This window comes from Mytilus edulis, chromosome 7 (assembly GCF_963676685.1).
Source record: "Mytilus edulis chromosome 7, xbMytEdul2.2, whole genome shotgun sequence".
NCBI lineage: Eukaryota > Metazoa > Mollusca > Bivalvia > Mytilida > Mytilidae > Mytilus > Mytilus edulis.
Window position 1 is genome coordinate 26438931 of NC_092350.1, and position 67082 is coordinate 26506012.

At 33.1% G+C, this 67082-nt stretch overlaps 3 protein-coding genes and 1 long non-coding RNA gene across 6 annotated transcripts in view; 2 read left to right on the forward strand and 2 right to left on the reverse strand.

Moving 5' to 3' along the window:
- LOC139481132 (alpha-1,6-mannosyl-glycoprotein 4-beta-N-acetylglucosaminyltransferase-like) overlaps positions 1-12138 on the reverse strand; it is a 14055-nt gene extending 1917 nt beyond the window's left edge. The window contains exons 1-5 of one of the 2 annotated variants that reach the window (XM_071264243.1): positions 11683-12138; positions 6323-6391; positions 4405-4491; positions 1242-1291; positions 370-643 (exon numbers count right to left, since the gene is read on the reverse strand). In XM_071264243.1, the coding sequence (XP_071120344.1) occupies positions 370-643; positions 1242-1291; positions 4405-4486 (406 nt within the window). In that variant the 5' untranslated portion in view covers positions 4487-4491; positions 6323-6391; positions 11683-12138. Of the gene's footprint in view, positions 1-369; positions 644-1241; positions 1292-4404; positions 4509-6322; positions 6392-11682 lie in introns of both variants that reach the window. The other variant, XM_071264242.1, reaches the window with a different exon arrangement.
- A 4152-nt stretch (positions 12139-16290) lies between these two features.
- LOC139481133 (alpha-1,3-mannosyl-glycoprotein 4-beta-N-acetylglucosaminyltransferase C-like) lies at positions 16291-25595 on the reverse strand. 2 transcript variants are annotated; one of them, XM_071264245.1, is made up of 5 exons: positions 25435-25595; positions 22534-22618; positions 20218-20267; positions 19099-19267; positions 16291-17582 (listed from the first exon to the last, which is right to left on the reverse strand). In XM_071264245.1, the coding sequence occupies exons 2-5, from the start codon at positions 22613-22615 to the stop codon at positions 16306-16308; spliced, it is 1578 nt and encodes a 525-aa protein (XP_071120346.1). In that variant the 5' UTR covers positions 22616-22618; positions 25435-25595; the 3' UTR covers positions 16291-16305. The 2 variants fall into 2 exon arrangements, with proteins under 2 accessions (XP_071120346.1, XP_071120345.1); XM_071264244.1 differs by having other exon boundaries at positions 18931-19267; positions 25435-25570.
- An 8570-nt stretch (positions 25596-34165) lies between these two features.
- On the forward strand, positions 34166-60564 carry LOC139483047 (uncharacterized). The gene is made up of 5 exons (XM_071267073.1): positions 34166-34361; positions 48468-48560; positions 49358-49474; positions 49862-49961; positions 51019-60564. Exon 5 carries the CDS (start codon positions 51022-51024, stop codon positions 60562-60564), a length of 9543 nt encoding a protein of 3180 aa, XP_071123174.1. The 5' UTR covers positions 34166-34361; positions 48468-48560; positions 49358-49474; positions 49862-49961; positions 51019-51021.
- Positions 36167-36334, forward strand: LOC139482835 (uncharacterized). The gene is made up of 2 exons (XR_011654973.1): positions 36167-36228; positions 36302-36334. It is a non-coding gene; the product is annotated as an uncharacterized lncRNA (long non-coding RNA).
- Positions 60565-67082: the final 6518 nt, after the last annotated feature.

Here is a 67082-nt window from a genome sequence, read left to right on the forward strand (position 1 = left end):
GATGAAGAGCGATATATCTGAACTGAGATGTTGACACAAGCACTGTATTTTGGGTATAACGGCAGAATTTTGTTACTAAGGACCCAGTGAGGAGTTGTCGATAGTGATTTTGTGCGTACAGGCAACTTTGTTTTCTTCTTAATTAAATATCGAATTTAAATTTCCTTTCCGACAGTGTGTGGATGTGCAGCTATACAACGAACAATTACTTAAACGAGAGTCCACTGTTCGGAGAGCCGACAGCATTGCTTCAGAAGTTGTGCAGACAACTTATGAGGTTTACAGACCGCACCAATTTATTTACACAGATTAACGTATGTACTATTGTTAAAAAGCTATGACAAAATACTTATTCAATTGTTAGTTTACCTGCTGAATTTCTTCTGTGTCCATAAAGAATAACACTATCATCTGTATTACCATACTTGTTGTAGTATTGCTGAAATGCAGAAAGCGGGGAAGGTAACGCCAAAGTGTCGTTTTCTTGTTTTCGCCAACTATTGAAGAACGAAGCATCAGCATTATCGTTTTCATTACTGTTATGGATTTTTTTGTCTGGCTCTGGTTTCTTTGCTTCTCTAGTCAACCTCACGTTTGGAACAATGTTCTTTCGAAATATTGTTTCATTTACTGCAAACTGTGCCTACAGGTAAAACAACATGATATAAAATACAACGAGATGGGATCGACTGTTTTCAGATATAGATGATAATAAACTTCAAGATTTGAAATCATCAAGTTAAAGAAAGTCGAAATATTAGTTATAACGGTTCATCAGTTAGTACACACATTTTTCAATCATCAAACTAATTTAATACATGATAGCTATAAATGAATGAAATCGTCAGTATCGAACATGAGATCTTCTTTTTTTTTTGCTTATTTAACAAATCAAAATTTGCAAAGCTTTAAGTTCGGTTCAAAGATTCATAGGTCAACTGAAATCGAAACAAACAACGGAAAAGAATGGTGAACCTAAAACTTTTCTGTTCGGGATGAACACATCTTTAAACGTTAAATCAAATGATTGATTGTTGGAAGCTCAACGTCCAGTGGCAATATTTCATTCATGTTCGATACTATTTACTGTTAGTGAGCTGCTTTTAGTGTTCATTATACACCAACTGCACGAATAACAACAAACAATAAGCGGTAAATGTTGTCTTTTTTCTTTTTCTTTTTGAATATAAAATTCAGATTTAAACGCTAGAAACATATAGAATGTTTAGATGCCGTCTTACCTCTTGTATTTCTAGCAAGTGTTTCAATGGTTGTGGTATGTGTACATCAACTAAAATAAATCAAAATTGTTGTAGAAATAATGTATTTTTACCCCCATCAAACGCCCGGCGGAGGATAAATCAAAATTGTTGTAGAAATAATGTATTTTTACCCCCATCAAACGCCCGGCGGAGGACATTTTAGCGCATTGATAGGACATTTGCGCGAAAAAAATCGGACGTTTTAGCGACAAAGTTTCAGCGCCTAATTTTTAACCCATTTTAGCGAAATATTTTTAACCCATTATAATATATAACAGATAACAAAATATAATAGACCCAAGACAGTACAGTATAAAAAATATGTTGTCCATTCAAATACAATAATAAATGTCTAAAAGATTTAATCAAATGTTAAAAGTCCGTTCTAGCCCTAGAGAACGTACGTAATTGGTTCTGGATATAGTTACCCCCTGTACAATACTGTTAAATTGCATAAGGAACTGTTCTTTCTCTTTATCATGTCTAGATTGTGGTGCACATTCTTCTATACTTCGTATTTTTAAATATGTTGGTGTTTGCAATTTGATAATAGTGTCATAGCTGAGTTACAACTTTTTTTGCTCATTATAACAGGCACGTAACGACTCTGGACCATTATTTGTTCGCTTTGAATTACACAGAACTTCTGCCCAAAGATTAGTGAGATTATTCAACCAGGTAAGATTTCGCTAAAATGGGCTACAGATTATACAGGTGAACGGACTAATCCGGCGCTAAAATAGGCTCTAATGTCGGCGCTAAAATGTCCCCTAGTGGTTTAAATTTATTCGCTAAAATGTCCTACGCCCCAAACGCCAAACCTTAGATTGTTTTATCTTCTTATAGTGTACATGAAAAACATATCAATGTATATTTTTTTTTAAATATTTGTATATACATGTATTATACTCCTTTTTATTTGTGCTGGGTCTCTGTCACATTGACGTATACCCAAACATCTTCTTTTATTGATATTGATATGTTATGGCAAAACAGATCTTGTAGAAAATCGTATTGAAAATGATTTGTTGAACATACTTCAACAAGTGGTTATGGTTGCCTTTTGATTGTTGTCTTGGCCCTGCAACATATCTAGAATAAAGATTAATTGAGCCATTACAATTTATTAACCAACTAAGAACATTATTGCCAAAAATGACTGGTTATTAAAAATAACATATTTTCTGTAATGGCCCTGTTTTTTTCTGTAATGGCCCTGTTTTTGTGTAATGGCCCTGTTTTTGTGTTATGGCCCGGTTATTTCTGTAATGGCCCTGTTTTTCTGTAATGGCCCTGTATTAATGCCCAGCTTGTCTGTGTCAGCCCAGTTAGGGTTTTTAATAAAGTTAATAAGACCTTTTTGTATTTTATTTAATTTAGTAACCAGCAACAAACATTAAAGAACCATATAAAGGGATCGCTGTTCATCCTGTTTTCAACACATAACTTCTTTCAACTTAATATCTTGGATATTTGGTATATTTAAAGCTTGATCATGGTGAAGTACAATTTTTTTTCAAACTAAACTGTCATTAAAAGAGTAAGAGAGTACATCAAGTTGGCAGTAACACATACACTTTTTTCAGTTGATTAATAAATGTATTAAGAAATGGGTGTTTTATAATGGCCCTTATACTTCAAAAGTTCGGCTTTACTATAGTATTAATGAATGGGTATAATGGCCCTGTTATATGTCCAAGGTCTGTAATAATGGTCGAGGAAGTCTGTAATGGCCATTTTTTATTTATTTTTTCGCAGAGAAAAAAAACAACATTATACTCAGGCTATGGAAGAAGCGATTCGAAAAAAACTTGTCTTATATCAACGAGCGATATTGTCTTATATCAACGAGTTGCATTATGGGAAATTTCAGACGATGATGCATGAGTTCGAATGAGACAACTTTCCATCAAAGTAATAATTTGTTCAATGTAAACCATTATAGATCAAAGTAGGGCCTTTAACACGGTACCTTGGCTCACAGCGAACACCACGCTATGTAGGACCAAAAAGTTACAAGTGTTAAACCATTCAAACAGGAAAACCAACGGTCTAATTTGTATAAAATACGAGATTCAAAAGTACAGGTCAGATTTTGTCGAATCAATCTGAACGAGGACAGTATGATTCATCTTTGGTACAAGTTAGTTTCATTGTTACCAATAAAGAAAGTCTTCCAAGTTTGCGTTGGGAGAATATCGGATATATATATATTATTTCGATGCCTTCATTATAAAGTTTGCTAAATTTTATATATGTGAACAATCATTTTGATACTTAGCTATTTGATAACGACATTGTTTATTAAACCCTTATTTGATTAGTTTTGCTTCCAAAACCAATTGAGAAAGATGTTTCCAAAAACAATTTGAATGTAAGCAATGGTCTTAAAACTGCTTATTTACATACAATACTACTATAAGAAGTAAAATCACAAAAATACTGAACTCCGATGAAAACTCAAAACAGAAAGTCCCTTTTCAAATGGTAAAAACAAATGATAAACACACCAAACGAATGGACAGCAACAGTCATATTTCTGACTCGGTTCTGGCACTGTCAAATTTTAAAAATGTTGGATTGAACTTGTCTTTACAGCGCTAAACCTCTCACGTGTATGACAGTCTCATCAAATTTTGTCATCGTGAAAAAAAGACATAATAGGTAAAATTGTCAAAATATGAGTACAGCAGTCTAATATCAATACTAATAAGTACTAATATTGATATAACAAAAACACTGCTATGATATTTTAAAAGTATCGCATTGATATAAGAATTAATAGCATTTGTTTATTAATGTATATAAGAAAAACATAGCACTTCAAATTTTACACGGACATAGACTTTTGCCTCTAACTAACTTCTGAATATATATTTGGAATCAATTGATGTTTATATTTGAACAATAACTTTTAAAGTAAGTATTTTCTTAATTTTTCGTTGCCGAAAACTACAATTTCCGCATGGAATGTCTGCATATTTACAATTGATTTTAGACAATTTCGCTATGTGATATAAGAAATGTTTTTATCGATTCGCTTCTTCCATAGACTGATACTTCGAACAATCACTCATAGAAAACAATTGGTCAAATTTACTTATACCCGCATAAAAAATAAAAACTTACTTTTGCTACCTACCTGTGATAAGAAAATTGAAGATCCACACGATGACAAATATACAAAGTAATTGTTTCCAACATTTAAGTCGTGTATTTTTCATTCTTCCTGTAAAAGAAATTTTTCTGTCAATCAAATATTTCTCATATCATTATTGTCATATATCTGCTTAAAAAATACTACCGTTCGTACAATGTATATGCCTATTATAATAGATAAAAGTAAATCAATTCCATATAAAAAAAAATATACATTGTCGACGATTAATTATTTACATATTTCATATAAATGATTAAAATGATATTTTTATCTAATGATTTGAATAAAAAATTGAGAGTGGAAATGGAGACAACACGACCAAAGAGCAGAAAACAGCAGAAAGACGCCAATGGGTCTTCAATACAGCTAGAAAGTGCCGATTTCGGAGGCGTGCATCAGCAAGTCCCTTGAAAAAAATGTATTTATTTATATACATAATTATATATATATTGACGTTTTCTCTAATAAAAGCTATTATTAATTTTATCTATGCTACAAAGGGGACATATAAACATATGACATTTATATTTAACAATGCGTAAAATGCAATTAAATTCTGGAAAAAAACGGAAAAAAACCAACAGAACTAGGTAGGGATACATAAGTACAGATGATTTTCTGTAAATGTCTGTCAACATAAGCTTTGAAATACAAAGACAACTATATTTATACATATTTATTTCACGGATCATATCCTTATTAAATTAAAATAAAATGGAATAAGAAAGAAGAACAAGAAGAAAAAACAGGTTAGAAAGTGCATATGTAAACACAAAACTTACTCCAATTTCTTCAATACAGTCAGGAATCTACTTCGCCAAATGATCTCCCCATCACGCCAGTTAATTTTCACAATCGTAAAAATGGAAGCCATTGTAGGGATGACGCGCTTCTTGTGTACCATTTGGAGTTTAGTATGGTGTTCATTATCACTGAACCAGTATATATTTGTTTAGGGGCCAGCTGAAGGACGCCTCCGGGTGCGAGAATTGTTCGTTGCATTGAAGACCTGTTAGTGACCTTCTGCTGTTTACTCTATGGTCGGGTTGTTGTCTCTTTGGCACATTCCCCATTTCCATTCTCAATTTTATTGTCTAATCGGTTGTCAGGTGGAATTTTAAAAAAATTCATAAACATTTAAAAAAAATTCTAATTAGTGTTTCGTGGAAGGGTAGACTAGATTTTTTTAGTTGTTGAAGACTATACACCCTAGTTATCACACACAAAAAAATATAATTTTTCGAAGATATGCATTTTCATCATCCAACTTGAAAGACTGTCGTCAAGTACTTTTAGTAAAAAAAATAGCTATTCGAACCACAGGCACTTGTCTCAGAAAAAATCTAATATACTTTATATTAAGATATACAAGATTTTTTGTCTGAGACAAGTGCCTGTGATTCGAACACACCTTCTCTGCAAATATTCACGATCGGAGAGCTGATATTCCTCAATTACAAAGACCGTGGTATTGTTTCTTACATCAATAATTTACAAGCAGGCGGAAACCCAGTTGAAATAGAACAAAAGATTCGAAGCTCCTTGTCAGAGAACGCGACAAATGCTTACTGTAATGTTTACTATATATAGTAACAAAAAAAAAAGTTAATAGAAACAATTAAAATGACAATTTTCTTCTCAATTACGAATTGTTCTATTATAAAAACACCATTTGCATAATGTTTCAATTTATCTATTTCATAGTTAAGCAGAACAATTAGATATCAAGTCGACGACATGCGTATCTATCAAGTCGGATGTAGAAAATGCATAACCTCCGATTTTTTAAAAAAAAAATACCACGATCGGAGAACATATCTATCTATTAGTTCAAAAATTTTCGTATCTGCCCTTCCATTATATAAATGTGACTCAAGAAAAAAAAATGGATAATACATACCATACAAACATTACATCAATTCATCTCAGTCCTAGTTAGTCTGTTCAGTTTTTGGTTATTGATCGGAACCTGGAATAGAAAATGCTTTCACGTTAATAATTTTAAAAGTTTAGATGAATAAAACTGCAAATTATAATGTTTAACCGACTTGTTCATTGTACGGTACACACGTATATAAATTGTAACGTTTGACCGACTTGTTCATTGTACGGTACACACGTATATAAAATTGTAACGTTTGACCGACTTGTTCATTGTACGGTACACACGTATATAAATTGTAACGTTTGACCGACTTGTTCATTGTACGGTACACACGTATATAAATTGTAACGTTTGACCGACTTGTTCATTGTACGGTACACACGTATATAAAATTGTAACGTTTGACCGACTTGTTCATTGTACGGTACACACGTATATAAATTGTAACGTTTGACCGACTTGTTCATTGTACGGTACACACGTATATAAATTGTAACGTTTGACCGACTTGTTCATTGTACGATACACACGTATATAAATTGTAACGTTTGACCGACTTGTTCATTGTACGATACACACGTATATAAATTGTAACGTTTGACCGACTTGTTCATTGTACGATACACACGTATATAAAATTGTAATGTTTAACCGACTTGTTCATTGTACGGTACACACGTATATAAATTGTAACGTTTAACCGACCTGTTCATTGTACGGTACACACGTATATAAAATTGTAACGTTTGACCGACTTGTTCATTGTACGGTACACACGTATATAAAATTGTTTAAAACATTTTACAACAAAAGATAAATTTAAAAGAACATGTTCATCAACTATTGAAGGGGTCTGTAGATGGCCAGTTGCATGAATGAAAGGTTTTTAATATCCAACTTATCCACTTTTACAGAGGCAGTTAAAATTTCCCGCATTTCATCCCTGTCAACCCACTCTGCAAAACCCCCTTCTTAGATCTATCATTTATTTGTTGTCGTCCTAAATATGCATGGAACTCATACTGTGCATCCGGTCATTAGACAGAGAACAAATAAGCAATGATACATTGATTTTAGTGGGTCTATGCATATACCGGTATGCCAAGTTCAACAGCACAGCTTTCGAGTAATGCAGTGTACAGAGTAACTCCTTTAACAGGAGCTGTCGATATAAGTATTGGGCATCTTAGAAAATTCTGAATTTTAAAGAATTTGAATGAAAAATAATGCATGCGTCTCTTATAACATAATGGATGCGTCTCTTTGATTTCTTCTGGTTCTTTTTCTACAGATGACATTCACTAATTGGTCTACATGTAACTGCTATATATGATCTAGTGCTTTATTCTAAACTTAGGGAAACTCTGACAATGTATCTCCTTGTTTGTCTGTAATTGCAGCTTATTGATTAAAACGTTGAATTGAACAAGCTCTCAACTTACCGGATAGACAGTTTCAACAGAGGATGAAACGATGTAATTAAACTCATCATTTATATAAAAATTGAAATCGATTTGAGTTCAGTATTCTTGTGATTTCACTTTGTTTTGCAGTTTTTCCCTGAGCAGGAAATCCCATATTTCTATTGAAACAATATGTTGTAAAAGTAGAACATATAAATTACCGATAAAGTCTATAGCTACCACTCGCAGATGACTAGTTTGAACGAAAATAAAACACGGTGCACAATTTGCCCGCTACCGTACTAGAAACTATCTATGGTGTCAAAACCTGATCAGCAGAAACAACAAATATGACACAACACTCCAAACAGTGTTGTTCAGTCTTTGTGACACAACACTCCAAACAGTGTTGCTCAGTCTTGCACAACACTCCAAACAGTGTTGCTCAGTCTTACACAACACTCCAAACAGTGCTGCTCCGTCTTTGGTTTTCTATTTTGTGTTTTGTGTACCTTTGTTTATCTTTTCTTCTATTTTCCTTTTTTGTCATGGCATTGTAATAAAATTGAGAATGGAAATGGGGAATGTGTCAAAGAGACAACAACCCGACCATAGAGCAGACAACAGCAGAAGGTCACCAACAGGTCTTCAATGCAACGAGAAATTCTCGCACCCGGAGGTGTCCTTCAGCTGCCCCCTCAACAAATATATACTAGTTCAGTGATAATGAACACCATATTAAACTCCAAATTGTACACAAGAAACTAAAAGTTAAAATAATACAAGACTAACAAAGGTTCCCGAATGCATGCTGGATTTGAATATCCTTTTGGTATCTTAATTTCGACTCTCTTTTACCGATTTAGATTCGTCATAGAATTTGACCGAAATTTGAAGTGTATGGAAGAAGCTACGTGGCACAGTTTCGATTGAGTTTAAATGACTATATGCATTACCTTGAACGAATAACGAAGATGATGTATCGATCGATGTTCAGCATTGCTAGTTTACAGATTACAATTTTTGAGGTTGAAATCTATATGATGATATAAGAGTAAATTAACAGAAAGAGGCATTGCTTATTTCCTAAAAATAAATATGCTCACGTGGGCTGTTTTCCAAAGAACGTTGAAGTCTGTATGTTGCTATATTGATGTCATCTATTTCTAACGTTTTATTTTATGGAAATATATACTAGTAAGCTGTTGAATTAATTCCTTCACCTTTTGACAGTTTTTTTTGGAACAAGTTCCAGGAAAATCGGTCAAAGCTAATTAAGAATGGATATTTCCAATGGATAAAGCACTGTAGAAAAATGATCATTATAAGTTTAAATAAGAAGATGTGGTATGAGTAACAATGAGACAACTCTCCATTCCAGTCACACTGTATCAAAAGTTAACAATTATAGGTCAAGTACGGCCTCCAACACGCCAACACGGAGCCTTAAATCACAAAGAACATTAAGCTATACACAGAACGGGAAAACCAACGTTCTAATCTATATAAAAAACGAGAGACGAAAACACTTATGAACAACATCAACAAACTACAACCACTGAACAACAGGCTACTGACTAAGAATGAGTTCTGTAGAAAATGTTGAGCTATGTGTATTCAGATAATATTGTTGAAATTTTTTATATATGATCATACTGTGAATATTTTATGTACATGAACGATAACACATTTTCAATTAATAAACTTAAGTAGGCCCTAAATAGAGGGTCGACTGAAATAAAGGTTTGAAATTGAAGCTGCCACAGAAAATGAGGAACAACAGGACAGAGGAAAACCTATAGCTTTGGAACAGACTACATAAACACCTCCCAAAGAATTCTCAAAAGCGAGTGCTAGTAGAGTTAAAGACTTTTAGTTAAACAAAACTACGCCGACCATGCAGACGTAGCTGCGTATTTTTACATCCATACAGAATTAAGCTTTCTTTAGCTATTTGTGTAATATTTTGAGTGTTGCAAAGCACGTGAATGGGTCTTATATCATCGACGTTAACTTTTAATTACTAGTATCTCTCGCTCTATTTTAAGTTCATTATGTACTCTCAGTCTTTTTATCTTGATTTATATCTGTTGTAAATGAATTTGCCAGATTTGAAATTAGTTGCCTCTAGTCATAGGCGGATCCAGGGCGGGGGGGGGGGGGCGGGGGGTTGGGGCTGGGGGTCTGACCCCCCCTTTCGTGGAAAAAAATTGGTTGATTATATAGGGAATCATTGAAGCATGACTGGAGCCCCCCCCCCCCCCCCCCCCCCTTTAGGAAAAGTTCTGGATCCGCCACTGCTAGTAAAACATGGATTATTCTGTCACAATCTGTATCTAATTCAACCAGTCCTGTGCTGTTACTGGTGTTTAAGTAGATTACCATACGAAAGGATGCATAATAACCGAGAACAAATATATAGTTATGTATTTTGTAAAATGGTAATCTAACTAGGAACACGTATATTTAAGCAGTATGTTAGATATCATAATGAATTCTTATCATTCAAATGTCATACGATAAAATATTGAAACACGAAAAAAAAACTGTATTTATAAATGAACTCTAAACAACTTGATTGACCGGTACGATGTGTCGGTGTCTCAACTCAATAGAGACATGTTTTCGCCGTCTTAGATATTTACCAATTTATATGTAAATCAATTGTATCTGATTTTATGCCCTTTATGGGCCCTATAATTTGGGATAATATAAAAATATTCTATTCTATATATTCTATTCTATTCTATTTACCAGTAAAGTCGTTTGATATGTAATTTTACCGATTGTGACATTTTGACTGAGTGTGAATTCACATGATGAGTGATGCATGCACAGCAGGAGACACCACACTTTAGAACTACCCGGTTTCGCTCCTTTTGGAATTCGTGCGATTTCCTCGGATTTTGTCTGTTGCCATGTTTCAAATATTCGGCTTTAATTGTTCCTTATGAAGATAAATCCAGAAAAGTGTCTGATTTAAATATACAATGAAGTAAAGCACCAGTCACACTGTCACGTTTTACTACGTTTTAAAATGCTACGTTTCATCTAGTCTACGTTTTGAATAAAAAATGGCCTATTATTTTGTAAGCTAGGTTTTACTAGGTTTGTGCTACGTTCTTATCACGTTTCCACGGCGCAGTAATCAATATACGTTTCGATACGTAGTAATAACGTTTTCCTACGTTCCGCTAAGCTTTGAAACGTATTTACTAGGTTTCTACTTCGTTTCAATTTTCGCTACGTTTGTTGTTGAATTTTCAAAACATACGGGGCAGGTCCCGTTTTGAACAAAGGATCGTTTCGTTACGGTTCGTTACGTATATTTCCGTATAGGTTCTTATGCATCCATGACTTTCAAATATTCCACTTTAATAGTTCCTTTTGAAGGTAAATCCAGAACAGTGCCTGATGTATTTATACAATGAGGTCACGAACACAACAAAAGGAACTTTTTTCTTGTGAAACTGGCATTAGTCGTTGTAATGCAGAGGGATGAAATTGTTACTAGATGCCGATGACAAATTAAACATAGTTTTTGGTAATTGGTGAGTTCTTGAACAAAGTACTTTAGTATTCTATTAGGTTTATCTATAATTCTATAGAAACTGAGAAACACCATGCAAGCGATTGTAGCCTGAGGTGAGACTATCTTTTTGATTTTCTTTAATTTGTTCTCTTCATGAACATGCATTAACAATTTGTTCATCAAACTATCTACCGAATACTTTATTTTTACAAAGAATTAGAAATAAGCACAAATGATTTAAAAAAAGCATAAAATATATAAAGTGTTATTATATTTTTGTACAGATATTGAGATAAGGATAAATCCCTCAGGCAACCTTTGATAGATTTTGCAATGTTTAATATTCTATTTGATGATATGTATCTAGTCGGGTTTTTTTTCATTTCATCAGAAAAATTACAGAAAAATTACCACCGTTTATCCATTGTATGTCTACCTACCAGTCATTGTTAGCAGGATGTTATCTATCCATTTGTTAAAATATGTACAACTTATACATTGATATCATCGGCTGGCCTTAGTAGAGCGAAACACTATTGTTTTATACAATTTTATAAATGTTAAAGTGTAAAATGATCAGGTGACCGGAGCAAGTTATTTAAAATATTTATTCAGACGTTTAATATACATTTCAAAAAGGCGGCATTTATAACAATATCATAATATAGGAAAGTGTTCACTTGATACTATCATTGTGGAAACATGATTTGCTGAAATGCGTTCAATGGTCAACACTCTTTACATTACTTCGAGTACTCTCAGATATGTATATACAGTGCCTTTCTGTTGTGTGGATGTACAAGTACCCGTTCACGTCCACTCCGCTGTGTTTTTATGTATTTCTATAAGTATCCATCTGATGAGTGCAGCCTTTTTTAACTGATTTTTATTCTTTGTCCTTATGTTGTACTGTTACATAGGTTATGGGTAGGGTTAAGTGCAATCTATCATGTTTAACACCGTCTGTACCATTTCAGGAGCCTGTAATTCAGTGGTTGTCGTTTGTTGCTGTTTAACATATTTGCTTTTTTGTTCATTAATTTGTACATATATAAGGCCGTTAGTTTTCTCGTTTGAATTGTTTTACATTTGTCATTTTAGCTGACTATGTGGTAGGGGCTTCGGTTATTGTTGAAGACCGTGTGGTGACCTATACCTGTCAAGTTCTGTGTCATTTGGTCTTTTGCAGAGAGTTGTCTCATTGCAATCATACATGTACAAATGTACCACATTTTCTGAACTTTATACTAGTATACACGGAGTGCTAATAGAAACACAATCCCTACATGTATTTTCCATTTAATAAAAAAAACTGTTTCTAAAATAAGGAGAATAGAAGTTGAACAATCGGTCTGTTTTTTAGAAGACTTCTAGCCAATGAGACAACAACCCGACCGAAGAGCAAAATCCAACATAGAGCCACCGCTTATGTATTTAACGCAGTGAGAAAAAATCTTCAGCAATAGGTGCGCTTCAGTGGGCTAATAAACAATAATAAAATTGAGAATGGAAATGGGGAATGTGTCAAAGAGACAACAACCCGACCAAATAAAAAACAACAGCAGAGGGTCACCAACAGGTCTTCAATGTAGCGAGAAATTACCGCACCCGGAGGTGTCCTTCAGCTGGCCCCATAACAAATATATACTAGTCCAGTGATAATGAACGCCATACTAATTTCCAAATTGTACACAAGAAACTAAAATTAAAATAATACAAGACTAACAAAGGCCAGAGGCTCCTGACTTGGGACAGGCGCAAAAATGCGGCGGGGTTAAACATGTTTGTGAGATCTCAACCCTCCCCCTATACCTCTAACCAATGTAGAAAAGTAAACGTATAACAATACGCACATTAAAATTCAGTTCAAGAGAAGTCCGAGTCTGATGTCAGAAGATGTAACCAAAGAAAATAAACAAAATGACAATAATACATAAATAACAACAGACTACTAGCAGTTAACTGACATGCCAGCTCCAGACTTTAATTAAACCGACTGAAAGATTATGATTTCATCATATGAACATCAGGCACAATCCTTCCCGTTAGGGGTTTAGTATCATACCATCATAACATATATGAGAAGAACATAACCCGTGTCATGCCAACAACTGTTTTTAGAATAAATGTGTTTAGTTCCGATGCAAAGACCTTACCAGTGACTCAATATTAACGCCAACATATGCAATCTTTAATGACTTGACAACAGTATCGTAATTATATCCCTTCTTAATAAGTCTATTCAAAGGTTTTGTAAGTTTCTGAGGTGAATACTGACACCTTTGTGCTTTATAAAGAATATTACCATAAAAAATTGGATGTGAAATACCTGAACGTATTAGAAGTCTGCATGTTGAGCTATATTTACGAATGATGTCTTTATACCGATGATAAAATTTAGTAAATGTTTTGATTAGTTTGTGATATCGAAAACCCTGGTGTAATAATTTTTCAGTAATACATAAATTTCTCTCATTAAAATCTAAAACATTGTTACATACACGAGCGAATCGTACAAGTTGAGATATATATAAACACCGTAAGATGGTGACAAGGGAACGTCACCATCTAAAAACGGATAATTAACGATAGGAAATGAAAAATCATCCCTTTTATCATAAATTTTAGTATTCAGCTTTCCATTAGTGATATAGATATCAAGATCGAGAAAAGGGCTGTGGTCATTGTTAGTATTATCTTTATTTAAAGTAAGTTCAACAGGATAAATTTCATTAATATACATACTGAAGTCGTCAATGTATACTACTTCAGCAAAATGGACGCCACACTAACCTCTGAATCATAAAAATGAACCAAAACAAAAGAAACCAGATGCTCCGCAGGGCGCAGCTATATACGACCGCAGAGGTTGAACCCTGAACAGTTGGGGCAAGTATGGACACAACATTTAAGCTGGATTCAGCTCTAAATTTGGATTGTGATTAAAAAGTTGACACAGCATAGGTTTCTGACATAGAATAAATGTGGTCTAATGAACTTAAAATATTTTTTTTGTCTTTGAGCAATTCACTATGCTGTTGAATATTAATCCTCTCAAAAGAATGTTTGAAGAAATTTTCTTTTTATTTATGAAATCTGAAATGAGAAAAATTTAACCCCCCCCCCCCCCATTTTGTTTTCACATCCCCCTTTCCCTTTTTCTAAAACTGATCTCAATTCAAATTCCTAATGGAGTTTGCAACAATAACTACTCATTTAAATACATCATAAAATATTAAAATGTAAAATAAAGTGCTTGTTATCACTGAACGGTAAAAATTGTTTTAATTTATCAGTTGGTAGTAAAAGTGAATATACATTGTATATTGTATAAAACAATGATTTAAGTTGATTCAACTACTATTCTGGACAAAGAAAGATAACTCCAATTGAAAATTTCTTGCTATTGCACAATATTGTGCAATTATATATTTCTTGCTATTGCGCAATACTGTGCAACTGAAAATATTTGCTATTGCACAATATTGTGCAATTGAAGATTTCTTGCTATTGCGCAATACTGTGCAATTGAAAATTGCTTGCTATTGCACTTGAAGATTTCTTGCTATTGCTGAATACTTAATATAATAATTTTGGATCCTGATTTGAACTAACTTCAAAACTGGGTCCATAATCAAAAATCTAAGTATATGTTTAGATTCAGCATATCAAAAAAGCCCAAGAATTCAATTTTTGTTAAAATCAAACTTAGTTTAATTTTGGATCCTTTGAACTTTAATGTAGACCAATTTGAAAACGGGACCAAAAATTAAGAATCTACATACACAGTTAGATTTGGCATATCAAAGAACCCCAATTATTCAATTTTTGATGAAATCAAACAAAGTTTAATTTTGGACCCGATTTGGACCAACTTGAAAACTGGGCCAATAATCAAAAATCTAAGTACATTTTTAGATTCAGCATATCAAAGAACCCCAAGGATTCAATTTTTGTTAAAATCAAACTAAGTTTAATTTTGGACCCTTTGGACCTTAATGTAGACCAATTTGAAAACGGGACCAAAAATTAAGAATCTACATACACAGTTAGATTCGGCATATCAAAGAACCCCAATTATTCAATTTTTGATGAAATCAAACAAAGTTTAATTTTGGACCCTTTGGGCCCCTTATTCCTAAACTGTTGGGACCAAACCTCCCAAAATCAAACCCAACCTTCCTTTTATGGTCATTAACCTTGTGTTTAAATTTCATAGATTTCTATTTACTTATACTAAAGTTATGGTGCGAAAACCAAGAATAATGCTTATTTGGGCCCCTTTTTGGCCCCTAATTCCTAAACTGTTGGGACCAAAACTCCCAAAATCAATCCCAACCTTCCTTTTGTGTTCATAAACCTTGTGTTTAAATTTTATTGATTTCTATTTACTTACACTAAAGTTATTGTACGAAAACCAAGAATAATGCTTATTTGGGCCCTTTTTTGGCCCCTAACTCCTAAACTCTTGGAACCAAAACTCCCAAAATCAATCCCAACCTTTCTTTTGTGGTCATAAACCTTGTGTAAAAATTACATAGATTTCAATTTACTTAAACTAAAGTTATAGTGCGAAAACCATAAATATGCTCATTTGGGCCCTTTTTGGCCCCTTATTCCTAAAATGTTGGGACCAAATCTCCCAAAATCAATCCCAACCTTCCTTTTGAGGTCATAAACCTTGTGTTAAAATTTCATAGATTTCTATTCACTTTTACTTAAGTTAGAGTGCGAAAACTAAAAGTATTCGGACGACGACGCAAGACGACGCAGGACGACGACGCCAACGTGATAGCAATATACGACGAAAAATTAAAATTTTTGCGGTCGTATAAAAACCACGAGAATAACAAAGGCTAGAAGTGCATAACTTTGGGCAGGAGCCCAAAGGCGGCGGGTTTAAACATTGTATGTGAGATCTCATCTATCGTCTCCTTTGAGTACTTTGTTCATTGAAATAAGTGTTTCGGATTAGATACGAATATCTCAAATGTTTCGTGCATAATCCTCTTTTAAGATATGGACAACCCAAAAAATCAAAAATTTCAAATAACTTAATTTCTTCAACTTACTGCATGGAATATTGGAAGCTTAAGCTTATTTAAAAGTGTGCTTGTTTCTGACAAATTCTTTCTAAGGCGTTTATTATACATTAACATAATGCGAAAGAAATATTTTTTATATTTTTTATTTTGAAATATTTCAATTTCTCTTATAATCAACCACCGTTTTTGTCCCTTTTTAGCTTCTATGTGCAAGCATTTTATATTTTCTGGTATGACTATTCCTTGTATTAAAGAATCGAATTCACCTTCAACGAAACGACCAATTTCTTTCAAATCATTGCAAATATTTTGCTTATTGTTAAAACCGACCTTTATAACTCCATTCTCTAAAAAATCCGTTTTATTGATATTTTCACCGGTAGAAATTACTAATCGTGACATATTTATATTTTTTGTAAAAATTAGTCTAAAATACTGTTTACTTCTAGGGTATGAAGCCCAAAAAAATAAATTATTTTTATACACATTTTCCGGAGGATAATCGGGTATAATTTTCATATTAGTTTCAAACTTCGCATCGGGATGACCACCTTTTGGTAGTTTCATTATTGGAAGAATATTTGATCCTTTATCTTTAAAAAATCGGTCTATCGAAGGCATCATTTTATTCCGGAGTGACGAAATTTTACCAATATGTTGGAATAAACTAACTGATGAATGAATAGGAGTATTTTGTCCCAAGAATTTTATAATTCCTCCTAGTAAAAGATCACATGGTGTCTCGCTGAAATAAGTTAACAACACTGATGATATCACTCGTAAATCACTTGAATGGAACATTTTACCAATAAATCCAAGAGTGGAAAATTCCAAACAAATCCAGTGGTCTGTACGATTTAAAACAAAACTTTCGATATCTTTAACGAAATTAGAGGCGACCAGAACATCGTCCTCTAATTGTATATAATAAGTACTAAGGTTTTGGCAATACAGCATTAAAAAGGCAAAGTCAACATTTTGTTTGGATCTCCATTGGACTCGTTCTGCCGAATCCTGTTTTGTTTTTTGCAAATTGGAAAAGTCTGGGTATATATTTTCAGGTGCTTTTATAATCTGCATGAAACCGCTATCAAAATGAGGCTTAAATTCCTCATATATCTTTTTTGCACTTTCGTTATTCCAAGATTCGTCTGGGTCTGCCATAAAAATGACAATAATTACATCTTGAATCCTGCCTTGATCAGTGTTAGATATAAGAGAGTTTAGAGTTGTGTACATGTAGTGATCACCATTTAATCGTCTCTTTACTGTAGGTATCCCTATTGTTAGATAACCTGGAACAGAAAAAAAAACACATATATTTAAAAAAAAATATTAAACAGTTGACCTTTTGAAACGTACCCTGATTTTTTCACCCTTTGAGTGTAAACAAGTTTAATATTGTTGTTTCCTTAACGAGCTTTTTTTTCTAACATTTAAAACAGTTTATCTTATCTTCTATGTACTTGAAATCTAAAACAGTGCATGCATTTTGAGAACTAAAAAAACGCCTTCCCCATGCATCAATTGTAAAAAAAGCATTTTCTCTTTACTTACTTTTATACAAAGTATAATATATATAATATTAAAGTGATTTTAAGAAATTGTTTATGTATGAGAATATTATGTCTAAGAGCCCTTGATTGGTACAATAAATCATGACTATATTCTTAATTCATTCTATATACATATTTGTCATATGGACGAATGTGTAATACTAATTGCAAAAGTTAGTGGCAACGTAGAATACATAACCAAAGTTCTACAACTCTAAATCTGCAAAAGCGCATATAGTCAACACAACAAGAACGGACAACGGTTGTCCGTATGATGTAATGCGTTCGTCGTTACACTCGACAGAAAAAGGTTTATGTTCAAAAATTGCATTTCACAAACATTGAATTTTTTGCTCGCTGCTTAAAAGTTTGCTACATATATGTTTATCATGTGTCATGTGACCGAGCGTCAAAGTGGTTGATCTAGTTTTTAACCATTCGGCAACCCTTGGTACAATCCGCCACTCTAGATGAGGGTACGGAATCGGCCGAGTTGAGTCGAATGGTGTTTGAACCTATCTTTATTGACTATGATTGGCGTTTTCTTGCTGAAGGGTCTGTGGGTTTCTCCTAGTTCTCCAGTTTACAACACAAGTGGACGGCATTGTATTGTAAATGCTGAAAGGGCGTTGAACCCAAACAATCAATCAATTATACATTATTAAAACAGTATAATAATTTTCCTTATTCGGTTCATTATAGGACATTATAGACAATGAAACAATAATTGCGCTAGGACAAACATCGGAAGATAACAGCAAGAACATGGATACTTGTAGAAAATTAACTATATAATAGAATATGCATATCAATGGGTGTAATATTGACTGAAAGGAAAAGAGGGGCTATACGTTAACGTTTTCATGCAGATAAAATTGGATATAATTCAAAAGAGAAACAGTGAAAACAGTGATACACATGTGAAGTGCCAGATTTAATATACATATGTACCTAGCGTTTAAGAATCGGTCCTCAATAAAGATACTATATATAGCGCAACGAGAGGACCAAAGATAAGATATATTGTTACAACAAGTACCAGTGAAAGCGAGACTGACAACATCGAGGAAGTTTTCCAAGAACCAACCTTGTCTGTTAGTAAAATTACCATACTGAACAACGCTGTTATCAATGTTAGAATGCGTGTTGTAAAACCTCTCAAAATTCACGAGTGCCGAAGGCAAAGTTAAATTTTTAAGCTCTGTCCCTGATATTTTTTTCTTCATTAGTTGAAGATAAGTTCTGTTGAACCAACCTTGGTCCCTTTTAGATTGACCATACATGACAACCTTCTTGTCAACCGCATTATGGTTGTTATAAAATTTCTGAAATTCTGTCAATGGTGATGGTAGTGATAAGTTTTTCATTTCTTTTCCCGCCAATATGTTCCTAAATAGACTTATATTATTCATCAACATCCCAGCCTGAAAAAATAAAATTTATTTTTATATCAAAATCCTGTTAAAGGGCTAATGAAAATGAAAGAAATCTGCAAAAACTTGGCAGGTTGATGTTCAGTATAGTAGACGTTTGTTGATGTTCAGTATAGTAGACGTTTGTTGATGTTCAGTATAGTAGACGTATGTTGATGTTCAGTATAGTAGACGTTTGTTGATGTGGTTCATACGTGTTTCCCATTTTCTTTTTTTTTAAATAGATAAGACCGTTGATTTTCCCGTTTGAATGGTGTTACATTTTTTTGTGCCATTTATAGCTTGCTGTTCGGTGTAAGCCAAGGATCCGTACTTTGACCTATAATAGTTTACCTTTACAAATTGTGACTTGGATGGAGAGTTGGCGCTCATATTACATCTTCTTATATCTATGAGTATTTGTGTTTATACTACATGTAGTATATAAAAATACACGCTTATATCTTCACCCCGACCATTACGGTAAAACACTGCCAGGATTTTAAATGCTAATTTCTGTATACCTAAATCAAATTATTTTATTTGTGTAAATTCCATTACAGGGTTGATTTTAACTGACATTTACAAAATACGAATTTTTTGTGTGTGTATAAAATTGATAAGGTCTGCAGTGCCATTAAGTGCACAAGTTAACTTGAAAACTCAGTTTGATTGCATAAAAATCTGTACCTCCACGTGCGCATAGTTTTAATCTTATAACGATCTAGCAATGGACTTTTAAAGCTTAGTGTAATGTTGATTTAAAACGGATTCGATTGTTTATCACTCTAAAACATGATTATAGTTTTACTAACGTATCTAGATGTATATCTATACTGAAATGATTGCCAAAATGTAATAAGCAAAAAGTGGAAAATAATACACATAAAATTCGCTATCATAACTTTTACAAGTGTTTCCCATTTTTTTAATAAAAACAAATCGTTTCATTCATGTTTCACCTGTGGATAATGCAGTATTTCGTCGTTTCTTTTTGTCATATTTACATCAACTACAATGAAAAAATAAATTCGTCATTGTTATTCGTCACTATAAGTAAAAATTTTAATTATAAATGCTTACTGTAAACCATTATTCCATTATTTTGTCACTGTATTCTCACAGTGGCGGATACAGGGCTCGGAAAGGGGGGGGGGGTTGAAACCCCCTTTTTTCGACGATAAATGCATTTAAATGGGGACATGTAGATGGAATCCCCTTTTATCCTGGATTGAGCCCCTTTTTAAATCTGACTGATCCGTCTCATGACAGGAAAATGTATGATATGGTTCCTGATTCACAACAGAGACATATATATATTATATGTCTCTACCGTTAGTAACAATAAGATAATATCTCATGATATACATATATAATAATAATAAAAATAAAATTTTTTACGACCTATCCACTTTGAAATCTTTATTGAGTAAACTGCACGTGAAATATGACTATTTTTACAATCTGATTAAAATCAGTGATTCAAATACATATCCTTTATCCAAGCTTAGCCGAGGAGGAAGTCGAGTAAAGCAAAGCTTGATGCAGGATCTGTACTTTAATGAGATTTACTGTGTTTATCTCAGTAGAGAGTTTCTACGAGGTTTAGTGTTTACAAAGATTCACTTTCAGATTCAAATGTTGTTTTATTTACGGAGATCTGTAAATATAGGAATTGAATGAACATTGATATACGAAATGAAAGCAAGTGACGATCATATTAAGTAAGAAGCTTGTCATGCAAAATGTAAGGCTCACGTGCTTTCATTTCGTATAAATTTTCAAAAAACAACATTCAATCTATATTGCCAATTTTCATCTTGACGGTTTTGTAATATTTTGCATCCAAGGACAACCATAACCAACTGACTTAGTGTTTGAAAGACAAAACATGTTCGGACTTCCTAACGTTAGAAATTTAATAAATGTGTTTCTAGTTTCCCTATCCGTTACTTACCTAAATCATATAACATATATACTGACGTTTTGAAGGTGCCATTTTTATTTTAACATTTTTTTCGAGCTTGCAACTTTTGTTGCAGAAAGCTCGACATAGAGATAATGATCCGGGTGCAGCGGCGGCTACGGCGGCGTTGGCTAACTTCTTAAAAGTTTTATATTTTAGAAGGTGGAAGACCTGGATGCTTCATACTTTGCATATAGATGCTTCTTGTTACGAAATTTCCGTCAGTCACATGTCCAATGTCCTTGACCTCATTTTCATGGTTCAGTGACTACTTGAAAAAAAGTTCAGATTTTTTGTAATGTTAAATTCTCTCTTATTATAAGTAATAGGATAACTATATTTGGTATGTGCGTACCTTGCAAAGTCCTTGTGCCCGTTAGACAGTTTTCACTTGACTTCGACCTCATTTCATGGATCAGTGAACAAGGTTAAGTTTTGGTGGTTAAGTCCATATCTTAGATACTATAAGCAATAGGTATAGTGTATTCGGTGTATGGAAGGACTAGAAGGTGTACATGTCCAACTGGTATGTGTCAACCGACCTTGACCTCATTTTCATGGTTCAGTGGTTATAGTTAAGTTTTTGTGTTTTGGTCTGTTTTTCTTATACTGCACGCAATAGGTCTACTATATTTGGTGTATGGAATGATAATAAGATGTACATGTCTAGCTGGTAGGTGTCATCTGACCATGACCCTATTTTCATGGTTCAGCGGTCAAAGTTAAGTTTTTAAGTTTTGGTCTTTTTTTCTAATACTATTTGCAAAAGGTCAACTATATTTGGTGTATGGAAGTGTATGATCTATATGTCAGTCATGCAGGTTATATTTGACCTTGACCTCATTTTCGCGATTCATTGCTCAGTGTTAAGTTTTTGAGTTTTGGTCTGTTTTTCTTAAACTTTAAGCAACAGGCCAACTATATTTGTTGTCTGGAAGAATGGTTAGCAGTACATGTCTGCCTGACATGGTTCATCTGACCTTGACCTCATTTTCATGGTTCATTGGACAATGTTTACTTTTCCTGGTTAATGTCTAGTTTATGTGACAGTTGTAATAAAGCTTTATATTTAAGACTATCAACATAATATCAACGATAAGTAAAGAAGGCGAGACATTTCAGCGTGTGCACTCTTGTTAAAACTTAACAAATGTTGAAACAAACAAAAAGATATTTAAATTTGATTTGAATTTTAGAAAAAAATCTTTCGGAAACTGATCCTAGTAATAATTTAAGATAACTTCGGGAGAAGTTGGTCATATCTCTTCTTTTTAAACAAGCAGATAAAATGAAAAAATTCAAAAATCCTTACCTGTCAGTAGAATGTGAAAAATACATATTAAGCACACCGTGCACAGCAGAAGTTTGCAACATACTTTGCGTGTTTTTCTCATTACCTATAAAATACAATGATAAATATATGTACATCAGTCATGGAACGATATCACAGATTGGTTTACTGCTGAACGATATCACAAATTCGGATCGTTTATTGTCCGACGATATGACATATAAATCGATTATTGTTTAACGATATCACAGATTGGTCGATTATTGGGCAATGTATCGACAATGTAATTTTTATAAATATATAGTTTTCGATATCTAGCTAACCTTCTTTGTCTTCGTTTATTTCAAAATTCAGCAAGTGTACAAAAGTAATTAGAAGTGGGTACTGTTCGTATAACTTGTAATCATGGTAATACATTTGATCAATATCTCGTGTAGTGATCTTGTTGTAGTTGAGTTTCTCTTCTACCATTTTTATAGTCACTCATAACTGTTTTTAGAGTGGCACTTGTTTTATATGTGAAGTTGTAATATTAAGTAAATGCTTTATAAAAGATGAGACTCAAATACAATATTGTCTTGTCTTGTCAGATATTGTCTATATTAAACGAACTCACATTTATGATCAGAAAGAGAAAACAAATCATTTTTAAAAAGATTTATTAAGTTTTTACTAAAAATCGAGAAAATCTACAAACACTGCAATGACAACAGATGTCCGTCCTCTAATGATCCCATTATATTGATGAGTGATGTGTATTCAAAGTCACTGTCATTCTATCATTGTCTATACGCTCTAATCAATGAATGATCAATAAACACATTGACCAAAAAGTCATAATTATTGATAATTATTAATATGAATACGTATGGACAAAAGTGTCTGTTAAGAAAAACCAGACTGCAACATAAACTAGAATTGATTGTATAATGTCCTTAACATTAAGAAGACAGTCAGTCAAATTGTATAAAACGGTATAGATATTTTAGATTTGTTAAACATACAAATACTTATACTAAATTTAAAATTTTTTTTAAATTAATTTTTCTGTAAAAGAAAGGAACTTCTTTATAAGTAACAATCACATTGCGTAATGCAAATTTGAACATTAGGTTTAAAGTGACTTATAGGGGTGTAAATTTATTTGACTATTGTATTCTTATTATGTAATATTATATATACTACACATCAGGGATGGGGTCGATTACTTTAAAATGTAATCGATTAAATTACAATTACTTTGCTAATAAAATGTTATCAATTACATTACAATTACACCCTATTTCATATGTAATCAATTACATTAGATTACTTTTCTTTATTGTAATCATGATTACTGATATGAAATTGGAGTTAATATCAGAAGTTTTCAATCAAGGAAAAAAATGCTTTCAAGGCATATTCTCGTATCATAAGAGCTCAATCTCACATATTGGAGAGTAAATTTCCTTTTGTAAACTGTTAACAAAATTAAACACTTGGTTATACAGATTTGTTATATAGATGATCACATTAAACAAGGTCCCATCATTGTGATTACTAGTTTCATGATTTTTCATTCAAGCTTTACATTTTCTTATTTTCATCTTGTCTATCAAAAACTATTTTCATATTTGTAATCAGCTAGTATTCATATGAATGTAATCTTAAAGTAATCTAAAAGTAATCATGATTACACCTGTTTTTTGCCATGTAATCGATTACATTATGATTACGTGTAATCAGAAATGGCATGATTACTGATTACATAGGATTACACTGCAAAATGTAATCGATTACAGCTGATTACGATTACTGATTACGATTACCCCATGCCTGCTACACATGTCACTATAATAAATGATATACTTACTTACTATAGTACTACTATACTACGTTAAAATCGACTAAGGACAGATCCAAAGTTCAAGTAATTGGGAGGCTTAAATGCCAATAATAGTAAAAAAAAAGTAATGGCAACCGTTGCGAGGCTAACTTGTTTTGAGATATGTTATGCGTTGCGAACAAATTTAAAATAAAAAATCATCAAAAAGGGGGGATTTCCGGGGCTATGTCCACTACGCTCCTCCCCTGAATCTGTTACTGAGTCTACCGACTGACCTCTGATTGCAGATAACTCCATTTAATCACACGGATACAAACTCGACTTCGCCCAGGTGGACACATTTAATCCATGGCAAGAGTCTATAGAAGCTAGGGTGTTACACTTTTAAGGCAGTGTAGCCCCCCCCCCCAAAAAAAAAAATAATTAAAAAAAAACAAAACAAAAAACAGCACACGATTTAGTCACAATAAATAGAATATTAAGATTAAAGAGGAACCTAACTAACTAACTTCTAAACTATTAGAATGTAGAAAAACGGCCCCATCCCCAAACATTTCATTCAACTCCTACACCACTTGATCAATGGACAAACGATAATGACCCTGGATAACGGTCACTCATCATCTCGACTGATCCGGATAGCGGGACTACCGACGGAGTCAAACTCGACTGACCCCGCCCCGGCTGGAAGATTATTTCATTTTTATATTTCAGTCAAATCAAGGGCTATTGGTTTTAGTGTTAAAACAATGGATACATCTAATAATGATTTGACATATATCAAAAACAACTTCTCGAATGTGATGATGTTTAATCACAATAACATATGTAATAGCTTGAAGCATGAATAATCGTATATGATGTATTTATATATATCGTCCTTGTCATTTTGGTTGTACACGAATTGTTCTTTTTTTGTGTGTCATAAACAATATATATGTTAAATTCGATGTTTTGTAAAAAAAATAATATACAGCGTAAGGTTAGAAAACTCTATGATTGTCTGAACTATGATTTTAAGAAGAGAACTAATTGCACAATACAACAATTATTAATAAGCTGAAATGATATAATACACTTATAAATACTGTACTTACTCAGTTTAACTATAGTTCCTCCATTCCGATATTACAGGATTCGTTACTATGGAAACGGAAAGGAAATAATTTACACATTACACTGACGTACGCCTGTTTTTAAGATGAATGTGGTAATTAGCTAGATGTAAAACTGTGTATTTTTGATACAACACACCAATATCACTAATAATATCCTATTAACGTATTACTGTAAGGTAGATATTTAGAGTATGTATTGTCTAATTCTCAGATCGTGCATAAAATATGAATTATATACACAACAGGATGAGAATTGGATCAATGAAACCTCAAATGTATGTACATGTGGTTATAGCCTGTAGCGGTCAGTTGTACAATGTGAAGACATTAATTATGGTCAAATCTTATTGGTTTTACTGCTATTGAATAATTAATCTTATATCGCAGATGTCGGTTTTCTGAATTTTCAATTTTCGCAAAGGATTTGGATATAAAAATCATAAAATATGCAACGGTGTACCCACATGGTAAATACCCATCCATCGCGGGAACGAAAGTTGGAAGAACTGATCTTAGAATCTAACCCAGTGATTGAATTAGTTACAGTAACTGAATTTATCCTGATAAATGGATAAATATTCATTTTATCTGTAGTACATGAAAGGTCTGCAGTTTTACTTAACCATGCAATCCATCGGGGTCATATATCTTGAATTTTTCTCTGTCAAATCCATAAAAAGCAATTAACAGATTATTATGCTCATTCATGTTGATCATGTTGATTGAACCTCTAACTTCTTTCTGTGAGACAAAAAAAATATTCGTATTGTACATATTTATCCGTGTTTGTTTTTTTAACTTGGTGACTTACCTCTTGAAGAACGAGATATATGTGGCAGTTTTAAACCTGTTTAATGTTTTTCATTTTCTAAACCCAAGTGAACCTCGTACGAGTATATCATGTAGATAACATTATACAATACACAAATTGTTATGCCTGCAAGGGACATATAGATTGAAACAAAAGACATGTTTCAATAGTTATTTAAATCGGTAATAAAACATTTTGACTAAATGAAAGTGCATTATAACTGTTTTGTACATTTCAGGCAAGTTTAAAACCATTTTGACCAGCCATGCCAAGAAATCCTATAGCTAAAAATTCCATTAGACCTCCTACGGCACTCATTAGTTATTGTTGTTAAAGATTTGATTTCATTCAACAAATTGATTTATGACCTTCATGTACGTGTCGCTTAGAACACGGCCCCCGATAGAGCAAATTACATGGATGATTTATATTGACCATTTGGTATATGATCTTTGCAGAATTTCAACGGAGGCAATTTCTTGGCATGACCTGGCGTCAGATGTGTGTTCACTCAGTTTGCATTTTCATAAACCTTTCTCACGTTCTTTCTGTATTAAAAATGAAGAGGTTTGGTATGTGAATGCCAATGACCTAGGTCACTATCCTGCAAAGTTCGATGTATAGGGGTGTAAATAAACATAGCTCATCATATATCCCATAACAATGAACCAAACCAATACCCAGTATAGTAAGCTTTAAAGCAGTTGATTGATTGATCGTTGAATATTTAACGTCCAGCGGCAAATATTTCAGGCATTTTCAGGACGAGAACAAATCAATAATAACTACAATACGTAGGTTCTTAAAACATAGGCCTCCCAGGGTGAAGGTCCCCGTCGAGTGGACAGCCACGAAAATTGAGGCTATAATGGATAGGGACAGGAATTTAGTCTTGCGATAGGCCATTTTAAAACGGACCCCTCTTTGAAAGAGTTATTGCACGGGTTTTAACATGGAAATAACATGGCACTCTCTTTTCTCGAGACCAATGGTGACCATATGCATATTTCTATTCCACAGTCACTCTTGGGGGTAAAACATTTGTACCTACCGAATAAAACTTATTACCGGGTTTTTACTGACATGAGCAACACGACGGGTTCCACTTGTGGTGCAGGATATGATTTCCTTTCCGGGGCACATGCGATCTTCCCCAGTTTTTGGTGGGGTTCGTGTTGCTTAGTCTTTAGTTTTCTATGTAGTGTTTTGTGTACTATAGTGCGTCTTTTTCTTTTTTAGCCATAGCGCTTTCATTTTATTTCCGACCTTTGAGTTTGAATGTCTCTCAATTTTGCATTTTTTCCCTAGAACTTTTTTTACAGGGGCGAAATATACCAGATATTTCGCCCCCTGTAAAAAAAGTTCTAGGTAAAAAATGCAAAATTTGCAGTGAACAGTACGAACAGCATGAGTGGGATAATGAATGAAGGATACTTACAAAATAAAGAAATTCTCACAAACTTCCTCGTGCATGTAAATTGAAAATACTTATAATATATGTATAGCTTTTAAGATATTGTGAAAAGGGGAATATACTGAAGTGAAGTGGGATTTTGTTTCAATTTGATTAAAATTCAGATCCATCTAAATTCTCCTGATCACATAAAATATAAAGTTAACGAAATCAGTGATCTACATTTTATATATACACAAGGAAAAAAGTATTGCAACACCTTGATTTTTTAAAACTTGAAAAATCAGCCTCATATTTTGGATGGAATATGATAAATATTTGTAAAATAATATTGAAACATAGTTTATGATAACATTGGCATTTAAACGAACAAAAAATGTTTGAAAAAAGATTTATCTAACCACAATTTTAGTAACAAAATGATGTGTTTTTTGTACAAAAAAATCCTTTTACAACTTTTACTGTAGTCGAACTTTACAATGTCAGACATTTCAAAATTAATCTTAAGATGATTGTACACATCATGGTTGATCGTTATACGCCAAAGAATTAGTACTTTGTGTGCAGCCTCCGTTCAAACGGATAACCGCCTCTTAACGTCTTCTGATTCCTGTCATAAATCGACTAATTTGTTGCTAAGGTAGACGCAACCATTTCTGATGAAGGGCATTGTTTATTTCATGACGTGTTTGAACTGGGGTGTCCTTTCGCGCACTTTACGCCCAATAGTGTCCCATATATGCTTGATATGGATCAAATCCGGGCTACGATCGGGCCAAGGGAGATGAACCGAATTCCATTGGAACATTAGATCTTCCTCCACGATACTAATTTCCAACTTTGGCGAGCTCTGCACTACATTGGATACGGACAACTGTGTGTCTGTTCGTAATCAAAGGTCCCCGAAATGGTCTTATCACACGATAACCAGTAGCGATGAGTCGATCTCGAACAGTTCTTGTTAAAAGGCTCCTGTATGCCCACCACTCTCCTTTTAGTATTGTATTGTATGCAATGGGTTTCCTTCTGACCAACCTTCATTATGCTTGAATTTCCCTAGCAGATGGTATAGGGGGTCTTCTTGATCTCGGAAGGTCTTTAACATCGCTTATTGCCTGATTTTTATTCTTAAAACGACTTATAGTGGATTAGTGATGATAAACAATACGTGCGGTTGTCACAGCGACATTCCTGCTTCTCTCATGCTGATAATTAGCCATCTTGCTGCAGTTAAGAGTTGTGGAGGACCCATTACAAGGTGTCAATCACATAACTTTATAAACTTGGTTATTTAAAGTGTTGAAAACAATGAGGATAAAAACATCTGTTTTGCTGTTTACGGGTACACTAGCTGCATGTGCAGATAAGAACTTATCGAGTCGATATTTATTGATTAAACTCAGGTGATATTTAAATAATGTTTAACTAGTTCTATTTTAACAAATTATATCACAAAAAAATAAAGAGTGTTTTTTTAATTTCAATTTCAATTTGGTGTTGCAATACTTTTTTCCATGTGTATATATGGAATTTGAAGAACAATAGTCATTTGCCTATATTTCATAAAACCCTGTGGCACCTTGGTCAGGTGGTGATGTAAGTGTGGTGTCAAACCCTCAATATTGAAAAATATATATAAAAAAAAAAATTAAAACGAAGCAATTTAGTCAGTTTAAAACAAGAGGCTCTCAAGAGCCTGAATCGCTCACCTTAATTTTTTTGGTTAAATCTCTCATCAATGATTATTTTGGCTTTTCAATTTATTTAAATGTTCTTTGAATCGTCCTATTTTCTTCAAAAGCAAAAAAAAATCATTTTCTCCTATGTTCTATTTTAGCCATAGGAGCTATGTTTCTGACATACAAGGAAATGAAATATAAAATTTATACTAGATACTCTGAAACTCATTTAGCCTAAGTTTGGTTGAAATTGATACAGCAGTTTCAAAGGAGAAGATTTTTTAAAGTAAGTCAACATGATGAACAAATTGTGAAAAAAGTCTTTAAAGGGCAATAACTCCTTAAGGGGTCAATTGACAATTTTGGTCAAATTGACTTATTTGTAGATCTTACTTTGCTTAACATTTTTGCTATTAACAGTTTATCTGTATCTACAATAATATTCAAGATAATAACAAAAAACTGCAAAATTTCTTTAAAATCATCAATCCAGGGGCATTATACCTGAAAAACCAGTTCAGTTGAAGTTTGGTTGAATTTGGTTTAGTAGTTTTAGAGGAGAAGATTTTTTAAAGTTAGCAAATATGATGAACAAATTGTGAAAAATTGTCATTAAAGGACAATAACCCCTTAAGGGGTCAATTGACAATTTTGGTCATATTAACTTATTGGTAGATCTTACTTTGCTGATCATTTTTGCTGTTTACAGTTTATCTTTATCTATAATAATATTCAAGATAATGACCAAAAACTGCAAAATTTCCTTAAAATTACCAATTAAGTGGCAGCAACCCAACCATGGTTTGTTTGATTCATCTGAAAATTTCAGGGCTGATAGATCTTGACCTAATGAACATTTTTACCCCATGTTAGATTTGCTCTAAATGCTTTCGTTTTTGAGATATAAGCCAAAAACTGCATTTGACCCCTATGTTCTATTTTAAGTAACGGCGGCCATGTTTTATGACGGATCAAAAATCGAAGCACACACTTTGTGCAGGATAATCCAAGGAACAATCATGCTAAGTTCCATCCAAATCCATTCAGTAGTTTCAGAGGAGAAGATTTTTTAAAGTTAGCAAATGTGATGAACAAATTGTGAAAATTTGTCATTAAAGGACAATAACCCCTTAAGGGGTCAATTGACAATTTTGGTCATATTAACTTATTTGTAGATCTTACTTTGCTGATCATTTTTGCTGTTTACAGTTTATCTTATCTATAATAATATTCAAGATAATGACCAAAAACTGCAAAATTTCCTTAAAATTACCAATTAAGTGGCAGCAACCCAACAATGGTTTGTTTGATTCATCTGAAAATTTCAGGGCTGATAGATCTTGACCTAATGAACATTTTTACCCCATGTCAGATTTGCTCTAAATGCTTTCGTTTTCGAGATATAAGCCAAAAACTGCATTTGACCCCTATGTTCTATTTTAAGTAACGGCGGCCATGTTTTTTGACGGATCGAAAATCGAAGCACACACTTTGTGCAGGATAATCTAAGGAACAATCATGCTAAGTTTCATTCAAATCCATTCAGTAGTTTCAGAGGAGAAGATGTTTGAAAAATTGTTAACGACGACAGACGACGACGGACGCCAAGTGATGAGAAAAGCAAAAGGCCATGTGAGCTAAAAACAGGGTAAAGTCGGAAGTAGTATTAATTCTAATAGACAAAATTACGTTTTTCTTTTATAATTTATTATCATTTTCCCATAGTTAAAATATATATCTATTCGATATGTCAAATATTTTTTTTAAAAACGAGATTCTTGTATTGTTTTCTAAATTGGGTCCTGTAATTGGAGCCAGCTCAAACTTCCAATCGACATCAAAGTTACAAACTTTGTACAGAACCATCTTTTAGACATAGTATCAATTTTATCTGTGAAACGGTTTTGACGATTTATTGCTTTAAGTATTTCACACAATTTCCTCTGTTAACTCTGTCCCTTAGTGGCGACCATCTTGGTTGTCTTTTCAGCGCCAACATCACGTGGTAGAAGAGGTAGGGGACCACCAAGGGAACGATCCTGCAAATAAGAAAATTATTAATTCACGGGCCAAGTGAGTTTTTCTCATCACTTGGCGCCCGTCGTCCGTCGTCGTCGTCTGTTAACTTTTACAAAAATCTTCTCCTAGCTCTGAAAGTACTGGGCCTATTTAACCAAACTTGGCCACACTCATCATTGGGGTAACAAGTTTAAAAAATGTGTTCGATGACCAGGCCACAAATAGAACATAGGGGTAAAATGTAGATTTTGGCTAATATCTCTGAAACCAAAGCATTCAGAGCAAATCTGACAGTGTAAAATTGTTCATCAGGTCAAGATCTATCTGTCCTGAAATTTTTAGACGAATCGGACAACCTGTTGTTGGGTTGCTGCCCCTGAATTTGTTATGTTAACGAAATTTTGCAGTTTTTGGTTATTATCTTGAATATTATTACAGAAAGAGATAAACTGTAAACAGCAATAATGTTCACCAAAGTAAGATCTACAAATAAGTCATTTAACCAAACTTGGTCACAATCTTTATTATAGTATCTAGTTTACAAAAATGTGTCCGATGAACCCACCAGCCAACCAACATGGCCGACATAGCTAAAAATAGAATGTAGGGGTAAAATGCAACTTTTGGCTTATATCTCTGAAACTAAAGCATTTAGAGAAAATTTGACATAGATGTAAGACATAATTTTTCTACTTTTTATATTTTGAGGTTTTGGCTAGAGAAACGTGTTCGAAAACATATCAAACTTATAGTTTCATAAATCATAAATACAATAACAAATTAAAGTATAAATATATAACAGGCTAAGAGCTAAAGGATGTACACAATTAAGCCGGATAAGAAACAAGATTGGAATCCTTTATCTGAAACAATAAATAGGTGAAAAGTGTATATATACACGGAAATTAAGTCTTAGTAAAAAGAGAAAAAATGCCTAATACATCTTTAAGAACGGGATGTATAAAAAAAACTTGTAAACATAGAGACGGACGTAGGGTGGTATATATAAGAAAACGTTGCAGCTGGTGTGCAATAATATAGGGTTATTGCACGAATATTGGGGAATATTGTCCCGAGTAGAATTTTATATTGCACGAGCTTGCGAGTATGTTCATGCAATAACCCTTTTATTGTATAGCAATATAATATTGGAAAGTAAAAATTGGTTTAAATTAAGATTTAAACTTTGATAACGTCATGAATTTTGAAGATTTATTGCACTAGTGCAATATTAGAATTTATTGCACGCTAACTTTTGGTTACGTTTTGTGGAAAATATTATATTGCTATCCAATAAAACTATTTATCATTCTAGTCTTGTGTCTATTTTTACAGGTACGTGTTATCTTCTTAATTTATTGCATTTTAATTTCTCACAATTTTATTAAAGGTAACAACTTATTTGAAACAAATAATTGATCACAAATGATAACTATTTACTATCTTATTTTTGATAACTATTTTTATGCTAACTGAAAATATTAGAAATATGCTTTAATACGAATTACAAGTTAATCCCTAGAGTTCATGGTCAGTCACCAGACTTTATAATCAGATTCAGTGGCGGATCCAGAACTTTTCATAAGTGGGGGCCCACTGACTGACCTAAGAGGGGGCCCGCTCCAGTCACGCTTCCCTGATTCCCTATATACCAATGTTTTCCCAAAAAGGGTGGAGGGGGCAACCTGCCCCCCCCCCCTAAATCCGCCTCTGAGATTAACTATGTCAAATCATAACAGAAAATATTAGGTCAGTAGGTAAACGGAACTAATTAGGTCTTTCAACCTTTCAGGTGAAAGACCTATTGTATTCGTTCTGATTATTAGGTCTTTCAACCTTTCTGTTGAAAGACCTATTGAATTCGTTCTGATTATTATTAGGTCTTTCAACCTTTCAGGTGAAAGACCTATTGTATTTGTTCTGATTATTATTATTATTATTATTATTATTATTTTTTTTTTTTTTTTTCTTCCGCCAACTTTTTTTTGCTTCACTGTTTTTTTGTTTCCCAAGATGTCGCTTAGATATATGGTATATGATATCAAACAGATAATACGCTTCTGAAACTGACACCGCGTAACAGAAAACTTTACCTTGTAAGAGTTATCTCCCTGAACACTGTTTTTCTTGTGGCCACTACTCCTTCGCAACCGTAAAAGATTACGACAAATTTATTTTACCAAATTGCTCGTTATATCCTCAGGATGTTCTGTTTAATTTTGACCGAAGCTATGCGGAGACTCCATATGAGAGTTATCCCCCCTTTTGTATATGATATAAGTGATATGCATTTCTAACTGGTAAACCATAAGTGATAGAGACCTAGGGTCTTTTGATTTAAGATCCTTGGTCCAAAAAAATGAAAATTAGGTCAAGGTCAAAGGTCAAGGTCAAAATCTAAATTTTGATTTTGGCTTATTTTCACTCTTTTTCAATAACCTTATAAGATATCAACAAATTGTTTTTACTTAATTGTTAGTTGCGACTTGTGGTTACTTATAAATTTTGGTTAAAAGGATGCATAAACAAAAATTGGAGTTTTCGCCCCTCTTATATTCAGAATTATGCCTAAAGTGATATTACTCATTAACCATATATATTTATCATGTCATCATTCTCTACTCTTTATAATGTTAACCTACATCCACTCCCTTATAGCCATACAATATTTGTTCATTTGGAACAGCAATTATGACATCAATAAAGATAGACAAAAGACAAAAGGACATTCAATATAAGGTACGAAATAGAATAGGTACGAACGGACCTCATACCCAGACAAGGTACGAACTCACCTCCTACCATTGCCGGTGCATGTTGTACGATTTTGAGATTCTTTCGTTCATGATATTGATATTTATTGAAAAGTGTTGGATGGTAGACTTCGAGCTGTTTTGAATAGAATTTTCTGGTATATACCACGTATTTAAATAAAACAGACTGAGAGTATCGTCATTTGTCGTTCAACAGTGACACTGACCAGGTAAACATACATGTACACATAATTTGCCATAATTTGACAAAATAATTTGTATACATGACTTCACCAAAGAAGGATAAACACAATAAATTTGAGAATGGAAATGGGGAATGTGCCGAAGAGACAACAAGCCGACCAGAGAGCAGACAACAGCAGAAGGTCACCGACACGACACGTCTTCAATGCAACGAGAAATAATTTCCCGTACCTGGAGTCGTCCTTCAGCGGGCACTCAAACAAATATATACTAGTTCAGTGATAATGAATGCCATACTAAACTCCAAATTGTACACAAGAAACTAAAAGTTAAAATAATACAAGACTAACAAAGGCCAGAGGCTCCTGACTTGGTACAGGTGCAAAAATGCGGCCGGGTTAAACATGTTAATTTGGGAGGTCGAACTACATGTATCAGTGTATTGAAAAAAGTGCCTGTCCCTAGTGTGAGTCTGTGCGGGGTCTCATTGTGAGTTTTGATCCCGAAACCCAGGTGCTGTTTTGTCAGATTCCTGTGTCCAGCTGTACTACATAAGCAATTATCATTGTTTTGTTATTTCCCGTGTCCCGCTCGACTTGCTTTACCAATTCCACAGCATAATAATTTGACTTTCACGTGTCACGCTTACAAAAAATCGACTATCCCGCGTCACGCTTAGACCCAAATGAGACCCTCTGTGAGGCTAAATTATTTGACCAGATATTTCATAAATTATTTCTGGTCACCGCCACTGAAATTATAATTTACCTTTTAAAGTTGCCATAGGTCTGTACATGTATGTCTGAGTCAGTCAAAACTATTATTACCTGATTTGAACCCTGTACAGTTGTGCAAACATGATCACACAATTATGTTTGTTTTCATTCCTGTTACCAGTCTGCACAGAAAACTTTTTCATCTACTAGTCCGGAAACTAAATATAAAAATTTGTCCCTATATGCCTATATAAAATTTTGAAAAAATTCACTAGTCCGAATCAATATTTACTAGTCTGGGGCATCGGACTAGTGGCTAACCGTGCAGACTGTGTTACTGTTAGTACATAATAGATTTTGTTTATTTTTAACTTGGCATGAATTTGATTGTCGGAATCAATGCAAATCATTATGACGTCTAGAAAGGCTATTAATATTTATACTTTTTTTCCTTGACGCCTACCTTAAATTGACATCAAAACACCAATCTCATATTTTCAGTTGGAATTTCAGAGTGAATTTACAGCTGTATCATCATGATCATTATGTTTATTAAAATGTTTAGCTGATTTCTCTGTAATACGCCTCCTGTAAGGAGGCGCATTAAGGGGGTATCTGTACAAAAGAACATGAAATAAGATCGCCATTTCAAGATGAATTAACAATTAAACATGTCTTGCATGTAGAAATTTATACGGATTTCACAAAAATACAGTCATGACAGTGAATAATGGACTGCTGCACATGAAATAAAAATGACAAAACACGTTACAGGAATTAATCCTTAATTTGTAACCACCCTCTTATCGCAATATAAAATAAATTTTTTGCATTAAACTCAGTAAAATTTGACGGAACTTTCCAAATAAAATAAAAGGGACATTCTGCAAAATTTGGCATGTTTAATTTGGGTCTGTCAAATCAGAGTTTGTTGCAAACATTTATTTTTATGTTCTTCTAAAAAGAAAAAAAATGACATGGACATGATGGATATAAATGTTTTTAAAATAGCAGGAAACATTGAATCGTCGGCCTCGGATGGAATTGTAACTTATTTTTTCATTACAAGAGGGATTTTGCTGTTTTTGGTTATTATCTTGAATATACTATTAGGCCTAAATTAAAATATTGTTTGTTTGCCCTTTTCCGACCCTATGTTTTGAAACAGGGTAGGTAGGTAGGTAAAATATTTTATTTTTTTCCCCAAAAAAATAACTTGGCTCGGTATATTATTTGTCATGGGTAGGCAGGTAGGTAAAATATTTTATTTTATAGATACAAAATCTGCATAATGTCATTTTTTTGTCCGTTTTGTTTTTGCAAATAAGTTTTCCGCTGGGACTATTAGTTTTGAAAAAAAATATATAAGAGATAACTTTGTACTGGTAAGATAATGTCCGGGCAGACATATATTACTAGTAGAAAAAGTCCCTAGAGTGTTACAAATTTCGTGTGTGCCTTTTTTCCCAATAAAAATGCTATAAGACTTAAAACTCAATTGTCATGTAATTTGGATCACATTTATAAATGATCTGTATGGAAAACTTGGCGATTTTACTGCCAGATATTCTCCACTTTACAGGGTTTTGTCACTTTTGGTTCATGTCAGATATAAATAATTTAGCGGCATCGTTAACATAATCATTCTGATATGCGGATCACAAAAGGCCATCCCTACATAGAATACAACGTCCGTTTACAAATTAGTTTGTACACACGTTAATACTTTTGTATCAAACAAACTTTTTTGTAAATGAACCCAAGGTACAGAGTAACGTACTTCATATCATGAGGCCCGAGACCACAATTAATTCCTCTATCATTTCTTTATAACGTTTTGTCACATTAAAAAAAATTTGCCTATTCTTTTTGTCTAATTTTTTGTGTGTGTAATGTACAGTACAAGTCCAAAAATATATGCAATTTTCAGAAAAATTGCGTCTGTACATCATACAAATTTGGCCAATACACATCCATACCCCTATAGGCAAGTCAAGAGATGTTTCGAAAAGTGTAAATATAACCTTTTTGCACCTGGCCTAATCACTCTTTCCTTATTAAAATCAGTTAAAATAAAACATCCAAAAGTTTATTTCAGCTCTCTTCTTTCATTTCCACCCCAGGCAAGCTAAGAAATGAATGAGAAAGGGAAAGAAAAAAAATAAAGAAAAAATACACTATAATTAAAGGGAACTATATTCGTGAACAACGAAAAGCGGGGTCATTAATTGTGGTCTTGGGCCATGATTTCAGAAAGCGTTCAACATCGATTTCAAACAAATGCTTTGAAACTTCAAATGGAAGTGTTCATGTCAAACGCTCAGGTGATACCAAACGGACTGGACCTTATACGTAAAGATAAAACCCGAGGATTCCGGTAAAAAAAGTTTTGAGCGGGAAATACAAATATAAGATTTTTGGTAGGAACGAAAATATAAAATAAAATAAAATCTTGCTGGTAAATGCAAATAAAAGATTTTCAGGCGGAACGAATTGATAGGGTCGGTCGGTAAAGGGCAAACAAACAATATTTTAATTTAAGCCTTATAGATCATGTAGATAGAGATAAACTGTAAACAGCAATAATATTCAGCAAAGTAAGATTTACAAATAAGTCAACATGACCGAAATGGTCAGTTGACCCCTTTAGGAGTCATTGCCCTTTATAGTAAATTTTTTACCATTTTTAGCTCACCTTGCCCGAAGGGCCAAGTGAGCTTTTCTCACCACTTGGCGTCCGTCGTCGTGGTCGTCCGTCGTCGTTGTCGTTAACAATTTACATTTTGAACTTCTTCTAGAGAACCACTGAATGGAATGGAACCAAACATGACATGAATGTTCCTTATGAGGTGCTGACCAAGTGTTGTTACTTTGTAGCCGATCCATCATCCAAGATGGCCGCCAGCGGGGGACTTAGTTTAACATAGGACGCTATGGGAAATGCATACAAATGACTTCTTTTAGAGAACCATTGAATGGAATGAAACCAAACATGGCATGAATGTTCCTTATGAGGTGCTGACCAAGTGTTGTTACTTTGTTGCCAATCCATCATCCAAGATGGCCGCCAGCCGGGGACTTAGTTTAACATAGGACCCTATGGGAAATGCATACAAATGACTTCTTTTAGAGAACCATTGAATGGAATGAAACCAAACATGGCATGAATGTTCCTTATGAGGTGCTGACCAAGTGTTGTTACTTTATTGCCGATCCATCATCCAAGATGGCCGCCAGCAGGGGACTTAGTTTAACATAGGACCCTATGGGAAATGCATACAAATGACTTCTTTTAGAGAACCACTGAATGGAATAAAACCAAACATAGCATGAATGTTCCTTATGGGGTGCTGACCAAGTGTTGTTACTTTGTAGCCGATCCATCATCCAAGATGGCCGCCAGTGGGGGACTTAGTTTAACAAAGGACGCTATGGGAAATGCATACAAATGACTTCTTTTAGAGAACCATTGAATGGAATGAAACCAAACATGGCATGAATGTTCCTTATGAGGTGCTGACCAAGTGTTGTTACTTTGTAGCCGATCCATTATCCAAGATTGCCGCCAGCGGGGGACTTAGTTTAACATAGGACCCTATGGGAAATGCATACAAATGACTTCTTTTAGAGAACCACTGAATGGAATAAAACCAAACATTGCATGAATGTTCCTTATGAGGTGCTGACCAAGTGTTGTTACTTTGTAGCCGATCCATCATCTAAGATGGCCGCCAGCAGGGGACTTAGTTTAACATAGGACCCTATGGGAAATGCATACAAATGACTTCTTTTAGAGAACCACTGAATGGAATAAAACCAAACATGGCATGAATGTTCCTTATGAGGTGCTGACCAAGTGTTGTTACTTTATTGCCGATCCGTCATCCAAGATGGCCGCCAGTGGGGGACTTTTGAATGAAATTAAACATGTTCCTTTCCTTATAAATGAGGTTGTGTTGTCACTTTTAGCCAAATTTTATATTTTTTTATATGATTTCAAAAACCCAAGTAGAATCAGGTGAGCGATACAGGCTCTTGAGAGCCTCTAGTTCATACATGTGTCACCAAGAGCCAATGCACGTCGAGTTTAAGGGGGACTATCGAACATGCACAGCCCAAGGGACAGGGGGTCAGTCTTTCACAAGACTTAAGCAATGGCAGGCAAAACTATAAAGCAAGCAGCAAATTGTAACAATTTTATATAGTAACTGGTCCAAATAATAATAATGATGCCGAAACAATTTACGAATAAATAAAGCTCAAATGTTCCAAATAATAAAGTCACTAATTTCACTAATCCAATTCACAGTTTAAAGTTAGTGTCCAAAAATGTTCCAAATATTCAAAGTTGATGTTGTCTGGTTGAAAGATTACAGTTGTGTTGAGCTGTCTTTTGAGTACGGGTTTCTCCTGAGTAGCTGAGCCTGGTTGGCTTTGGAAGCACTCCTATCTGGATCACACCGACGAGACTACACTGACGAATAACTGTTTGACTCCGATATTTAAGGCGAATCCTGAAAACTACTCATAAAATGACAGACATTGATAATTTTGATAATTTTGATAATTTGAGTATTAATAATATTGTTTACAATGTCCAAAGGTGAAATATGAATAATGTCAATTAGAGAGATACAAGTTAATTACATTTATAATCCTAATTAAAACATAATATTGCTCAGATTAATTAATGACAATTGACAAGATACCAAAGTTTTGCTCAGAGCAATTATTCACAAGTGACATGATTAACAAAATTTACCTGATTAATTAAATTCAAATTTATGATAAAATATTTCATAATTTCATATTTTCTAAAATAATATATTTTCTCAATAAAATTCACTTTAAAAACTTTTACATAAAAGAACACCTATAACAAATTCCCCCCTTCTCCAATATGTTTGTCCTCAAACATGAGAAAATATACAAAAACATTAAACGTTAAACATAAATAAATATATACAATAATCATGAAGAATTAAATGATATGTACAAGAAAATGCATATATAAAGATAGCATATTTTTGCAAGCTTAAGACAAGATGAATATTTCAATGTTTAGATAAAATTGCTCGATTAAGAAAATTGCCAGATAAGATATGAAAAGCAAGACTTAAATTGAAAATAAGACAAGACATATGCAAAGAATAATTCTAGACTGAAAATTACATAAAAACAAATAAAATTGTATGCTGTATGCTCCTTGCATTAAGGTGATCAGCCCTATACAAGTGCAGGGTGTAGAGTTGAATGATCAGTCCAACTCCAAAGGGTTTAAATCATTGATCATTAATATTTATCCTCTTTAAAACAAAAATGTTACATAAAAAAAAAATAAAAAAATAAAAAAATAAAACAAAACATACATGTACTAGCTAGTATTACAATAAAAATACAAAACATACACTATATTTACAATACCGGTATCTATCTTTTTACAATCACTATATTTTATAATTCAATATTTGCCAATCTATGTGGCTAAACTCTATAATTCATTATTTATACCAATCTATGTGGCTATACTCTATAATATTTTCATTTATACCAATCTATGTGGTTTTACTCTATAATATATTCTTTGCCCATCTTTGTGGCTTTATAAAAATAGTAGCTACAATTCATTATTTCATACTATAAAACACTATCATATTTAACAATTGTACATGTACTATTCACAAATTTATCTTCTCCTCATACTTATTTCTATCTTGTATTGTTGTTCTAACACATTTATAAAGTTATTTATTGACGCATTTGACAGACTATCAAATGTATCCCACTCTGGTGCAATGACTGGATTCCTGTATCCCGATAAATATTCCGTTGTACCATTTATGTTGTATCTAATTTCATGTATTTTTCCATCTGAAGCTATTTGAAAACTGCAGTCGCGTTGATTTTCCTTTCCTAATCTTTTCTCCATAGCATATTGAATGTTTTGTTGTAAAAGAGCTTGTTTGAAACGTTCCTTATGATCTATTAAAACTTGTCGTGCGGTATTTGGTGCTGAAGTCATTGATTCATATTTTGAAGTATTCCCAGATTTAATTAAAAAGTATGGTCGGTTGTTAACAATTCTTACTGCTAATAACTGTTGACATTCATTTCCATTATCTTGTTCACTTATAGTTTCTGTTTGTGTGCTTATATCAGATTTGAATTTAGTTGAAATAAATTGTACACTATTAACAGCTGGATCTGGTTTTGTGAAAAATTTGTGTTTATTCTGCTGTAATGGACGTTTTCTTTTCTTACCACTCATTGTACGTTGCGCATGAAATTCTCTTATTAATTTTGCTGGAACCTTGCATGAGAAATACCATTCTGTGTTTCTTGATTTATCGGTAAACTTAAGTTTATAATATAATGTACCATTACCTCTGACTGATGATAAAACTTGTTGAATCTCCTCTTCTTTGAATGCTTTGCACTTATTGTTCTTACAATCCTGACAAGATGGCTTGTTGTCTTTAACTGGTGCATTTACTGTTGAATCTCCTGAATGTCCTACAGTTCCCTTATTTGTTTCACTATTTTGTGCTGGTTGTTGATTTTGTTGTTGTCTGTTGTTGATTCTATCGACAGGAAGTTGTTGTTGGTCCTGAGTTGGCCTATTGTTGTTAATTACAGGAATAGGTGGTTGTTGTCTATTAATTCCATTGTTGATTGGTGGCACAGGTTGTTGACGATTGTTTGGTAAATGTTGATCATCATCATTGAAATTGTCATCTTGTATTTCTTCTGGATTTAGTTCTTCATTGTCATTTTGAAACGCTTCTGGTAAATTAGTTGGTCTGTCTTTTGGATCGTAATATGGCTTCATCCGTTGCGCGTTTACCATTGACACAACCTCTTTGTTTGTTGCACAATTCCTAAGTTTGTAAGTACTATTTGGTCCAATGCGGGTTATATAATAAGGTCCTGACCATTTTCTATGTAATTTTGGTGCTTTTCCGACAGGAACTTTGGTACAATAAAGCCAGACACGTTGAGCTGGTTGAAATTCAGGTTCTTTAGATTTTTTGTCATATTGTTGTTTATATCTTTCTTGAGCTTGCTTGATGTTTTTAGCAGCTATTTTTCTTGAAGTTTCTAAATTTTGAAGAATTCTGCTTAAAAATATTTTATGATCTTGTGCCAAACGATCTTTTGGTATTAGTGCGGTGTCAATGGGTAATGTCATTTCTCGTCCATAGAGTAAAAAGAATGGTGAATAATCAGTTGATTGAGTTGCAGGTGTAGCACGATAAGCCATTAAAATTCCTGGTAGCACATCATACCAATCATCTTGTTGATCTCTTGTATAGGCTCTTAACGCTTGTAAAATTACAGAGTTCATTCTTTCGCATGCGCCATTTGTCTGTGGATGGTATGAGCTTGTAAGATGTCTTTTAATATTGAAGAGTTCTGAAAGAGCTTTTACCAAATTTGAAACAAAATTACGTCCGCGGTCTGATAAAAGGGTCCTAGGAGCACCATAACGGGATATTATTTCTCTATATAACACATTTGCAACTTCACCTGCTTCTTCAGATCTTAACGGAAAAGCTTCACACCATTTTGAATAACTATCAACTACGAGTAGAACATGTTTGTATTTATCTTTAGTTGTTGGAAGGCCACTTAAAATATCCATATGCCATCGTCCGAAAATATCATTTGTTGGTTGTGGTTGTAAAGGTGGTGGTTTCGAATTGAAAGCACGTTTGGACTGCTGGCACACTTCACACGTTTTTACATATTGATTAATGTCTTTATACATCGATGGCCAAAAGTATTTGTTTCTGATTGCAGCATATGTTCGTTCAAATCCTTGATGTCCTCCTCCCAGAATGCAGTCATGATAAGCTTTGAGTATTGAATCACGGAGATTCCTTGGAACTGCAATCTGTTTGACAAGTCGTTCATCTTTTGGCACTTTCTTACAACGTTTTGAGTAGAAGTGTTTTAAAATTCCATCTTCTAACTCAAAGTTGTAAGATTCTGCTACGACTGCCCTTGCAAGTTCTGGATTCTGTGGTACTCGTCCTGTCTGTTTATATTTAATGATATCCGCAAAGTCTCTACATGTCTCTTGTTCTTCGGCTAAATTGGTTAATTGAATATCATTGATTGTCGCGGTTTGTAAACTGGAAATAACTGCATCTTCATTTTCACCCTTATATATAAATGTTACTTCGGTATAATCTTTCGGTATATCTATTGAGCCTAAATGGTCTGCAAGTTCACTAGAGTCATAAGAAGCACTATTGTTAATTTCTAAATGTTTTTGTCTGGATAAGCAGTCTGCTGGGTTTTTAGATCCTGCACGATGTTGAATTTTAAAATTATATCCTTGTAGTAGCAAACTCCACCTACCAAGTCTTCCCTGACAGTCTTTAATTTTCTGAAGATATTTAACTGAAATATTGTCTGTAAACACAGTGAACTCTTGATTTGCCAAATAATGTTTAAAATGTTGAACTCCTTCTACTAATGCTAAAGCTTCTTTGTCAGTAATATGCCACTTAAGTTCTGAACCCCTTAATTGTCTTCCACCATAAGAAATCACATGTTCTAATCCATTTTGAATCTGACTTAAAATATATCCATTTGAAAACTCTGAAGAATCTGTTGCTAAGATGAAAGGTTTGTCTAAATGAGGAAATGATAAAATTGGAGCTGATGTCAAACGGTCTTTTAAATTTTCAAACGCAATATCACATTCTGGTGTCCACTTGAATCTTTGATCTTTCTTTAGAAGCTTTGTTAATGGAGCTGCTATGTGGGCATAGTCTTTTACAAATTTCCTATAGTAGTTTGCCATTCCTAAGAAACTTTTAACTTGCTTTGCAGTGGTTGGTTTTGAGAAGTCCTTAACTTTTTCTGTATTTTCAGGATTGACGCGTATGCCATCTTTTGATATAACATGTCCCAGGTACTTGATTGTTCTTGTCGCGAATTTACATTTTTCAGGATTAAGTTTCAGGTTTGCTTCACGGAGGTTGGAAAACACTTGTTGAAGGTGATTAAGGTGGTCTTCAAAGTTCTTTGAGAAAATTAGAATGTCATCAATGTAAACTAATGCAATTTTGAAATTTAAATCCTTTAGCACTTTTGTCATCAAACATTGAAAAGTTAATGGAGAGTTCATCATACCAAATGGAAGTCTATTAAATTCATATACACCTTTATGCGTAATGAATGCACTTTTATGCTTTGTTGTTGGGTCTAGCGGGACCTGCCAAAATCCTGACGTTAAATCGAGAGATGAAAATAGTTCTGGTTTTGAATCTGCTAAAGTGTCAAATATATCTGTCATAGTTGGAATCACTGCTGACATGGGTTCTGTTATACGGTTTAAAGCTCTATAATCTACACATACGCGTATACTTCCATTCCTTTTCTTAACAAGTACGACTGGACTATGCCATGGTGAAGTAGATTCCTCAATAATATTATTTCTTTCCATTTCATCAAGTTGTTTGTCTAGTTCTTTGCGCATTTGTGGAGATTGTCTATATGGAGCAGCACTAATTGGTTTTGCATCACCAGTATAAATTGTGTGGTAATGCAAGTTGGTATGTCCCAGTTCACTTAAATCCTTTGCAAATATGTCCCTATTTTGAATTAGAAAATTTTGAATTTGTTGTTTTTGTTCCACTGTAAGTTCTAAATTGTCTAAATTAAATCCTAGTTCTGAAAGTTCACTACAAAGTTGATTACTAGTTGTTTCACTAAAAGAGTTTATAGGAGCAGATGATCCTTCTGTGAACTTTGTAACAAACTTAGACTGTATAGTTTCGGCTTTCGCAATTTTAGTCCTTCTTGGAATGTAAACTGTTGAATTAGTAGGATTCATAAGTCTGTATGAAGCTATGCCTCTTAACACTGTAGAAATTGTCTTCCCTCCTGCTACTTGATGTTCAATGGATAAGTTTCCTTTAGGTTCTAAAATTACTGTTGTTCCATGTTTAAACTTTCCAACATGTACTGGAATTATGATTTCAGATTGCGGTTGTATTTTGACTAAATCCACTGTGGTTGCCATGGCAATCTGAATGTTGTCATCTATGAATGTTGGAACAGTAACTGTAGACACCATGATCTCCTTTCCTTTCAGTGTAGCACTATCTTTTTCTGGTACATTAGGCACAGATATTGTCATTTTTCCAAAATCCAAATTAACCTTATGAGTTACCAAGAAGTCCAAACCAAGAAGTATTTTTGAATGAAGCGTTTCAAAAATGTGAAAGTTCTGTAAAATTTTGTGTTCGCCGAATCTAATTTCCAAAATAGTTTTTCCTAGCACTGGGTGTACTTCTCCACATACTCCAACTCCACTAAATATTGATGATCTTTGTATTTCAGCTTGTGGTTTAAGTTGTCTTAAAAGATGTTGACTTATACAACTTATAGTGGCTCCACTGTCAATTAAGCACTTTTGATTTGAATTTTCAATGTTCAGGTACATGAAGTTTCTTTCTAAAGATGATTTAAATTCTATATCTGCTTCTCTTGCTGTAACAGTTGAAAGACTTGCACATTTTGATCTTTTGCAGCACCATATATTCTTAATTCTTTTCTTTCCCATGACTTCTACTAAAAGAATTTTGGCTATATTAGATAAAATCTATTCACAAAATAAAGGCAAGATGCTACAAAAAATGTGTGCAAAACTACAAAATTTCTTGAATTTATTAGCAGTCTCAATAAAATATATATTCACAACTTTTCTTTGAAGAAACGTTTTGCTTTGATAACTAGCAATTTAATTTCGAGAATTATCATGAATATTGTCATTTCAAAAGCTACTTATCTTTTAGTCTCTGTAGTAGTTCTATTTTGTTCACACACTGCAGTTGCCTTTCTTTACAATTAGTTTGCCAACTTTGGTACAAAAACTTCTAAAGTTGAAAACTGAAACTAAACAAGATTATAATTAGACTTCTGTAAATGGTAGACTATGAAAACAAAATTCATTTGAATACTACCAATGACTTTTACAGATTTAAAACTAATTATATTTTTTTTTTTATTTATTAAGATTCAATCTTGCACAATATTTGCTGAAACTATAAAAATTTGAATATAACTGTAAAGATAAAATAATAAATAATATTCCAATAAGTTACTTATCTTCAATAGTAGATTCTCACTTTCCACTGTTCCTTCAATTGAATTTTAGTTACGAAATTCCTTCGCAAATTTTGTAAGTAGATAATTTAAAAGTAATTTTGAAAGCTGTTGCTAATAATAATGCCATGCCAAAGCTAAACGGATCGAAATGATGCCAACGGGCCCGCCACCAAATCTGTCACCAAGAGCCAATGCACGTCGAGTTTAAGGGGGACTATCGAACATGCACAGCCCAAGGCACAGTGGGTCAGTCTTTCACAAGACTTAAGCAATGGCAGGCAAAACTATAAAGCAAGCAGCAAATTGTAACAATTTTATATAGTAACTGGTCCAAATAATAATAATGATGCCGAAACAATTTACGAATAAATAAAGCTCAAATGTTCCAAATAATAAAGTCACTAATTTCACTAATCCAATTCACAGTTTAAAGTTAGTGTCCAAAAATGTTCCAAATATTCAAAGTTGATGTTGTCTGGTTGAAAGATTACAGTTGTGTTGAGCTGTCTTTTGAGTACGGGTTTCTCCTGAGTAGCTGAGCCTGGTTGGCTTTGGAAGCACTCCTATCTGGATCACACCGACGAGACTACACTGACGAATAACTGTTTGACTCCGATATTTAAGGCGAATCCTGAAAACTACTCATAAAATGACAGACATTGATAATTTTGATAATTTTGATAATTTGAGTATTAATAATATTGTTTACAATGTCCAAAGGTGAAATATGAATAATGTCAATTAGAGAGATACAAGTTAATTACATTTATAATCCTAATTAAAACATAATATTGCTCAGATTAATTAATGACAATTGACAAGATACCAAAGTTTTGCTCAGAGCAATTATTCACAAGTGACATGATTAACAAAATTTACCTGATTAATTAAATTCAAATTTATGATAAAATATTTCATAATTTCATATTTTCTAAAATAATATATTTTCTCAATAAAATTCACTTTAAAAACTTTTACATAAAAGAACACCTATAACACATGTCATAAATCTTAGTAATCTTTTACAAAAATCTTCTCCTCTAAAACTACTGGGCCAAATTAATCCAAACTTGGCCACAATCATCTTTGGGGTATCTAGTTTAAAAAATGTGTCTGGTGATCCGGCAATCCAACCCAGATGGCGGCCACAGCTAAAAATAGAACATAGGGGTAAAATGCAGTTTTTTGCTTATAACTCAAAGACCAAAGCACTTAGAGCAAATCTGACTGGGTTTAATTGTTTATCAGACCAAAATCTATCTGCCCTGAAATTTTAAGATTGATCTGACAACCTGTTGTTAGGTTGCTGCCCCTACATTGGTAATTTTAAGGAAATTTTGCCGTTTTTTGTAATTATCTTGAATATTATTATAGATAGAGATAAACTGTAAACAGCAATAATGTACAGCAAAGTAAGACCTAAAGATAAGTCAACATAACCAAAATAGTCAATTGACCCCCTAAAAAGTTATTGTCCTTTATAGTCAATTTTCATTAAATTTGTAAATTTTTACTAACATTTTCCACTGAAACTACTGGGCCAAGTTCATTATAGATAGAGATAATTGTAAGCAGCAAGAATGTTCAGTAAAGTAAGATGTACAAACACATCAACAAAACACAATTTTGTCATGAATCCATCTGTTTCCTTTGTTTAATATTCACATTGACCAAGGTGAGCGACACAGGCTCTTTGAAAGATAATGTCATACATCAATACAGTAGTCAGCTACTGGAAATTTAGTTACATGTCTATAATCTGATCATCTCTCATGACTGCAATCCATTTACATTTTGTAAATCCCAAGGTCATGTTTTGACATACATGACATACATTGTATGTGTACACATAATTCAAGATCATGAAGATAGATAATGAATTTTTAATGTTTTGTTAAACTTGGGACCGTAAAATTAGTCATTGGGAGTCAAAATACAAATACATTTTTATGCCACCTTGCAAAAGCTTGACTAAGTTTGAATTTTGGTGGCGTCACATTAGCTGTTTTAGAGTTATGCCCCTTTATTAATGTAAAAATTACAAAATTTTAAGTTTCTGTTTTCTAACTTAAGTTAAATCTAGCTGTAACACTGAGTTTGCCTCAACCAAATGTTATCAAACTTATACATGATGCATATTACCACAAAACACAAATCTAGTATGAATTTTGGTGGCGTCACTTAAACTGTTCTAGAGTTCAGTCCCTTTATAAATTGAAAAATTGTATATTTTTTAGTTCTCCTCAACCGAATACAGGCAACTGACTGTAATGATAACACTTCTATTTGCAGGCAATACTTTGAGTGACATCAGTTTTCAATTAAATTTGACGCTGACCGTTAAAGCTGGTTTATTTGATTTTGGAACATATATAGTAAGCATTGGTAAGTAAATATATTTTTTCAGATATGAAAGCACTCAAGGTAGATCTTCTGCCTTTTTGGATTGTAAAATAGCAGAATAGGGTTTGTCTAGAATTTGATATAACAAACATTGTGTGAGTATTGCATGGCAATACATACATTGTAGTCCACTTCTGGTTAAAAATTCAATTTTTGGAACAAAATTCTAATTTGAGCTAAAACATCAAACATGATGTAAAAGAGGGGCAAAAGATACCAGATGAACTCATAAATTGAAAAATAAACTGACAACTATATGTACACTATATTAAACAAATATCAAATCAATATCTTCTAGCAAGACGAAAAATAATTGTGAAAACTGATTATTTCAGTATATTTTCTTTAGTCCAAGCACCATAACTCTGCACAAAATCATCAGACTAGAACAAAATCTGCAACTTGTCATGATAAAACTATAAACCAATTATCAAATCAATATCTTTAAGCATAACAAAAAAAAAAGGTGAAAAACTGATTATCTTAGCAAATATTTAAGGACCATAATTTTGTCCTGAAAAATATGAAATTACATTGAGTAATGCAGGCGAGATACACCAGCGTGTGTGCTCTTGTTTTATACAGTAATTGTTATGATTTTGTGTTAAAATAATTCGGAATAAGCCATTGAACTAATGCCAGGAATACAATATATTTGTTTTTATCTCAATTTATGTTAAGGCTATGTAATAAAAGATTTGGTTTATACATCAATGTAAAAAATGATAAACATGTTATGTTGTTGTTAACACTGCTACATGTTTTAATACTATTTACAGGTATTTCATCAGTTTGTGTTGTTGGAGTGGCAAAGGCTCTTGACTATATTTTGACTACATTTGAAGCTAAAAGTAAAGCTGGTTACCTTCATTTTGTAACATATAGTTAACATTGTGGTAAGCTTATTAAGATTTCAAAGCACTTAACCCCCATATCTGGTGCATGACCATGTTAACTAAAGAAATTTCATCCTTATAATTTGAAAATTGGTTATAAAAAATATGGGTGCATAAACTCACCATATGTCATGTAAGTACAAGCAACCGAGAAATTTAATTCAAAGGTCCTCATTAGCAGATTTTATTTTTAGGTGTGTGGTACAGGCTCAAGTACTAGTGAGTCTCATGTTTTAAACAGTAATTGTTATAGATGTTTAAAAAAAAGAAAAAATCAAATAAAAGTAAATTGATTTTTTAAAAATCTTGGTTGAAAATAATAAAATTTGAAAAAGATAAAACATGATAAAGTAAAGTACCGTGTACTGATAACACCTCTTTTTACAGGTATTTCTTCAGTTCTAACTTGTTGGAGTGACAGAGGTTTTTGCTTACATTTGAATCCAACTATAAAAGATTATTTGTATCAAGAACTGATATAGTTGTGGTAAGTTAATACAGCTTTTTCAGATGTTGAAGGAACATTTGATTTAGTAATATAGTTGACAAAAATTCAAATACAATTAATATCTGTTTGTTTCAAAACTTTCTAAAAGTGAAATTGTGAAATACTCATTGTTAGCAGTCAGTTTTGATATTAATTTGTAAATAATCTTAAAAACATAAAAAACGATTATATACTTTTTTATTTATTAATATTATGACATGAAATCAAACCTAGAAAAATTGTCAATTTACTTACACCATTGCATGTGCTTGCTTGTGTATCATGTGAATTGATATTTATGTTTACATCTTGATGTATTTGCTATACAATATTTTGAAGATAGTCTTGAAGTTACTTCTATGGTGTCTATTCTATTTATATATACTTTATGCTGATAAACCGCTTGATCATTCATAACTCTAATAAAATTGCACAAATTTTCATAGCTTAGGTTGTTCAGATGTACTCATAAGTTCCCTGAACTTAAAAATATTACAATTGTTCGTGAATTTTTTATCTAAGTATTTATTGCTTTCTGTTGTTAAAAAGTTGCATTTAAGGAGATGATACTAATGATAATAAAGTGTCCAAATAATACTGAATTAATAATTTCTACTGAAACAATAAAACTAAATCCATCAATCAATTGATATCTGAAATTCACACTGAATATTGATGTTATTTTATCACATGCTTAGTACCAAATACAGAATTTTTGTATGTTTAATAAAGGTTCCTTTCTCCTGTCTGTACTCTGTATCCCATAGCTCATAGACATATGAAAATGTGGTACTATTGCCAATTAGACAACTCTACATCCAAGTTACAATGTCTAAAAATTAAACAATTACAGGTAAAAGTGTTCCTTTAACACACAAAACCTTGGCTATGATTGTTACAAAGGTATGCTTGGTGAATTTTCCTATGGCATTATTTTTTTGCTTGTTAGATTATACAATGAATTGATATTCCAGGAATTTTACTCTATTTTATTCATTCTAATTCTCTAATAGTTGATGTCAAGGTTTTTGACTTTGGTTTTTGTTTTATTTTTTAGACAATGCCACGTAAAGGTAAAAACAAAAGTGATTTGACAAAAAGGAGAGAGAAAAGAGATAGAATGAGAGAGAGAAGAGTTAAGCAGACTGATGACAAGAACCTCATCTCCACGGTCAATCAGAGTGGCACCTCTCTAAACTGTCCGATACATAATGATCAGAGCGTCATCTCTCAAAACTGTCCTATCAATAATGATCAGAGCGTCATCTCTCAAAACTGTCCTATACATAATGATCAGAGCGTCAACTCTTTAAACTGTCCTATACAACAAGATCAGAGCGTCAACTCTATAAACTGTCCTATAAATATTGATCAGAGCATCAACTCTATAAACTGTTCTAAAAACAATGATCAGAGCGTCAACTCTATAAACTGTCCTACTAACAAAGATCAGAGCGTCAACTCAATAAACTGTCCTATAGAACAAGATCAGAGTGTCAACTCTATAAATTGTCCTATAGAACAAGATCAGAGCGTCAACTCTATAAACTGTCCTATAGAACAAGATCAGAGCGTCAACTCTATAAACTGTCCTACAAACAAAGATCAGAGCGTCAACTCTATAAACTGTCCTATAGAACAAGATCAGAGCGTTAACTCTATAAACTGTCCTATAGAACAAGATCAGAGCGTCAACTCTATAAACTGTCCTATAGAACAAGATCAGAGTGTCAACTCTATAAACTGTCCTATAGAACAAGATCAGAGCGTCAACTCTATAAACTGTCCTACTTACAAAGATCAGAGCGTCAACTCTATAAACTGTCCTACTAACAAAGATCAGAGCGTCAACTCTATAAACTGTCCTATAGAACAAAATCAGAGCATCAACTCTATAAACTGTCCTATAAAACAAGATCAGAGCGTCAACTCTATAAACTGTCCTACTAACAAAGATCAGAGCGTCAACTCTATAAACTGTCCTATAGAACAAGACCAGAGCGTCAACTCTATAAATTGTCCTATAGAGCAAGATCAGAGCGTCAACTCTATAAACTGTCCTATAGAACAAGATCAGAGCGTCAACTCTATAAACTGTCCTACAAACAATGATCAGAGTGTCAACTCTATAAACTGTCCTTTTGATACTGAAACAATCAAATTAAATCCATCAATCAAATCAGAATCAAATCAATCAATCAAATCTGAATCAACTATATCAATAAAATTAAACCAAAAAGCTAAATCAATCAAACTTAATAAATCAATGAAATCAAAAGTAGATCCTGAATCATTTACACCAAAACTAGATTATGAATCAGTTGAAAAAAATCTGGATTATGAATCAATTAAAAATAATCTGGATAACGAATCAGTTAGAATAAATCTGGATTTTGAATCTGTTGAAACAAATTATGCTATTGAATCAAATGGAACAAATGTGGATTATGAAGTTAATAGAACTCTGGATAATGAAAAGGTTAAAACAAATCCGGGCTATGGATCAAGGAAATCAAAACAGAGTTCTAAAAGCACATACAATTTAAAAGAAAAAATGGTTTCAAATTTAAATGATACAATCCAATTGGGTACTAACTTTGAAAAAAAATCAAGTGATGCAGAAAATGAACACACAAATAGACTTGAATTCTTAAAGAAGATTGGGAGCATAATTAATGAAAAAGAAAATATACAGATGGATTTTAACGATTTTTTAGAATTTGAACAAGATGACAATTTGCTGAAACTGTATAGTCAAAGGAACAAAAGAACAATACCTGAAAACACTATAGAGGCTCGTAGATCACTTTTTGATAATTTGGTAGTTCAAGGTAGTTTTCATCAAGGAGATATCAGATTTGGAATTAACAGTGGGAAGCAATGTGTTGCAAACTGTTTATCAGCTCTGGCCCATAGTAAACTTAAAGATCTAAATGATTGGAACCAGATTTATTTAGACAATGTTTTGAATGATGGAAACAAAATATATAGCCGTATTCATGGTGATAATATTCATTTACTTGTATCAGACCTACCAGACATGATTGACATGTCAGGAACATTACTGAAAATATTAAGAAAAGAATCAATTACAGCTGTTGTAGATACTTCTGGGACTATAGATTTTAGTGAATTTGGAAATTCTTTACCTTTAGACCAAGCTTTACAAGAGTCTCTCATAGACTATGATGCTTGCTTCATATGTGCATATGACACTACTTTTTTAGCCTTGAAACATAATCAAGATTTATTTTTGTTTGATTCTCATGCACGAAATAAGCTTGGCTTCAAGGACAGCGATGGTAAAAGTTTACTTTTAAAGTTAAGCGATCTAGATCACCTATACCAGTACTGTTGCAACATGATGGCTGGTGCAAGTCAAAATCAATGGTTTGAAGTGACAGGAGTCAGTATTTGTATTTTTGGACAAGAACCTGAGATCAAAACTAACGATGAACTTTCCGAAAGGCTTAAACCATTAATCACCAGTGAATTTAGATTGTCTGAAATTTTAGAAACTGTAAACAAAGATGAGATTCCTAAAAGTCAAGAATATATTACTCAGATCAGCAATATATCACCAGAAATACTCCAGTTTAACATTAGCAGTAATGACATTGAGAACGTTAACGAAGTACACATTAATGAGGTTATTAATGATGATGAATCTGATATTGAGATATTATCTACAGCAGAATGTTTTTATGATTTCATACCCTTGAATACACTTTTAAAGAGGAAGCTTTGTAAATTTGTTAATATACCAATCAAGAAAATATCCAAACAGAAATCTACAAATTTTTATAACATAGGCCAACCAACTGCTTGCAAGACTATCACAGGTGATGGAAATTGCTTATTTCGAGCCATTTCATATTCACTCTCTAATAGACAAGAATATTTTGGAGACATACGAAGGGCAATAGTTGATCATTTGATAAGAAATGCAGAAGTTTTCAAGTCATTTTTACAGCCAAGATTTAAAACTGTAGAAGAGCATATACAAACTCTCAGAATGAAAGAAAATAATGTATGGGGAACTGAACTGGAAATAGTAGCTTGTGCTGACCTCCTTAAAACAGACATTTATACTTTTTTTAATAGTACATGGATTAGATATTCTTCATCTCAAATAAACAGCAATAATTGTGTCAATGATCAAGCAATTTATCTTCAACATAATAGTGATGTCAATCATTATGAAGTTGTCACAGCTGTAAAACAAAAGACTATATCACCAAATGGATTACAATCTAGACAAGAACATGAATATGACATGTCAAGGAAATCTGAGGTATCAACAAAGAAAATGAAAATTGACGAAAATCAAAAAGATGACTTTCTCAACGATACTGAATCAAAAATCTTAAAAAATGAAAAAGAAAGGATCACGTACATGACAGATGATAAATTTAGAGCTAGAAAGATAGACAATTCTAAAAGAAAATATCAGGAGAATGAAGGAATACGTTCAAAAAAAATATGTTCAGGTATTAAAAAATATGAAGAAAATGAAACATACAGAGAGAATTTGATACAAGCAGGTATTCAGAAATATAAAGAAGATGAAACATACAGAGATAATTTGATACAAGCAGGTATTCAAAAATATAAAGAAGATGAAACATACAGAGAGAATTTGATACAAGTAGGTATTCAGAAATATGAAGAAGATGAAGATTACAGAAATATCTTAATACAAGCAGGAATTGAGAAATATAAAGATGACAATGAGTACAGGGAAAAGCTGAAACAAGCTAGTATACACAAGTATAAAGCAAATGAAAAGCACAAGGAACATGTAATACAAGAAAGTATACACAAGTATAAAACAGATGAAAAGCACAAGGAACATGTCAAACAAGAAAGTATACACAAGTATAAAACAGATGAAAAGCACAAGGAACATGTCAAACAAGAAAGTATACACAAATATAAAACAGATGAAAAGCACAAGGAACACGTGAAACAAGAAAGTATACACAAGTATAAAACAGATGAAAAGCACAAGGAACATGTCAAACAAGAAAGTTTACACAAGTATAAAACGGATGAAAATCACAAGGAATATGTGAAACAAGAAAGTATATACAAGTATAAAACGGATGAAAAGCACAAGGAACATGTCAAACAAGAAAGTATACACAAGTATAAAACGGATGAAAAGCACAAGGAACATGTGAAACAAGCAAGTATACACAAGTATGCAAATGATGATGCACACAGAATTAAGATTAAACAACAAACATCAGTACGTCGTGAAAATCTTCAGGTAAAAAACAAGCAAATAAATGAGGTTATAAGAAAATTTAAAGTTGAAGTTACTAAAGGTCCAGAATGTGTTTGTGCTTGTTGTTTGAGGTTGTTTTTTAAAAAACAGGTTCAGATCTGCAAGAAAGAGAATTATGATAATTCCATATTTGATTTAGTTACAACAGATAAATACCAACACAAATGTACAGATGATTGTAAGACAAATTGTGCTTTTGAAGGAACATGTAGAACAAGTCTGTGGATCTGTTATACTTGTCATCGTAAAATGTTGAAAGGTAAAATACCTGCAGACTCCTTTTCAAATAGTCTATTACTAGAAGATGTTCCAGTAGAGTTAAAACAGCTTAATTCAATCGAGCAACAACTTATCGCCCAGAACATTCCTTTTATGAAAATAATGGCTTTACCAAAAGGAGGACAAAAAGGGGTTCACGGACCTGTAGTGTGTGTGCCATCTGATTTGAAAAAAGTAACTTCTATATTACCCCGATCTGAAAATGAAAGTCTATTACTGAAAGTTAAGTTAAAGAGAAAGCTTAGCTACAAAGGATATGACAAATATCAATTTGTAAGACCAAACCATTTAGAGCAAGCACTTTTGTATTTAAAGGATCAAAACATATGGTATAAAGAAGTGGCTATCAACAAAGAATGGATGAATCCAATTCCTGAAGTAAATGATGATCAAGTAGTAAATGATGAATCAGAATCTGATGATACTGAGCTAGTGAGTGAAAACAAAAAAGAGGAAGAAAAAACTAAAACAACGTCCTCTACAACAGGCAATGAAAAAGATATTGAAAGCGAACCTGTTAGCTACATTGATGATAGATTACGTGGTGTTCAGTTAGATACTTGTTTACAACCTGCTGATATTGGACAAGAGGCTTTAGATTTATGCTTTGACCAAGTTTTTAACATTGCTCCAGCAGAAAATAACAGTCCTCTTAGTGTTCTCCAAGAATCAGGAATTGAAGCTAAAACTTTTCCTGTACATTTTCCAACCGGTAAAAATACATTTGATGAAATCCGTGATGAAAAACTGACAATTGGAAGGTACTTTAATCTTCGATTGATGAGTGTTGAAAATAGATTTGCAAGGGATACATCCTACATATTTTTCAGTCAATATTTAACGGAACTCAACAGTGTGATTTCAAATGTACAGATATCTCTCAGAAAAGAATGCCCTTTTTCTAAAGAGGGAAATAAAATTACTGGAGAAATGCTGTGCAATAAGGAAACCTTGAAAGAGTTGTTTAAAAAAGATGAAGCCATTAAATATTTAAAACCTATTAGAGGAACTCCCCCATACTGGCAAAGCTCACAGAAAGATATATTTGCAATGATCAGACAGTTAGGTGTGCCAACATTCTTCTGTTCTTTTTCTTCAGCAGACTTCAGATGGTCTGAAATTGTTAATACAATTTTAAAACAACAGGGTGACATGAGAAATACTGAAAATATGACATGGGATGAAAAATGTAAAGTTCTTTGTAGCAATCCTGTTACAGCAGCAAGAATGTTTAATAATAGATTCAATACATTTCTAAAGGATGTTATCATGTCAGAAGCTGAACCAATCGGGAAAATAATTGACTATTTTTACAGAGTTGAATTTCAACAAAGAGGTTCTCCTCACACCCATTGTTTGTTTTGGGTTGAAAATGCTCCAAAATATGGTGAAGATGACAATGAAGAAGTTATGAGTTTTATTGACAAGTATGTTACATGCGAGATACCAGATGAAAAGGTAGATAAAGAATTACATGACATTGTAATGGCAGTACACCAACACAGCAAAAATCATTCAAAAACCTGTAAGAAAAAAGGAACAGTATGTCGTTTTAATTTCCCAAGACCTCCTTCGACTAAAACATTCATCTCTGAACCAAGTAAACCAGATAAGGATACTAAAAAAGACGAAAAAGTAGCAAAGGAAATATTGTCTGGATTGTGGAAAGTTATAAAAGAGCATGAAAATGAAAACTTAGATGTATCTGAAATTTTCAATAAGTCAGGTCTTACTCAAGAAAGCTTTGAAAAGTATTTTCGTTTCATCACCAATCGAAACACAGTAGTTCTTAAACGTGAGCCAAATGAAATTTACACCAATCAGTATAATCCACATCTATTAAGGGCTTGGAATGCAAACATGGACATACAATATATTTTGGATGCATTTTCCTGTGTTGTATACATTATAAGTTACATAAGTAAATCTGAGCGAGAGCTAGGATTACTCCTCCAACAAACCAAAAATGAAGCTGAAGAAGGAAATTTAAATGCACAACAGACTATGAAAAAAATTGGAACTTCATACCTTCATCATAGAGAGGTTAGTGCACAAGAAGCTGTTTTTAGAGTTACTGGATTAAGATTAAGAGAATGTTCTAGGAAAGTAGAATTTATACCTGTTGGTGAAAACCCATGTAGAATGAGCATTCCTCTAAAAGACCTTGAAAAACAACAAAGTTATAAATCTTCCAACAGGAAAAGGAGTAACAATGACAGTGAAGATGAAAATGATGATGAAAATAAAATTTGGATGAACAATATAGTTGATAGGTATAAAGGTAGACCACACATTGCTATGTTTATCAAAATGTGCCTTGCAAGTTTTGGTTCAGAATACAGTGTGTTACTAGAGTCACAGTTACCCCAGAAAATAAATGAAGAAACAACCTTCAAACTTGATGGCAACCTTGGACATATTAGAAAGCGTACAAGAACCTCACCTGCAGTTATCAAATATCCACGTTTCTCACAGGAAACTTCTCCTGAGAAATACTTCCAAAGCATATTGCAACTATTTTTACCATACAGGCATGATGAACAGTTAAAACCTCCACTATTTAATACATATGAAAATTTCTTCACTTGTGGTAGAGTTAAGTTTACAGGGGATAATACTTTGACTTCTGTAAAGGAAATTGTTATCAAAAACATGGCAGATTTTGTGAAAACTGGTCAAGAGTTAGAGGATGCAGAAAATCAATTGCATGACACAGATCCAAAAGAAGATGCATGGTGTGAATTATGTCCAGAATCAGAACTGAACAGAAGAGAATGTATTGATGAAGGGAAAGAAACAAGTGTAATTGAAGAAGATTTGTCAGAAGCAACAATACCAGATTTGAATAATGCAAAAAGCTCATCATCTGTTGGAACTAATCTGCTGTCAGTTTCCCTCACAAAAAATGAAATTATTCCAAGACTCAGAAGTTTGAATGTGAAGCAGAGACGAATTCTCTATAAAGTGAGAGATTGGTGCATTCAGAAAGCAACTGGAAAAATACCAAAGCCTTTACATGTATTCATAACAGGAGGAGCTGGAACGGGTAAAAGTCACTTGATCAAGTGTATACAATATGAAGCAACTCGAATATTAGCACAAACTTCAGAGAATCCAGATGATCTAACAGTATTGTTAACAGCTCCAACTGGTACAGCTGCATTTAATATTCATGGATTGACGATTCACAGTGCTCTTGGAATTTTCAAATCACTTTCAGCTGATCATGCAACTCTAAGTGAAGACAAAATAAATTCACTCAGAACAAAGTTAGAAAATTTGCAAATCCTGATAATCGATGAAATTTCAATGGTCAACAAGAAATTGTTGTTTTTCATTCATGAGCGGCTTAGACAAGTGAAAAAAAGACCAGATCATTGTTTATTTGGAGGTGTTTCAATAATTGCTGTTGGCGATTTTTATCAGCTGCCACCAGTAAGAACAAAAAGGGTAGACAAATTATACGTAAACGACCCCTCTAATCCCTCAAATCACCTTTGGAATGATTTATTTGAAATTGCTGAGTTGGATGAAATTATGCGTCAACGCGAGGATAGCTTGTTTGCAGAACTTTTAAACAGGTTACGTGTTAAACAAAAAAATGAAAAATTGACTTCTTTTGATATGAGAACTTTGATAAGATGTTTAGATGATGGACACGATGAAGCCTTGCACATATACTCTACAAATGCAGAGGTTGATACTTTTAACAAGGAGATGATATTGAAATTATGTTCAGAACCAAAACTAATTGAAGCAGAAGACTATGAAAAAAACAAAACATCAGGAAAATTGACCCTGAAAAAAGTCCATTGTACAAAGTCAGATGTCTGTCTTCCAATATCTATTCTTTTAGCTGAGGGAGCAAGAGTAATGCTTATCAAGAATGAAGACACAACAGATGGTTTAGTAAATGGAGTAATGGGAACAGTAATTTCTATAAAAGACTACTCAGTTAATTCACTCCCAAGTGCCATATTTGTTTTCTTTGACAATGAAAGAGTTGGAAAAAATGCAAAGTTACAAAAAATCATCTGTGGAAAACGCTGTGTTGGTTTAAAGCCTTCAAGTGAAGACATTCCCTTAAGCACCTGTGTACGTAAACAGTTCCCATTGAAACTAGCCTGGGCTTGCACTATTCATAAAGTTCAAGGATTGACAGTTGAAGAATGTGTTATTGATTTAAATAAATGTTTCACTTATGGTCAAGCATACGTTGCCCTTAGCAGAGTTACCTCAAAATCAGGTCTTCATATTAAAAGCATAGAATCTGAAAAACTTGACAAGAAAATTTTCTGTGATCCTGATATTGTAAAGGGTGTTGCAGAAATGACTAGATTTTTACCTGAAGTTGAGGATGAAAGAGAGGAACAGAAAGATATTGTCCAGATAATGTATCACAATATTCAAGGTTTGCAGGCTCATGCAGAAGATCTTAAACAAAATCCAGACTTTATTGATGTCGATTTCATTTGTCTTACTGAAACCTGGGCTAATCAGGAATTTGCTTGCTTTGAAATGATTGGATATGATGGTTTTCATTTGCCGCGATCTCAAGCTTTTGAAAATGACAACTCTTACTATTCATCTTTAAAGGAAATGCAGCATGGTGGTGTGTGTGTATTTTATAAGCATTCATCAGAAACTGAACTATGCAACTTGGCCTCAAACTTGGAATGTATAATTTTCAAGATAAAAACTGAAAATATTTTAGTAGCTACGATCTACAGAACTCAGAAGTATAATGTCGGAAAATTTTTGGAGAACTTGGAGACATTAATCTGTAAGATGCAAGAATTATCAGAAAAAATTGTAATTATTGGTGATTTTAATCAAGATATTTTAAAAGGATTTTATACAGTATTAAATTTCATGCAATCAAAAGGTTTCAACCAGCTTGTCAATAGTCCAACAACAGAGGGTGGTACACTAATTGATCATGTGTATGTCAGAGGATGTCCTGATATATCAGTTGCAATAATTCCCACATATTACAGCTACCATGAGGCACTTAGAATAGTACTTAAAAGTTGAAGACCAAACAAAGATTTGAACATGAAAATGTTTAAAGAAAAACAGTTTGTTTTAATTTCGATTTCAAACATTTAAAAAAAATGTTTTAATTTTGATTTCAAACACAGAAAAAATATAAAAATAATGCCTCCTAAAGTCCAACCCTTCGTCCCCGTCGTAGGAGGCGGATATCAGCACTAACGCATAATTTAGTGCTGATAACAAACAGGGCCCTGGCAGTGAACAGTGTTTGGTATTGCTGAATGTGCATGAAATATTTGCAACAGCATGTTTAGCAGACAATCAGTGTAGGTGTTCTATTTCTTAATTCAATGCTTTTTCATAATGCTGTTCTTTAGTCTCACCTTTTCAATCAATGACTCAAATTTGAGGAATCAAAAAATGTTGAACTTTCAATAATGATAATAAGCATCAGCATATAATTTTTTTTTAAAGTGGAAAAAAGTTTTAATGAATATCATATTTTTTTTCAGAATAAAAATCAACATTTCTAAGACAGTTTTTCTTAGCAGTGAGGACAGAGATTTAAATCTCCATTGTTTTAGCTCTTGTGCATTGTTTTATATATAAAAGTGCAAATGCCATGAGATGAATAGTTGAAAATTATTAGTCAGCAAAGAATAAAAATGTGAATCAGGTGTTTTAAGAGAATTGTTAGTTGTGACAGGTTTTTTAAATTTAAGCTGAAAAGGTACATAGACATTTTATGGGATTTTTTTGGGGGTGGAAAGACCTACAATTGTTCTCTGAACAATTGGTTTTTAATTATTATTATTATTATTTTTTTTTTTTTTTTTCTTCCGCCAACTTTTATTTCCTTCGCTGTTTTTTTGTTTCGTAAGATGTCGCTAAGATATATGGTATATGATATCGAACAGTTAATACGCTTCTGAAACTGACACCGCGTAACAAAAAACTTTACCCTGTAAGAGTTATCTCCCCGAACACTGTTTTTCTTGTGGCCACTAAGGCTTCGCAACCGTATAAGAAACCGACAAATTTATTTTTCCAAATTGCTCGTTATATCCTCAGGATGTTCTGTTTCATTTTGACCGAAGCTATCCGGAGACTCCATATGAGAGTTATCCCCCCTTTTATATATGATATAAGTGATATGCATTTCTAATTGGTAAACCATAAGTGATAGAGACCTAGGGTCTTTTGATTTTAGATCCTTGATCCAAAAAAATGAAAATTAGGTCAAGGTCAAAGGTCAAGGTCAAATTTTAAATTTTGATTTTTGCTTATTTTCACTTATTTTCAATTACTTAATAAGATTTCGACAAATTATTTTTACGAAATTGTTAGTTGCGACATGTCGTTACTTATAAATTTTGGTTGCAAGGGTGCGTAGACAATAAATGGGAGTTTTCGCCCCTCTTATATTTAGAATTATGCGTAAAGTGATATTACTCATGAACCATACATAATACAGACCTAGGGTCTTTTGATTTGGGATCCTATGTTTATGACCTTGAAATTGAAGTCAAGGTCATAGGTAAATTGGACGTTCTAGATTTTGACCTTTGGTCGAAATTCATTTTTATACATCATAAAGCCATAGGAACTGACATTTTCAACTGATTCTTTATATTTTCATATCAAAATACATCCTTATTGGTTGAAAGACCTTCAATTGTTCTTTGAACAATTGGTTTTTAATTATTATTATTATTATTATTTTTTTTTTTTTTTTTTTTCTTCCGCCAACTTTTTTTTCCTTCGCTGTTTTTTTGTTTCACAAGATATCGCTTAGATATAAGGTAAATGATATCGAACAATTTATACGCTTCTGAAACTGACACCGCGTAACAAAAAACTTGACCTTGTAAGAGTTATCTCCCCAAACACTGTTTTTCTTGTGGCTACTACTCCTTCGCAACCGTATAAGAAACCGACAAATTTATTTTTCCAAATTGCTCGTTATATCCTTAGGATGTTCTGTTTCATTTTAACCGAAGCTATCCGGAGACTCCATATGAGAGTTATCCCCCCTTTTATATATGATATCAGTGATATGCATTTCTAACTGGTAAACTATAAGTGATAGAAACCTAGGGTCTTTTGATTTAAGATCCTTGGTCCAAAAAAATGAAAATTAGGTCAAGGTCAAAGGTCAAGGTCAAATTCTAAATTTTGATTTTGGCTTATTTTCACCTTTTTTCATTAACCTTATAAGATATCGACAAATTTTTTTTACTAAATTGTTAGTTGCGACATGTCGTAACTTATAAATTTTGGTTGCGAGGGTGCGTAAACAATAAAAGGGAGTTTTTAGCCCCTCTTATATTAAGAATTATGCGTAAAGTGATTTTACTCATGAACCATACATATTAAGGAACACGTGTGTTTTTATTTGAGATGTTTAGTCTATGACCTTGAAATTGAGGTCAAGGTCATAGGTTAAGTGGACGTTCTAGATTTTGACCTTTGCTTAAAATTCATATTTATACATCATTAAGCCATAGGAACTGACATTTTCAACTGAATTTTAATATTTTCATATCTAAATAGATCCTTATTGGTTGAAAGACCTTCAATTGTTCTTTGAACAATTGGTTTTTAATTATATTTGTGTTTGTTTATTTATATATTTGTGTTTGTTTATATATTCAAATGAGGTTAATGACTTCTGGTGTGCAATAAAACTATATATCATTCTAAAACCGCTGTGATCAACTGTCGGTATCGACAACTTTGGTGGAGACTCACTTTAACAAGCAGCACAGAGCTAGATTCCCCAACGTTATTGAACATTAATTACAAAATCTTGATTGACCCAAAAAGAGCTGCATGATAACTGGCGGAGGACCCTAAAATCCCGATGTCGAGACCTGAAAATGACAAAACCACTGAGCATGACCACGATCTGCGCTCAAGAGCAGCTGGCGGTTTTGGTTCTCCTAGTAGACCAATAGAAAAAGATGGAGCCGCTGGTGAAGACCTACCTGTCACCAAAACGCATCAAACACAACTATAAGAACAAAAGAGACATATGAAGTATAAAGAGGAGTCGATGGTCAGAGAAGTGGAAAGCAAAGACATCAAAACCAGGCTTTGCAAGATGAAATGGACCGACAAAGGAGAGAACTGATTGAAGCCAGGGCAATCTTGTCCCTAAATGAAGACAGAAGGACAACTGAGACTACAGGAGAAAGGACAACATTAACTATCCCGTTTAGCGACACTCACCATAGTACAACATCAATGACAGGAAATAGCGCAACAAATACAACAAATACAGCTGCATGATATAGATAAAAATGTTCATCAGGCTAAGATATATTTGTTTTAAAATTTTCAGACGAATCAGACAAATTGTTGTTAGGTTGCTGCCCCTGAATTAGTAATTTTAAGGAAATTTCGTTGTTTTTGGTTATTCAAATATTTTTATAGATAGAGATAAACTGTGAACAGTAATAATGTTCAGAAAAGTAAGATCTACAAATAAGGGAACATAATCAAAATGGTCAATTGACCTCATAAGGAGTTATTGCCCTTTAAAGTCAAATTTTTGAAACCTTTTACAAAAGTCTTCTCCTGAAACAACTGAGACAAATTAAAATAAACTTGGCTACAGATAGGCATTGGGGTATTTAGTTTTTTAAAAGTGTCCGATGACCCTGCCAACCAACATGGCCGACATGGCTAAAAATAGAACATAGGGGGAAAATGCAGTTTTTGGCTTGTATCTCTGAAACTAGAGCAAAAGTATAACGGTTGCATTATTTCATGCATCAATTGTAAATAAAATATCATGTGAGCGACACAGGCTCCTTGAAGCCTCTTGTTTAGTCTTGCCGGCTCTAACGAGAATTTTTTTTTTAACTCAACCACTGTTGAATATTCTGCTGTAAATTGTTGCGAAATGAGAAAAATGAGTATTCAAACGATAAGCTGTAATTTCTGTAAATTATTGTTAAGTGCATCAAGTATATATATCATGTATATAGCTGAAATAAAAAAAAGGTGTGCTGCTTATTGCAAAGATCGCCGGACACTCGTAATGTAAATTGATGACTTACGTTATAATAATAATAACCACCTTAAATCACACGAAAGGAATCGTGTTTAAAGGGTTTTCTATATAAAAGATATAAGTTTTAATAATGCAGTCAAAAGTGAAATTCTTTAATTGAGATTTTGCTGTATAAAAATTAGTATATATTCCTCATCGTTCAGATTAGGGATAACTTACTATATTAAATCATATCCCTGACATAACAAGTTTTGAAACCATTATATAAGATAAAATAAAAAAAATATAAACTGGTTGGAAGCCATCATCCTGAAATGGCAGTTATAATACTTGAAATGAGATAAACATTAAACCCCACCCCCCCTATTTTTTCGGATAGATATTATATATCAGTGACCGCTGTGGATAGTTTACTTGGAATATATAGTAAATAGCAAATACAAGTAATTTGTAGTATATTTATGTTCTAATAATGCTAAAAACGCGAAAATAATCCAGTGAAATTAATAGAAAACGATAAAATAACGGATTTTGAAAAAAAGGGAGGACTAAAAAAATTTTGTCCTGTCCCCAAGTACCTATGATAATAATAATAATACTTTAGTCAGAAGCAATACAGCTTATAGAATATATAATTTTACAATATTTTTTGGATGCATCAGTGAAATATAAATACAATAATTATACACAATACATGTATGGCGGAGAATGAAAATAAATTCATATGATAAATGATTAATACAACCAGAGACATATAATACATAATAGTATTATATGTCTCTGATACAACTACATATTACGAACTTTATCAATATTAAACAAAAATTTACCTAAATTATTAAGTTCTTTCACATAAAAGGCAACAACTATTGATAATCATTTTTTCTGAATACTTGGTTGTATAAGTTCCTTGCACACTGCTCTTTTGCAGAGGGATCAATACAGCGCCGCTTATTTATATTCTGGAAAAGTTGCTTACCAAAAGTTGCTGTAATTGATTAAACAAAGATTTTTGCACTGAAAATTAATATCCCATTTGGACTATAATACCCCGAACGAGTGAGAGTGACCCATATGGGTGATTGATCACAACCTGATGAAGAGCAATCTGTAAAGAGTATTATTATATCTGGTTTTAATAGCTTTCTTGTGAGCAGCCATTCTCTATCAATGAAATCATATACATGTAATAGGAAATGCAAGCGCTGGAATATCGTATCATCTAGGAAAAATAAACACCGAAAACACGAGAATGGAAATGTTTAATGCGTCAAAAAGAAAACAACCCGACAAAAGAACAGAAAACAGACTAAGGCCACCAATGGGTCTTCAACAAAGCGAGAAAATCTCGCTCCAGGAGGCGGGCCATAAAAAATGTGCACATTGCAGCGGAAATGGATGTCACACCAAACTCCGAAACATATAAATGAAACCGATATTTTAAACATGTTTTGTGAGAATCAGATGTCAATACCTCCCCCTATACCTCTAACTATGTAGACAATGTAGAATAATCAAAAACGCATCAATACCCATAGTAAAACTCAGTTTAAAAGAAGTTCGAGTCCAATGTCAGAATAGGTAACAAAAGAAACTTAGCAAAATGATAATGAATCTCAGATTAACAAAGGACAACTAGCAGTAGCTGACATGCCAGCTCCAGACTTCAACTAAACTGTTTGAAAGATTTTGTCTTCATCATATAAAAATCAAGCGCAGTCCATCCTGTAAGGGTTTAGTATTATACACAGAGTAGTAATTGGCATACACAGCTTTCCTATTACGAAATAAGCGTGCAATTTAGTTGATTTTCTTTTTTCTTTATATAATTATTATACTTTGAAAAACAGCTTACAAAAAAAAAATGACCACCATACAAACTATTCTTGGTGGGATCTCGAGATTACTAGTTTACTCAAAACTATTCATTGATCCTACATTATACCTGCAAAAGTCAAAAGCATGGTGTACGGGAGACAACTGTGTATTTTCATCCCAGAAAAAAACCCTCCGGTTAACGAAGGGAACAAAAGAAAAAATTCAGAAAATACAGATAAGGATTTCAGCCAAAAAAATGTTAGCTTCACATTAGAGTCAATGAATATAACACTTTTTACTTTCGTGCGTCCGACGCCCTTTTTTGATTTTCCTTTCTCAAGAAATGATTAAACATTGTCAAACGATCATTAAGTCATACCTAAACATTCGATGTTAACAAGTGGTACAAATGTATCGACTGAGTGGTAATAAATGAAGAAAACAAAACACTGTGAATTTCGTGCGTCAGTTATCTGGATTTACCTTCATGGGGAACGCTCAGACCTAATTTCTTTTATTATTTTAAAAAGCCAAGGTTAAATAAACACGTATCTAAAGTAGGGGCTAATAGGAACAACAGGAATCCCAAAATATAACGGTCTTATTCCAAAAATATTTTGTCGAATCAATCCCTTATAGCACATGTAGTAAGACTTGAACGATGATATAAAGCTGCTGAAGATATTGATTATTGATAACTCGAATACGTATGAAAACTAAG

Coding starts and splice junctions, on each gene's coding strand:
- LOC139481133 (XM_071264244.1), bottom strand. CDS start 22,615: ATGAGAAAAACACGCAAAGTATGTTGCAAACTTCTGCTGTGCACGGTG. Junction 19,268..20,217: donor AAATACTGCATTATCCACAG/GTGAAACATGAA, acceptor TTATTTTTTCAG/GCTGGGATGTTGATGAATAA. Junction 17,583..18,930: donor TAATTTTACTAACAGACAAG/GTTGGTTCTTGG, acceptor TTTCTGTTCCAG/GTTATCTAACAATAGGGATA.
- LOC139483047 (XM_071267073.1), top strand. CDS start 51,022: ATGCCACGTAAAGGTAAAAACAAAAGTGATTTGACAAAAAGGAGAGAG.